The sequence below is a fragment of the Canis lupus genome, chromosome 5 (assembly GCF_011100685.1).
Source record: "Canis lupus familiaris isolate Mischka breed German Shepherd chromosome 5, alternate assembly UU_Cfam_GSD_1.0, whole genome shotgun sequence".
Lineage (NCBI taxonomy): Eukaryota > Metazoa > Chordata > Mammalia > Carnivora > Canidae > Canis > Canis lupus.
In genome coordinates this window covers 104,176-176,264 of record NC_049226.1, presented here as the reverse complement: position 1 = coordinate 176,264, position 72,089 = coordinate 104,176, and the positions used below count along the sequence as shown (strand labels likewise).

General features: G+C 41.6%; 1 protein-coding gene and 2 long non-coding RNA genes across 4 annotated transcripts; 1 reads left to right on the top strand and 2 right to left on the bottom strand.

Annotated features, from left to right (window-relative positions):
* Window positions 1-38,270: 38,270 nt before the first annotated feature.
* LOC119871768 (proline-rich receptor-like protein kinase PERK2) lies at window positions 38,271-44,982 on the bottom strand. The gene is made up of 5 exons (XM_038535558.1): window positions 44,640-44,982; window positions 43,971-44,085; window positions 43,599-43,668; window positions 42,535-42,602; window positions 38,271-41,245 (listed from the first exon to the last, which is right to left on the bottom strand). The coding sequence occupies exons 1-5, from the start codon at window positions 44,980-44,982 to the stop codon at window positions 41,194-41,196; spliced, it is 648 nt and encodes a 215-aa protein (XP_038391486.1). The 3' UTR covers window positions 38,271-41,193.
* Window positions 44,983-48,113: 3,131 nt separating this feature from the next.
* Window positions 48,114-52,165, bottom strand: LOC111096084. 2 transcript variants are annotated; one of them, XR_005358808.1, is made up of 4 exons: window positions 52,042-52,165; window positions 50,773-50,994; window positions 49,996-50,101; window positions 48,114-48,892 (listed from the first exon to the last, which is right to left on the bottom strand). It is a non-coding gene; the product is annotated as an uncharacterized LOC111096084 (long non-coding RNA). The 2 variants fall into 2 exon arrangements; XR_005358807.1 differs by having other exon boundaries at window positions 49,996-50,994.
* An 84-nt stretch (window positions 52,166-52,249) lies between these two features.
* On the top strand, window positions 52,250-61,827 carry LOC111096083. Its single transcript, XR_005358806.1, has 4 exons — window positions 52,250-52,439; window positions 52,907-53,030; window positions 54,121-54,613; window positions 60,852-61,827. It is a non-coding gene; the product is annotated as an uncharacterized LOC111096083 (long non-coding RNA).
* Window positions 61,828-72,089: the final 10,262 nt, after the last annotated feature.

The window sequence follows — 72,089 nt, the reverse complement described above, 5'->3', positions numbered from 1 at the left end:
AGTAAGAAAAGTAGGAAGCACAAAAGCAGTAAAATATATCTGTTAAAATCAGTCAAAGAACTCACAAAATAAAGGTATGGCAACATACACCTAAAACATGTGAAGGGGAGAAAAAAGAATGTGTTCAAACTTAAGACACCATCAACTGAGTACAGACTGTTATTTGTTTGATGTTATATATGACAATAATGGTAACTACAAATAAAAAATCAGTAATAGATATACAAAAATAAAGAGAAGGCAATCCAAGTATATCACTAAAGTAAGCAAAATTAAAATGAAAGAAGATATGAAAACAAGAAAAGAACAGAAAAGATCTACAAACACAACCACAAAAACAAATAACAAAATGGCACACACAAAAAGGCATACCTATCAATAACTACTTTTGAATGTAAATGGACTAAATGTTCCAATCAAAAGACAGAGTGACAAAATGGATTTTAAAAACCAAGAACCATATATATATATGGTATATATATATACTGTCTAAGAGAGTCGCATTTCAGACCTAAACATATGTGTCAAGTGAAAGTGTGCATGGGGGAATATTTCTCATGCAAAGGGAGTGGGAAAAAAAACAGAGTAGCAATATTTATATCTGATAAAATAGACTTTAAAAGACCTTTAGTCTTTTAAAAGTCTTTAAAATAGACTTTAAATAGACTTAACAAAAGACCAAGGACACTATATTATCACCCAATGGACAATCCATCAAGAAGATATAAAAATTATAAATATATATGCACACCACACAGGAACATCCAAATACATAAAATAGTTAATAACAAAGATAAAGATATTAATTGATAGTAATACAATAATAGTAGAAGATTTTAACATCCCAGTTACATCAATGGATAAATTATCCAAAGAGAAAATAACAAGTAACAGTTACTTTGAATGACATACTGGAGCAGATGGATCTAACAGATATATTCAGAACATTCCATCCTAAAACAGCAGAACACACATTCTTTTCAAGTGCAAATGGAACATTCTCCAGAATAGATAATATATAATAACACAAAACAAGCCTCAGGAAATTAAAAAAAGATTGAAGTCATACCATGCATCTTTTTCTGGCCACAATACTACAAAGGTAGAAATGAACCACAAGAAAAAAATCTAGAAAGATCACAAATAGAGGGAGGTTAAATAGCATGCTACTAAACAATGAATAAGTCTGCCAAGAAATCTAAGAAGAAATTTCAAAAATATGGAAACAAATGAAAATGAAAACATAATGGTCCAAAATCTTTAGGATGCAGCAACAGTTCTAAGAGGGAGGTTTATAGCAGTATAGGCCTACCTCAACAAGTAAGAAAAATATCAGATAACCTGAATTTAACCTAAAGGAACTAGAAAAATAACAACAAACAAAACACAAAATTAGAAGGAAGAAGGAAATAATAAAGGTTAGATCAGAAATAAATAATTTGAAAAAAAAAAAAAACAAACAATCAGAAAAAAGCAATGAAGATGAGGAGCTGGTTCTTTGAGTTCAACAGGCCTTCTAGGCAGGCTCATAAAGAGAGAGAGAAAGGATTCAAGTAACAAAATTAGAAACAAAAGAGGAGAAATAACAACTGATACAACAGAAGACAAAGTATTATAAGAGATTACTATGAAAAATTATATACCAAAAATCTGGGCAACCTAGAAGAAATGGATAAATTTGCAGAAAAACATAATCTACCAAAACTGAAGTAGAAAGAAATAGAAAATTTGAACAGACCAATTACTAGCAATGAAATTGAATCAATAATCAAAAAACTCCCAAAAACCAAAAGCCCAGGACCAGATGACTTCACAGGTGAATTCTACCAAGCATTTCAAGAAGAGTTAAAGAATCTTGGGAAGATGTGGAGTAGGAGGACCCTAAGCTCACCCTTTCCCATGTTTACAAGTATATATCACTTGTGTTCAAGTAAAGAAACCAGAGAGTGATTCCAAGACTGGCAGATAAGCTCCATAACTAAATATAGAGAAGAAGCCACAGATGAGAGGTTAGGAAAGGCAGAAAAGGTGGTTGGGAGCTGCCCACAGGAGATGGGAGCCCACAAGGGAAGATGAAACCTCATGACATCTGACTTTGAAAACCAGAGGGGCTGAATTCCCCAAATTTATTTACCGATGGGACTAGGAGGCTGCACAGGTGAGAGACAAATACTGCATAATGAGAAAAGGGTCAGAGAACTCAGTGACACCATCAGGTGTCATCAAGTGTAACGACATCCAAATTATAGGGATCTCAGAAGGAAAATAGAGAGAAAGGGGGGCAGAAAAATGTATTTGATGAGATAATAGAGGTAAACTTCCCAAATCTGGGGAAAGAAACAGATTCAGGACAAACAGAGATCCCTCAACAAATTTAACCTGAGGATGTCCACACCAAGACACATAGTAATTACTGGTCAACAAATAGTGATAATGGAAGAATTTTAAAGACTGCAAGAGAAAAGAAGATAGTTACATACAAAGGAAACACCATAAGGCTATCAGCTGATTTTTCAGCAGAAATGTTACGGGCCAGAAGGGAGTGGCACAACATATAAAAAATGCTGAAAGGGAAAAATCTGCAGCCAAGAATATTCTATCCAGCAAAACTATCATTCAGAATAAAAGGAAAAATAGTTTTCCTGACAAACAAAAATTAAAAGAACTCATGACCACTAAGCCAGCACTACAAGTAATGTTAAGGGGGGACTCTATGAGTAGAAAACAAAAACCATATGTAAGAGTAAGAAAAATAGGCAGCTCAAAAGAAAAAAAAATAGAAGTATACTTGTAAAATTCAGTCAAGAGAAACACACACACACACACAAACAAAAAAAAAAAAACACAATGTAAAATATGATGCCAAATATCTGAAAACTGTAGGGAAGAGAATTTAATGAGTTTAAAATGTAGTGATTGGAAGATGTTATATATAAACCAAATGGTAACCTGTATATCAAAAACTGGTAATACATATGCAAAAAATAAAGAGCAAGGAATCCAAGTATATCATTAAAGAAAACCAACCATGAAAGAGACTAGACTAAGAGAAGCAAGGATCAGAGATAAACTATAAAACAACCACAGAAAAGTAATAAAATGGCAATAAATACATATCTATTAAAAATTAGATTGAATGTAAATGGACTAAGTGCTCCAATCAAAAGACATAAAGTGACAGAGTGGATAAAAAAAAAATTAGACTCATCTATGTGCTGCCTAGAAGAAAGTCATTTCTCACCTAAAGAAACCTGTACATATAAAGTGAGGGGATAGAGACCATTTTTCATGCAAATGGATGTCAAAAGAAAGTTAGAGTAGCAGTACTTAGATAGATAAAATGGCTTTTAAAACAAAGACTATAAAAAGAGACAAAGCAGGACACTAATATAATAATAAATGGGATAATCCAGCAAGAAGATATAATAATTGCTAATGTTTATGCACCCCACATAAGAACACCCAATATATAAAACAGTTAATAACAAACATAACAGAATGAATTGACAGTAATACAATGATAGTAGAGGATTTTATTTTATTTTTAAAGATTTTATTTATCTATTAATGAGAGAGAGAGAGAATGGCAGAGACACAGGCAGAGGGAGAAGCAGGCTCCACGCAAGGAGCCTGACATGGGACTCGATCCCGGGACTCCAGGATCAGGCCCTGGGCTGAAGGGGGTGCTAAACCGCTGAGCCACCTGGGCTGCCCCATAGTAGAGGATTTTAATACCCCACTTACACCAGTGAACAGATCATCCAAACAGAAAATAAGCAAAGAAACAATGACTGAAAGATACACTGGGCCAATGGATTTAACAGATATATTCAGAGCATTCCATCCTAAAACACATATTATTTAAAAATGCTCATGGAACATATCCAGAATAGATCACATATTAGGCCACAAAACAGACCTCAACAAATACAAGATGATTGAAGTTGTATCATGTATCTTTTCTAACCCACAACACTGTAAAACTATAAATCAATCAACTGTAAGAAACATTTCAAAAAGGCAACAAATAAATGGAGGTTAAACAGCACACAACTAAATGGTGAATGAGTCAACCAAGAAATCTAAGAAGAAATTAAAAAATACATAGAAACAAATGAAAAAGAAAATCAATAGTTTAGAATCTTTGGAATACAGCAAAAGTGGTCCCAAAAGAGAAGCATACAATGATATGGGCCAACCTAGGAAGCAAGAAAAATCTCAAATAAACACCCTAACCTTACATCTAAAGAAGCTAGAAAAAGAACAACAAATGAAGCCCAAGACCAGCAGAAAGAAGGAAATAATAAAGAGTAGAGCAAAATAAGTCATATAATTTTTCTTAAGCAGTAGAACAGATAAATGAAACCAGATTCTTCTTTGAAAAGATCAACAAAATTAATAAAGCTTTAGCCGGACTTTCAAAAATGAAAAGGAAGAAAGGGTTCATTCAAACAAAATCACAAATGAAACAGGAGAAATAACAAACACCATAGAAATACCAGTAATTTTAAGAAAAATATTATGAAAAAATATATGCCAACAAATAGAACAACCTAGAAGAAATGGATAAATTCCTAAAAACAAATAACCTAAAAAAAAAAAATTGAAGCAGGAAAAAATGGAAAACTTGAAGAGATTGATTACCAGCAAGGCGATTGAATCAGTAATCAAAAATGCCCAACAAACAAAAGTCCAGGACCCCATGGCTCCACATATCAATTCAACCAAACATTTAGAATTAATACCTAGGCACACCTGGGTGGCTTAATCAGTTAAGAATCTGTCTTTGGCTCAAGTCATGATCCTGGGTCCTGGGATTGAGCCCCATGTCAGGCCCCCTCCTCAATGGGGAGCCTGCTCCTCCACCTGCCCCTCCCCTTACCTGAGCTTGCTCTCTCTCTCTCTCAAATAAAGAAAATCTTGTCAAACTAGTCCAAAAAATAGAAGCAAATTTCCAAATTCATTCTATGAAGCCAGCATTACCCTGATGCCAAAACCAGACAAAGACTCCACTAAAGAAATGGAATTACAGGTCAATATCTTTGATGAATACAGATGCAAAAATTCTCAACAAATCCAAACCATATATTAAAACAAACAAACAAAAAAACCATGAGTAGACAGGATTTATTCCCAGTATGCAAGGTGATTGATTCCCAAATCAATCAACATGATATATCACAACAATAAGAGAAAGGGTAAAAAACATGATTATTTGATAAATGCAGAAAAAAGTATTTGACAAAATATAATATTCATTCATGATAAAAGCCCTTAATCTAGTAGGTTTAGAGGGAACATACTTCAACAGAATAAAGGACTTCCATAAAAAACTGACAGCAAACATCATACTCAATGGAGAAAAGTGAGTTTTCCCCTTAAGGTCAGGAACAAGACAAGGTTGTCCACTTTCATCACTTTTATTCAACATAGTACTAGAAGTCCTAACCACAGCAATTAGACAACAAAAAGAAATAAAAGCATCCAAATTGGCAAAGAACCACAGTTGTCACTATTTGCAGATGACATGATAATATATATAAAAAACCCTGAAGACTCTATCAAAACAAAAAACAAAACCAAAAAAACCCCAAACTTACTAGAGCTGGTAAACGAATTCAGGAATAACACTGGATAAAAAATCAATACAAATAAATCTTTATTTTATTTTATTTTATTTATTTATTCATGAGAGACACAGAGAGTGTGGCAGAGACACAGGCAGAGGGAGAAGCAGGCTCCATGCAGGGAGCCCGACGTGAGACTGGATCCGGAGTCTCCAGGATCATGCCCTGGGCTGAAGGCGGCACTAAACCGCTGAGCCACCCAGGCTGCCCAATACACATAAATCTATTGCATTTCTATACACTAAGAATAAAGTAGCATAAAGAAAAATTAACAATCCCATTTATAATTGAACAAAAAGTAATACAATAATCTAGGAATAAGCTTAATCAAAGAGGTGAATGAAGTCCTACATTCTGAAAACTATAAAACACTGATGAATAAAATTGAAGACTACACAAACAAATGGAAAGATAGTCCATCTTCATGGATTGGAAGGACAAATATTGTTAGAATGTCCATACCACCCAAAGCAATCTACAGATTTAATGCAATCTCTATCAAAATACCAATAGCATTTTTCACATAACTAGAGCAAACAATCCTAAAATTTTTGTGGAATCACCAAAGGCCCTGAGCCAAAGCAATCTTGAAAATGAAAAACAAAAATGGAGGTATCACAATTCTGGACTTCAAGTCGTATTACAAAGCTTCAGTAATCAAAATAGTATGGTATGTTAACTACAGTGTAATTTAAATTTCAAAAATGGCCTCCTTTGTCAAGATAATTCTTATCTGCCTTCTTTCTGCTGGTTATGCAGGTTGCAACAAGTGGTACATGTATCAGAGCTCCCTCTTCAGGGACTCTTGACTTCATTTTAAATGAGGTTTTTTTGTTTTTGTTTTTGTTTTTGTTTTTTTTTTAACTCATTTTTACAAAAGTCACTCACTAAGTAATGCAATCCCACGCAACTGAACCATCTATCAGAGCACATAAGGTATTCAAAGAATGCCTGGTAGGAACTCATTTAACATTATGATGATTGAGCATCCTTTCCCATCCCTAAACCCCCAGGACCTTTCCATTCAACTTCAAAACAGTCTGAAATAAAGATTTCTTTAGCAAAGAAATGGAGCCATGGAAAGATCTTTGTATTTTGCAGCATTGGGATAGCTTACTTGGATAATTATACATAAAAACTGCTCCCAAGGACCCAAGACCGGAGAGTAGTAAGAGAACCATCAATGACGGACAAATGAAATCAGCCACTTGCCCGAGGGCCAGGGTAGTGGGGTTCTTCTCTCTCTGGAAGAGTAAGACAGTCAGTTGTTGGGGCTCAGAACAATAAATCCATGTTAACCAGATCAAACTCTGAGACTGTCACCACAATAAAGAGAAGAGAAAAGACAGTCCCATTTTTATGATTCAATGCTTGTGGGCCAGAAGGAAGTATGTGCTACCTGCGGTAGTAGGCTGAGTGAAGAGGTCAGGTCTTATCCCTAGAATATACAGATGTAACTTTATGGAGAAAAATGTTCCTTCCTGTCGTGATTCAATTAAGGATTTTGAGATTGAAAGATTATTTTGGATTATCTGGGTGGGTCCTAAATGTAACCAGAAGTGTACTTGTAAGAGAGAAGCAGAAGAGCCTTGACACACACTGCAGAGGAGAAGGAGATGTGACTGAGGCAGAAACTGAAATGGTGCAGCCACAATCAAGAAATGCTGGCAGTCACCAATAAAAAATAAATTTATTATTAAAAAAAGAAAAAAGAAAAAAAATGCTGGCAGTCACCAGGAGACTAAGAGGTAAGGTGTGGATTAAGTGTACCCCTTCAACACTTTGATTCAACCCAGTGAAAACGATTTGGCATTCTGGCCTCCAGACTTAAGAGCACAGTTGTATTGTTTTAATGGTTTTAATTCACCAAGTTGGTGGTAATTTGTTATAGCAACCACAGGAATCTAATACAGATGCTTAGCAGGTATAAAAACCTGTAACAAATATTTCACATATATTCATCAATTGTTGGCACAACTGAAATTTTAAGTTCTAGTGTCCCCATGATTAATTCTTAAAAATATAAGAAGTGCCTGGGTGGCTCAGTGGGCTAAGCATCTGCTTTTGGCTCAGGTCGTGGTCTCAGGGTTCTGAGATTGAGCCCAGCATCAGGCTCCCTGCTCAGCAGAGGGTCTGCTTCCCCTCTCTCTTTGTCCCTCTCCCTGTTTGTGTTCTCTCTCTCTCTCTCAAATAAATAAAGTCTTTAGAAATATGAAACTTTAGATAAAAAGATGCTATATAACTTATCTAAACTTCTTAGTCAGTGGTTTAGACTGGGGCAAGTTTATAAATAGTAGAATATAAGGTCAACTTTTTCCATGTCTCCTTTGTGTTCTGGTGCCAAGTTCATGTGAAGAGATGCTTAATAGTATCTGTTCATTAAATTAATAAAGTTATATAAAGGGTACAAAATTTAAAAAAACAGTATTCTGGGACTTTTAAGGGAAAAGGAAATTAGAGAAGGCTTAGAGAAACTGAAGAGATACTATAGAAGAAGTGGAGAATATATAGGAGGTGGAACTGTGAAGGGAGAGATGGGATGGAGGAAGGGGGGAGGAAGATTCTAAAGAGCACTCCTGCTGTGCGGTGATAATTCTTGTTAGGCTGAGCCAAAGTCTGCCCTGTTTGTCATCCTCAGTGAATTATCCGTGTCTCCCTCCTTGGACTTGCCTCAAGCTGCTTCCCCTTTAGGGAAGCTCTTATTTTTCTCGATTGTCTATGCAAACTCCGGCCTTCCTTCAAGTCTCAGTTTAAGGCCAAGAAGTCTCCCCAGACACATGCACTTCCCCAGTTCTCCCTCTCAAAAGTGCCTCATATGCACCTCAGTGGCACAGTCAGTTGAGTGATGGAATCTTGATTTCAGCTCAGGTCATAATCTTGGGGTCCTGGGATGGAAGCACGTATCAAGGTGCATGCTCAGCAGGATGTCTGCTTGAGGTTCTGTCTCCCTCTGCCCCTCCTGGTTGTGTGTTCTCTCTCTCAAATAAATAAATAAATCTTTAAATAAAAAAAAAGTATCTCATATGAGTCAATCTAGGACTCCCCAGCCTAACTCAGCTATATCAGAGTCATACTAATTAAAATTAATCTGAATATGCCTTAAGACTCTTATTATGGGTCACTCATGTACCAGAGCACAAAATATGGCTTCAGAAATGATTCAGAATTGACGAGCTAAAGCCAGGAATTATAAAGTTACACATTAATTCATTTGGCCAGTTTATTCCAGAGCTGTTTCTGGAGGAACAAATGTAAGCAAAACTCATGCCCCTCCCCCTCCACCTGCTCCCTTTAAGGAAGGAGGTCACAGTCTTACTCAGCACTACCACTGTGATGTGAAAGTAGCCATGAACAATATATCAATAATGTGTAATCGAGGTATAACTCGGTTCCAGCAAAACTTTATTTAACAAAACAGGGAGCTGACCCATGAGATACAGCTTGCTGATCCCTGATTAGGTTATAAGTCAGTGAAAATTGGAGGATATGGGAATAATGTGATGAAAGGATGAGCATAGCTATAGAAAGAGAGAAAGTTTAAGTTTCCAAAGATAGTCGACAGTTCTTATTAAGTGATCAAAATGAAGTAAATGCTTAGTGGTATTTCCCTCCTTGAAATCTTTCAGACATTCTCTGTTATTTATAAAGACCAAAAATACCAGTCTGGCACTGAAAGCAGCACTTTGATGGAAGTGGCAGTGTGAGATAGGATCATGACTAACCCCTGATATGGTTTCGGTATTTATAGTGAAAGATAAAATAAGATTATAAATTTACAAGAATGGCACCAATATAAAATAAGAATAAAGATGAGAGCAATAAATGGATGAGAGTATGTGAGACAATGACTGCTGAGAAGATTTCCTTTTTAGGTAAGGAATGGGGTTGATAGGAAGTCTTAAGGTCTATAGCTTTATAGTGTCATACTTGAAAAGCAGCAGGATAAGTTAAATTGAATCTAATCTCAATATTTTGTTTTCCCAGTTATAATGGCCATATCAGCAATATTTCCTTATTTTTCATCTTATTTATAAAAAATGTCCTGGTAAAGAAATATAGTAAAATAAAATGGCTAGTCGCATGGGTTACAAAATCAGACTTCTTGGGATCAACTCCCGGTTATTTCATTATAAATTAATCCTAAGAAATTTGCTTCAATTCTCCAATGTAAGTTTTATTTTTTCAATTATAATTGTTTCTTCCTATTGCTGTGAAGATTATTAGAAGCAATGCATATAAGGAACTAGAACAATGGCACGCTCCCAGTACTCAATTAATAGATGGCTGTGGCTTAGAATTGTAATTATTATTAATTACTGGATCTTCCATGAGATTCTTTGGAGATTTTCCAATGAATAAGAGAATATGAAGGTTGTTGAGGGAGGGCTTACCTCGAGGCAGCAGGTCCTTTACAGTTTTGAAGAGTTCTGATGAGTTGGTTATGTCAATGATTCTGACTACAATATTTTTCCCCACAGTTTTAACCCTGTAGGATCACAGCAAGGCAAATATGAGAATAACAAAGCAAAATATTTATTGGGAACCAAGATGAGTCTTTTTAAAAATATTTCTTGGACACAGAATGAAGGTCTTAGGGAATTTTCTCTAACTCATTCGCATTTATTATTTCACTAATAAGCTTTACATCAGGCAGAACAAATAAATTACCCCCTCCCCCCTTTTTTTTGTGAGGAAACCAAGGCTCACAGGGAAGGTCTAGACAAGTTGCAAGGATTTGATCTTACACTTTCTCTGTAAGGATTTAAAATCACCAAGATATGGAGTCTACTTCTTCCTTCTCTGAAAATCCAAGGTCCTAGGGCAGGGAGTTTTTCTCATGGATCCAGTGAAGTTATCTTAAAGTATCATATGTTCTACAGAAGGAGAGCAGTGGGCAGGAATGCTATATACAGAAATCTCAGATTGTAACTGGAGGAGATTTTTCTTTCACCTTTGAGACCATGGCTGAGGGCACATTCCTGACAGCTGGTTTTAGCTTAAAGCTGAGGTCCAGAAGTAGGGGGCCCAGGACAGGCTGGGGCATGTACAGTCTCCCCTTGGTCCTCTCTCCTGTACTCCTTATCTTCATCTTTGAGAATGAGTCAAGGCCCTGACCTGTTCCTAAGATGATGAATGAGTAGGTCAGAACAGAAGCTCCCCTACCATCTCAGTCACCTTTCCCATGGAGACAGCAGTGAGGCCTGACTGGCAATGAATCTTCCTAACAAGATGCTCCTTGACATGTAGACACTTTAATGAGCCAGCCCAGATTTGTGGCCTGACACCAGGGCAGAGGGAGAGAGAATAATTAGATGCTTCTGTCACAGGGACAGGGAGAAATAATGCACATGGTCAGAGGGCAGCTAATTCAACTACAATATAAACCTCTCATCAGGAATCAATTACTCCATGCTGATGGCAGATTGATTGATTGGCAGGGGTGGAGTGGAGAGCAGAGAGAAAGGAAAGAGAAGTTCTGTGTAGGTGACAAGAAGAGACACTCACCTACCACTGGGTTCTATAGGAGGCTCACCTGTGCTCACAGCACCCCCTTTAGAAAAGCTTTACTGGCCAACTCTATTAAGAGAGTAACTTTATAGACCACAGCTTCTTTATCCCTTCATCTGTCGATGGACACCAAGGCTCCTTCCACAGTTCGGCTATTGTGGACATTGCTGCTAGAAACAGTCGGGTGCAGGTGTCCCTGGCGTTTCCCTGCATCTGTATCTTTGGGGTAAATCCCCAGCAGTGCAATTGCTGGATCATAGGGCAGATCTATTTTTAACTCTGAGGAACCTCCACACAGTTCTCCAGAGTGGCTGCCCCAGTTCACATTCCCACCAACAGTGCAGGAGGGTTCCCATTTTTCCACATCCTCTCCAACATTTGTGGTTTCCTGCCTTGTTAATTTGCCCCATTCTCACTGGTGTGAGGTAGGATCTCATTGTGGTTTTGATTTGTATTTCCCTGATGGCCAGTGATGCGGAGCATTTCCTCATGTGCTTGTTGGCCATGTCTATGTCTTCTTTGTGAAGTTTCTGTTCATGTCTTTTGCCCATTTCAGGATTGGATTGTTTGTTTCTTTGGTGTTGAGTTTAATAAGTTCTTTATAGATCTTGGAAACTAGCCCTTTATCTGATATGTCATTTGCACATATCTTCTCCCATTCTGTAGGTTGTCTTTTAGTTTTGTTGACTGTATCCTTTGCTGTGCAAAAGCTTCTTATCTTGATGAAGTCCCAATAGTTCATTTCTTCTTTTGTTTCTCTTGCCTTCATGGATGTATCTTGCAAGAAGTTACTGTGGCCAAGTTCAAAAACGGTGTTGCTTTTGTTCTCCTCCAGGATTTTGATGGATTCTTGTCTCACATTTAGATCTTTCATCCATTTTGACTATCTTTGTGTCTGGTGTAAGAGAATGGTCTAGTTTGATTCTTCTACATGTGGATTCCAATTTTCCCAGCAACATTTATCGAAGAAACTGCTATTATAAATGACAAATATCCACCATTTGCTTCAACGTGGAGGGACCTGGAGTGTATTGTGCTGAGTGAAGTAAGTCAATCCGAGAAGGACAAACATTATATGGTTTCATTCATTTGGGGAATATAAAAAATAGTGAAAGGGATTAAAGGGGAAAGGAGAGACAATGAGTGGGAAATATCAGTGAGGGAGACAGCACATGAGAAACCTGACTCTGGGAAACGAACAAGGACTTTTTTTTTTTCTTTCTGCTGCATTTTCTTTATTTCAAGCCACAGGTCTACTTGGAGGGTCATGCAGCAAGTGGCTTATAAATAAAATCGGAAGTCTATGAATAGTGTCATCACATTAAAAGACAATCGTTGGATTCTCCCATTAGGCAAAGAGCTTGCATCTTTGGAATCCATGAGTTGGTATCATTTATGGGATACCTGAGATGCACCTTGCTCCAATTAACATTACCATGCTACTCACTATAAAAAAGCCCAAGGGTGGGCGGGGTGTTGGAGTGACTGGGTGATGGGCACTGAGGGGGGCACTGGACAGGATGAGCACTGGGTGTTATACTATATGTTGGCAAGTCGAACTCCAGTAAAAAATATACAAAAAAAAAAAAAAAAAGAGAGAGTAACTTTAGCCATTTGGGCTTGTAGCCATGGAAAATCCTCCACAATTTTTGTAATTTATTATTCTGCTTCCAATACTTGACCTTGCCTAGTAGGAGTGGATAATAAAGGTAGATTCTCAATCTCAATAATGATTCTCAAGGAGGCAATTCTCCTACTTCCCTAGAAAATCCATTCTAATGATACAAGAGCCTGAGATATTTGATAAGAAGTGAGACTATATTCAAATAAATGGAAGATTATTTTCCTGATCCTGAGCATTTGAAAGCTGATGGGCCAGTTGAGAAAGATTATGAAAACATAGGAAACTTGGAGATTGAAGAAAAGAAAAGAAAAAAAAAAAAAAGGAAGGAAGGAAGGAAGGAAGGAAGGAAGGAAGGAAGGAAGGAAGGAAGGAAGGAAACTGAAAAAGCAAGGATCACAGCATGTGGGGAGAACATGGTGGTTCAGTTAGGACTCTAGGATAGATTTCTGGCTCTTAGTCCCAACTCTGTTTCTGTGTAAACTTGGACAAGTTACTTAACCTTCTGTGCCTTGGTTTCCTCATCTTTAAAATATGGAAATAATATGCTTAGGCTTGAGGATGTAATAAGATACGTTAAGTGCTAACTATACAATGATTTTGATTTAATAGAAGAAAGATGGTTTCTCTATATTTTTTGAAGAAAGAAAAAAAATCATGAAAATCCATAAACTTCCAACCCTGTCTTAGTTTATTCAGGCTGTTATAACAAAATATATGATAAACTGGGTGGCTCAAACAACAGACATTTATTTTTCGTAATTGTGGAGTCTGGGGAGTCCAAAAGCAAAGCACCAGCAGATTTTTTTTTAATAAAATAATTTTTATTGGTGTTCAATTTACCAACATACAGAATAACACCCAGTGCTCATCCCGTCAAGTATCCACCTCAGTGCCTGTCACCCACTCACCCCCACCCCCCGCCCTCCTCCCCTTCCACCACCCCTAGTTCGTTTCCCAGAGTTAGGAGTCTTTATGTTCTGTCTCCCTTTCTGATATTTCCCACACATTTCTTCTCCCTTCCCTTATATTCCCTTTCACTATTATTTATATTCCCCAAATGAATGAGAACATACACTGTTTGTCCTTCTATGATTGACTTACTTCACTCAGCATAATACCCTCCAGTTCCATCCACGTTGAAGCAAATGGTGGGTATTTGTCATTTCTGATGGCTGAGTAATATTCCATTGTATACATAAACCACATCTTCTTTATCCATTCATCTTTCGATGGACACCGAGGCTCCTTCAACAGTTTGGCTATTGTGGACATTGCTGCTATAAACATCGGGCACCAGCAGATTTGATATCTGCTGAGGGCCTGCTTCTTGGTCAGAGATGGCTATTTTCTGTCTCCTTACATGGCAGAAGGGGTGAGGGATCTTTTCTATATGGAAACTAATCATATTTGGGAGAGTTCTATCTTCATGATCTAATGAAGGCCCCACAACCTAATATCATCACATCAGGGTTTAGGTTTCAACATATAAATTTTGGAAAACCATAAACATTTTCATCTACAGCAAACTCTTACCTCTCACGTAAGAGGTTGAAATAGTGCCTGTCTGATGGCCTTTTATGTTCTAATGAGAAGTGAGTCCAGTTTATCTGCTAACACTGGGGATTGGATGAGAATACAAAGGGGTTAACAAGGAGAAGAATCTGTAAAATAGACATTATGGAAGTGGTAGAGTGAATTTCTCTGAGAAATGTGGTAAGATGGTAAACTGTGTTGGGGTAGGAATCATAAATATGTAGTGTGTTAAAAGTATAGACAGACAAAAAGGTATCTTTGGTATCTTTTAAAGTTGATTTTGAGCAAAGAAACTACAGCGGAGTGAGGATAGGGCAAGAAAGTTGAAATTTTCTGTAAGGAGCACAGATTTAAGGTATTTTTTTTTTAAGATTTTATTTATTTATTCATGAGAGAGAGAGATACACACAGAGAGTGAGAGAGAGAGAGAGGCAGAGACACAGGCAGAGGGAGAAGCAGACTCCATGCAGGGAGCCCGACGTGGGACTGGATCCTGGGACCCCAGGATCACGCCCTGGGATAAAACCCACGCTAAACTGCTGAGCCACCCAGGGATCCCCAGATTTAAGGTATTTAAGGAAGTAAATAAATTTTAGAAGGACAGGATGGATGGATGGATGGATGGATGGATGGATGGATGAATAGATGTGCAGATGAACAGACAGATGTATGGATAGTCCTAACCAATGGGTAGCAGGTCTTAATGAAAGCAAATAGTCTTTGCAACTAGGCTACTTGAGCTCCTGGGGTAGAAAGAGAGGATATGGTGAGAGTGGGCTACTTGAATTCATGCTGAAGATGCAACAGAGTTTGATAGTGACAAAGTGTAGGTAGGGCATGACCATGAGTGGCTGTGAGGTTGAGAAAAGATCTCTAGAGATGAAAAGGTTAGAGAGGCCAGGTGTTCATTATCATATGGATGGTGAAGGCCTCAAGATGACTGACGAAGTAGAAGAGGATAGGGATAAAGGAAAGGCCAGTGGGGGACTATACCTTGGAGAGAGGGCACTGGGTCCCTACAGAACCTGATGGCAGCAGCCTCAAAGAGGGGTGCAAGTATCCCACTGATTGCAGCAACAGCTGTCCCTTGTCTTCCTAACCCTCTTCCCCCAAACACTTCTTTCCTCTCACAGACACTGGTTTTGATTTCTTGGTTATTGTGCTTTATTTTCTAGTGTTATGGTAGTCTCAAGAAACACTTTCTTTTACAAAATGCAAATGCCCACAGTTTGCTGCCTCATTTACAAATATAATTTTCCCATTAAAATCAGCTTTGTCTTAATATTCTTATAAAGCTAAAAATGAACTATCTCTTAAGCATTCATTATTAATTTTTTTCTATATATTCCCCATTAGATTTCACATGGTTTGGGCTTTGTACTTTTTAAACAATTGATGATCTGGAAACAAATTCCTAATTACCATGGATGAGAATCCTCCTAGCTCAAATTCCTCTCAGAATAGCAGGAGGTTAGTGTGTTATCTTAAAGATCTTGTAATTCCTGTAACTAAAACATTACTTAAACTCCAATGTAAGGCTTATAAGATAACCTAAAGAAAGATTTCTCTGCAGGAAAGATTTGTAGCAGCCTACAATCTAATTTTCATGGCCACTGTGGTAGGACAGCATTTCCCTTGCTTAACTTCTGGAGGCCATTGCCCTGATTGCAATTATACTTAGGCTCTATATAAAGAACCATTTTGGGCAGAGGCCCTAGCCTAGGTGACACGTCTTGCCTTTTGCAAAGTCCTGAGCTGCAGAATCCCAGAGAAAAAAAACACAGTGGCTTCTTTAATCTTTGTATCTCAGTGGTTTAGACACAGTGATAATAATAATAAAAGCTACAATGTATTGAGCATTTTTCATCAGAACACTAAAGAGACACTTAACCATGCATTTTTCCTCTTCTCTTTCTTGTTCTTATTTTTCTTTTCTCCTCTTTCTTCCTCTCCCTTTTCTTCTCCTCCTTCCTTTTCTTCTCCTTCTCTTCCTCCTTCCTCTTATTCTTCTCCTCCTCCTCCTTCTCACTATTATTATTAATGTTAGTGTTATTAGTGAGAACACTTAAGATTAATTGCCTTAGCAAACTTCAAGTGTATAATACAGTATATTAATTGTAGTCATCAAGCTATACATTAAATCTCCAGAATTGATTCATCCTGCATAATTAAAACTCTATACCCTTTATTTTAAATTCCTTTTCAAAGAAGATTTTATTTATTTATTCATGAGAGACCCAGAGACAGAGGCAGAGACACAGGCAGAGGGGGAAGCAGGCTCCCTGCCAAGAGCCCGATGTGAGACTTGATCCCAGGATCCCAGGATCATGCCATGAACTGAAGGCAGATGCTCAACTGCTGAGCCACCCAGATGTCCCAAAACTCTATACCCTTTGATCAACATCTCCCTTTTCTTCTGCTTTCCAGACCCACCATTCAGACTGTCTGCCTCTCTGAGTTTAACTATTTTAGATTCCACGTATAAATGAGATCATGAAGTATCTGTGTTTCTGTGTCTGCTTATTTTACTTTGCATAATGTCCTCCAGGCTCACACATGCGGTCTCAAATGGCAGAATTTCCTTCTCTTCTTAGGTCGAATAACATTCCGTGGTATGTGTATACCACACAATTATATGATACCACATACATTATTTATCCACTTGTCTGAGAATGGACACTTGGATTGTTTTCACATCTTACATGTTGTGAATAATTACATGTATGCACATTTAGTTCTCAATCATCCCTTCAGGTAGATATTTCAATATTCTTTGCTTTGCAGATAAGGAAACTGAGGCATGAAACATTTTAAGCAGGTGTGCAGACCCCGCAATTAGTACAGTGAAGAACCCAGGAGATTTAGATCAGAAATGGAGATAGGCCTCTGCTCCCATCCCAGTTTTTCCCCTATATTCTACTTGTGAAGGTGATTACACACAGGTATGAGAGGCTGAAGAAGATTTTAAGTAAGAGGGGGGATGTGAGTCCCACTTCTCCAACCATTTCCTTGGCTGAATCCATGGGAAAACCCTCCTTGAGGGGGGTAAGCTGTTTGTGCAGCATTGGAAATCTAGTTTTCTCATTCTAAAAAGAGATGAGAATGTGTGTCTCTTAGCAGCAGTGTCTCAAGGACCTCTCTATGTCCACAGCCACTCAAAGGCAAATAGGTTGCAATTTGGGTGATTCCTATAGGTCCTGGGGTCCTGGAAGTGATAAATATTTCCACTCTGGTCTTCTTTCAGGCAATAAATGATGGTTGTGTTTGTCAAAGACCCCAGTAAAAAGCCTCAGCTTACAGTTAATTTTAAAGAAAAATAGAGATTCTCCTTCCTAAGCCTGAGTAAATATCACATTGCTTAGAACCCTAGTGACTTCATCCTTCCTTCCTTCATCCTTGTCCTGACACTTGACTATCCCTAACTATTTATAAAAGCCTAGCTTCTTATAAAAGGAAAAAACCGTTTCTTCCTGTCAAGTTGGGGAAAGCTCTTCAAGTCCCACTTTTGCTACCAAAAGGTATTTATGTCCCCAGAGGCTGAGGAAGATGTTTGTTTATCTCCTTTCCTCAACTTCATTTGCTGTGAAAATGAAACATACTCATGCCTCACTTTTCCTACTTCTTACTTATTTCATCCTCCAATCTGGGGAAATTTCCAAGGAACCTCTGCATGCATGTCCTTCCCCTAGTTTTGCAGACAGTCCTGCTAGACTCACAGCCTTTCCCCAGGGACCCACTGGCCCCTGAACTGCCACCTCTCAGGCATTCACAGGACCGAGATTCCTCGTTGAGACTTGAAATAGACTATGAACAGAGGAGGTGAGATGCAAACATTAAGCTTAGTCAGTACTTCCAGATCCAGCTTGTCCTGATCTGGAGGGGAGGAGCAATGATCTTAATTTTTTGTGACCCCCAATCCACAGGCACAATTCTGCCAAAATGATCTTTCCAATTTTTCAGACTACTTTTTGGACAAAAATCTTAAATATGAATGATTAAGAAATATATGCAGTGCTTACCATGGGCTAAATTTTTTCCTGATGCCATCTCCTTTAATGCTCAACATTTGCACAAAATCACAGACCTAAAAGTGGTAACTGTGAGAATGTGGTACCTGCATTCCTATTCTAAATCTGCAGGAATTTTAAAGCATGATCTGCATATACTGACAAGGAAAGAAAGCAGTAATACAGTATTCTTAGCAAGTAATAGTAAAATAGAATGCAGAATAGTGTATCATTAAAAGTGTAAACATCCAAACTCAATAGCAAAAAAAAAAAAAAAAAAATATATATATATATATATATATATATATATATATATATATATATTTCTTTGATTAGAAAGTGGGCAGAGGAACTAAATAGATATTTTTACAAAGAAAATATACAAATGGCCAATAGGTACATGGCAATGTAGTCAACATTGCTAATCAAACCACAATAAGATATCATCTCACATCTGTTAGTGGCTATTATTAAGAAGACAAGAGACAAGTGTTGGTGAAGATGTGGAATAATTTGTGAATTGTTGGTGGGGATGTAAATTGGTACAGTCACTATGGAAACAGTATGGAGGCTCCTCAAAAAATTAAAAGTAGAACTATAATTTACTTCAACAGTTTCACTTTTGGGTATAGGAATCAGAATTACTGGGCACCTGGGTGCCTCTGTTAGTTGAGAATCTGCCTTCAGCCCAGGGTCCTGGGATTAAGCCCCACATTGGGCTCCCTGCTCACCGGGGAGTCTGCTTCTCCCTCTCCTCTGCCCCTCCACCCACTCAGGATCTCTCTTGCATCTCTCTCTCTGTCAAATAAACAAATAAAATGTTTTTTTTAAAAAAGGAATCGAAGTTACTATCTTGAAGGGATATCTGCTTTCCCATGTTCATTGTAGCATTATTTACAATTAAGACATGAAAACAATCTCAGTGCCTACTGATGAATGGTTAAAAAGAAAGAAAGGAAAAGAAAAAGAAAGTAAGGAAAAGAAAAAGAAAGGAAGGAAGGAAGGAAGGAAGGAAGGAAGAGGAAGGAAGGAATGAAGAAACAGCAGACCAGAAAGAAGAATAAAGACGAACGAAAGAAAGCAAGAAAGAAAGAAAGAAGAACAGAAATAAGCAACGACACGGAAAAACCACCCCCTGCACCGATCCTCAGACCACGCCCTCCATAACTCCCCACATCAACTCCCCCCCCCTACACTCCCCCCCCTCCCGCAACCACCCTCCTCACGCCCCACGCCCCCTCCCGCCCCACCCTGCCCTCCATCCCTCCTCCCTCCCGCCCCACGCAAACACAGAAGAAAGACATAAAGACGAACAAGACAAAGAACAAGAAGCACAGAAATCTGGACGAGAACAGTGGTGCTTGTCAGAGATGGAGTGGTGAGGATGGCAAATGGATAAAGGTAGTCAAATGGCACAAACTTCTATTTATGAAATGAATAAATTCTGGGAATGAATGCACAGTGTGGTGACTATAGTTGAAAATACATTATTTTATATTTGAAACTTGCTAGGAAAATAGATCTTAAAAGTGCTCCTCACACACAAAAAAAATGTAATTGTTCAAAGTAATGGATATCAACAAAACCTATTGTGGCAATCATTTCACAGTAGATACATATATTAAATCATTATGTTGTACATCTAAAATCAATACAATGTTATATTTCAATCATATCTCAATAAAACTGGGAAAAAATCCGTAAAACTCACCATATGTCAGTATCTGTACTGTAGTCATGTCTCTACCTATTTGTGTGTGTGCCCAGATATCGGAAAGGATGCACTAGACTGCAATACAAATACCCAAAGCACTCCTGGAGAATGGAACTTTGGATAATCCTATAATGAAGCAGATGATTGGTGAAACACTTTTAGGTTTGTTGGGGCTCAGGGGAGTCAGCCTTAAGGTATGTCACAGTGACATATTCATTACTTTGAATCAAGGTAGCTTAAGAAATAGCCAGCGCTATTTATACCGTGACTCTCCTTATTTCCAGGAAGCAGGAGATAAATCTCCATGTGGAAGATGTCCTCCCTTGCTAAAGGAGGTAAGGAGATATCCATATTGGCTGAAGCCAGAAATTTAGGGCCAAGGAGCTTGGGCTCTAAACAAACTTTGTTACTTTTACTAATTTACTACTCTAGTTCAAATTCTATTTAGAATTTCTTACTAATTGTAGGTCTCAAACATAAATTTCTTTTTCCTGTCAATTTCTCACAAATTTACTGTTTCTTTGTCAAAAAGGATAGAAGCAGCCTGTCCTGATCTTTTCTTATGTCTCATATTTATGAGACTCCTATATGTATGGATTAAATTTGATTTTCTCCTTTTATCTGTCCAAGGTCAGTTTAATTCTAGACCAGCCAGAAGAATCTTGAAAGCTAAAGAAAATTTTTTTCTCCTCAAACAGTTGTAAATCATAAATTAACCTAGAGTCGGAAAGGGGGTATTTATTAACTGAAAAAAAAAAAATGAGAATAGGCACAATTAGACTGAGGGCTCAAGTAATGTCATCAGCATCCCATCTCTCAATCTCTCTCCTCTCTCTCTCCATGTCTTGCTTCCCTAATACTCTGTGCTGATCTTATTTTCAGACAGAGTCACTGATATGGAAAATAAAATCAGAAATAAAGCCCAAACTGACTACTGGTATCTCCAGCCTTAGTAGCCCTCTCAGATCATGTTGAATCTCTAAGTGGTAGCAGATGAGTTCAGAGAGATAATGGGTGGGGGGAGCTGATATTATTTATGAAGGCTTATAGGTCATGTCAGGAAGCCACTACCACAATTCATGAGAGGTGACCACGTGGATCAGGGTGGTGATAGTGGAAACAGATATGAACTAAATCAAGAGGTAAATGTTTCTCAGAAGACTGATGGACTGACTATGCAATGTGAGGGATAGAAACAAGCAATTGAAACCAGGGTGACTAAAGTAAAAAAAACAAACAAACAAAAACAAAAAACCTTGCCCAATATAGTTTCTTTCTCTAATATTTCCCTCCTTCTTCAAAAATCCTACAAATCTCAGTGTCTAAACTATTAAATAACAAGTGTACATCCCTGCACTGGAAACAAGAAGGGGAGAGATCATGAAACCTATGCTCACAAGGGCTTTGCAATATAGGTGGAAAGGCAAAATTGAACATTGTAGGCAATGAGGTTTGTTGACATCCTTGGCTCTAAGTCAGCCTGAGGTAAGAATAAGGGTGAACTGCGGTGAAGAGAAGTTTGAAGAATTTAGAAGGTCTGAAAAAGCTTCATGGAGTAGAAGGGAAATGAGCTGAACCCATAAAGATGGAAAAGGTTTGGATAGGTGGAGCAAATCCTTAAGATAGAAGGGGTAGGGCGGGGTCCTCAAGGTAGAGGGAAAGAGCAAGTAAAGACTGGAATCAAGATAGGTGCTGGATTAATTTGCATAAGGAAAAGAGTTGAAGAAGTAGTCTGATGTGCATAGGAGATAAGAGTTCTAGATTTATACACTAGATTTATACAAACCATTCCAGCTCAGACACAAGCCTACTCTGTGATCTGGGAAAGTCTTCAAACACAAGAAGGTTTCAGCCAAAGAAGATAAAAATGTCCACCTTTATTTTTTTTTTTAATTTTTTAAAAGGTTTTATTTATTCATGAGAGACACATAGAGAGGCAGAGACACAGGCAGAGGGAGAAGCAGGCTCCATGCAGGGAGCCCGAGGTGGGACTCGATCCCTGGTCTCCAGGATCAGGCCCTGGGCTGAAGGCGGCGCTAAACCGCTGAGCCACCAGGGCTGCCCCAAAATGTCTACTTTTAAAATAGCATATGTAATCCTCCTGATACGAGCCTGGAATTTAAGACCTTTGATTAATGCTCTATTAATATTGTAAATAGAGCATAAGACAAAGGAAAGAACACAGATTTTGGAGTTACAAGTACTGGTTGACTACCAGAGTCACTACTAACTATCCTAGGAAGTTCAAGCAGGTGCACTGGTTCCGGCAACAGAAAACACACAAGACTTTCCAAACAGAGTGGAATAAAATTCAAGAAATTAGATATATAGGTGTTAGAAGACAGATGGAACAAAAGTAGATACTAAGGTAACCTAGATAAAAAAGAACTGTTATTCCTGATCTTTGGGAAACAAAATAGAAATGCCATTACAGAACTCAGGAGTCAGAAAGAGGCACCATCTGTCAGATGCTGAAAACTTTGAGGGTTTGCCAAGTATCTGATTCTTAGAACTGTGGAAGTCTAACTTGTATTAGGGTTAGGGATTCTAAGGAAAAAAAAAAAAAACAACAACAACACAAAACACTGGGTCTTGGATCCTCAGATATTACATGTAACTAGTGTCCTGATTTGTGTCCTGAGAGCTACTAAGGAGGCCAAATGTAAGGAGCTGCAGTTATGGACTGCTGCTGCAAAATGACAATAGGAATCAGAACAGAGACCCCCTTCCCATCCTGCAGTCTCCGGTCACATTCTAATGCCTCTCATTGTCAGGACCCAACTGAAAGTAAACTGACAAGCTGTCTATAAAAACGTACTTTGGAGACTTTCATCCCCAGAATCACAGAGCAGACTATGCAGGGTTCTCTAGGTTGAGAGTATGTAGTCAGTGCAAGTAGTTTGTTTTCTTCTTTGTATCATAGGGATAATACCTTAGTTGCAAGGATTAGAAGTTGTTAAAAAGGAAACCATAAGCCCAAAATGTAGCCATGTGTACTAAGCCACATTACTAAACCAGAGCATGAAACCTAGTCTAATTAGTTTCAACCTCCCCTAGAAATGATAGTCTTCATTGGTCAAAAATTTTCTGGCCAGTACCAATAAGGTAATCTGTCACATGGGCCCTCCTCATCACTCAAAGGACTATAAGGCAATCCAGCTAATATGACACTTTTGTCCTCAAAAGATGATTTCATTTGAAATAATCCTTTTTTTCTGTTTATGACATCCTTATCCTGTCTTTAATAACATTTTCCTTTATGTAGCTCTTTGTAGCTCCCCTTTACTTGCTAGATGAGATCCTGCTCAATTCTTGAATTTATTAATAAAATCAATTAGATCTTTAAAGTTTACTAGGTTTAATTTGTGTTATTTAACAAGGGAAAGCAAGTATAGCGTCGAGCATAGTGCCTGGCCTGTGGGGTGATCAATGGTATTAGGATAGTGTAATTCACAATGCTTACACTTGAATAGCTATTTCGAATTTTCAAGCCTGTTTACATCTATTTTCACATCTAATACTCAGAAACCTCCTGTGAAAAGAAGTAAATTTGGACACTAATGCTCATGTTACTAAATGATCTATCATAGCTGTTAACTCAGGAAATAAATGTGTAAGACCTGGGGCATTGCCATGGCCAATGGTCCCAACCCAGGAAATGCTGAAGGGGATGGACAAATAAAAAACACAGCTCTGGGCTGGGTTTGTCAACACTGTTGTCAAACAAACTCTGATAAACTTATTGCAAGAGAAGCCAATAACTCAAGAGATGAAGGTTTGAAAAAGAGAAAAAGAGAAATTTATTTTGGATGTCCGTGGTTGGGGACAGGTAGCAGTCTCAAGCCTTAACAACCAACCTTTCCACCTGCATGATAGAGACCTAGGGGGTATGTGCGAGAGAGCAGGTGGAGAGCTTGTGATCATGAGTGAGGGGTCAGTTTATGTTCAGCCCATGATGATAGGCGGGAAGGGGTCATGTGTGGAATGGTCTTCTAGGCCTTCTCTTGTTATCAGGGCTTTTTTGGTCCGGGGGTATTTCCAGTCATTGCAAAACACCTTCATCAATGCCTCAAGAAAGTGCAGTAAGAAATAAGTCCAGGGGGTTCTAGTTAGAGCATAAGCTAAGCAGTATTGTGTATTTCTGGTTTTAACTGTTGGGGCCTAGAGTCAAACAAGAGGGCTCACTAACACCCAGGTTTTATTTTGTTAGTTAATTTGTTTGTTTGTGTTCAGGATAACTCAGCAAAATAAAATTCCAGTTTATTGTCAGACAACGTTGTTTCACACATATATCAAACAGGCCAAAAAATAAATAAACGGCAACCTCATAGACAAAAAAAGGGAAAAAGAGAAGCCTTTTATCTTTAGCCTTTTTAACCAACACACCAACTACTTACAGTTCAGCTAAGTACATACACACACACAAAAATTTACCGGAATGCTCAGAATAAAAGTTTGTTGTTGTTGCTGGTTTTGCTTTTCCCACAAGTTTTTTTTTTTCTCTTCTTCTTCTTCTTCTTTGAGATGGAAGAATTGTGGTCCCACCACAAGTAAAGTCAGAAGTAGGACAGAGAATGTACTGAAGGCTGGTTTGGTCATCCAAGATCATTAAAAATGGCTGACCACTAACAATATGTAAAAAAATACAGAATGTAAATAAAAAAATAGAAATAAATTTTCTTTTTAAAGTACTTTTAAGGGATCCCTGGGTGGCGCAGCAGTTTGGTGCCTGGCTTTGGCCCAGGGCGCGATCCTGGAGACCAGGGATCGAGTCCCACGTCAGGCTCCCAGTGCATGGAGCCTGCTTCTCCCTCTGCCTGTGTCTCTGCCTCTCTCTCTCTCTCTCTCTGTGTGTGTGATTATCATAAATAAGTAAAAAAAATAAAAATAAATAAAAAAAAATAAAGTACTTTTAAGAAAAAGATCAGGACCTTGGAAATTTTGGTGTTTTTTCCATTATAAATTCCCATTGTTGTTTTTTGGTGACAGGGCACTGCCCACATGGGGCTGCCTGGCAGGACTGTGCATTCCAAGGGGGATCACATTCTGATTCTGACATGGGAAGTGAAGGGTGAAGAGGTCATGGAAGACTTTGTTTTTGTTAAATTTAACGTTTTCCTTTTTTACTGTCTAGTCATCTTAATCAATCTGCTTCTTGGTGTAGACATCACCATCCTCATCATCTTCACCTCCCCATGTGCCCCCAGCTGCCTCAGCCTCCTTGTTTTTTTAAAAAAAATATTTTATTTATTTATCCATGAGAGACGTACAGAGAGAGGAGAGAGTTAGGCAGAGGGAGAAGCAGGCTCCATGCAGGGAGCCCGATGCGGGACCCCAGGATCACGACCTGAGCCGAAGGCAGATGCTCAACCACTGAGCCATCCAGATGCCCATCCTCCTTGTTTTCCTCTCCACTCTCTTCCTCACCATGTCTTCCTCCTCTTCCTCCTCCCTACTTCCTCATCTACCGCATTGTTGGCTTCCTGCTCCCCATTTTCCTCTTGAGCATTCCCGTCGGTATGCATGTCTCTTCCATTCTCACATCCTGCACAACTTCCTTCTTCTGTAAGTCCCTGGCAGTAATCTCAGAGCTGGTGTCTATGGCCATGTTGGACAAGATGGGGCAAACTGGTAACCCGATGCAGCAGATTAAAAGAAAAGTGGGACTCTGAGGATGAAGCTGCTGCAGCCTGCAGTGGGGGTGTTTGCAGCGAGAGAGGAGCTGGACTGGGAATAATGCAAAATTGGTGTTTTAGAGCAGCAAATGGGGTCAGTTAGATTTTAAATGATGATATCCTCCCTGGGGCTCTGACTCAGACCCTGGGCAAGAGGATTTCCTCATATGGTAACAAATGTCAGTAAGAATCAGGGTTATAAAAAAAAAAAAAAAAAAAAAAGAATCAGGGTTATTCCTCTCCAGAGTGAAGTATACATCTGCCTTTATCTGCATAGACTGCTCTCACTAAGGACCTCTCCTTTATCTTCCCCCATATTAGAACATCATCCTTTGATTAAAGCAATTACAAATAACCTTGAAAAGGTAAGATACTGGGCAGCCCGGGTGGCTCAGCAGTTTAGCGCTGCCTTCAGCCCAGGGCCTGATCCTGGAGACCCGGGATCGAGTCCCACGTCGGGCTCCCTGCATGGAGCCTGCTTCTCCCTCTGCCTGTGTCTCTGCATCTCTGTCTCTCTATGAATAAATAAATAAAATCTAAAAACCAAAAATCTCTCTAGAGAGATCAAGAATCAAGTTGATATGAGACAGATTAATAGGATTTAACTTAACAATTAAATTTAATAGCATAAGTACAGGGAATCTACACAGACACGGAATTTCAGATTGTCAGGTAACATGTTTCTCATACAAGCTAAGGAGAGGGGACCCGGATCTGAAGATACAATGAGGAGAAAGACCATTAGCAGGAAGGTGAGAGGCAAGGTTTGAAAAACAAAGGTTGCTCTATTATGTAAAGAGGAAACTCTGTTTTAGGTAAAGAGGAATCTCTGTTAATAGCTCTCTTCCTGGTACGAGCAGAGTTGAGGCTATGGCTAAAAACTATTCCTGAATCTGCTGGGATTCTTTTGTTTTTAAAGTCAAAATAACATTCATGCCAAAGGGGCCCATCTTGGAGGACCTGCCCTTGGCCCCCGCATAGGGGAAGAAAAATAATTTTGTTCTCTATCTTTCTAGGTTCTTATCTGAGATTCCCCTCACCCCACCCCAGTAATAGAAAACAAAACAAAATCCCCTTACGGGAGAAAAAACAGCAAAGATTTAATAACATGTACCTCCTGTACACGTGGGGGAGAACCAGGAAAACCGAGTAGCTTTCTGAAATGGTGGCATAAGCTACCACTTTAAATATCATCTCTAGTTAAAGATAAAAAATGTTGGGAGTCGGGGAGCAGTTATGGGAGGTTACCAGGAAAAGCACAGTAAAAAGGATAAGGTGGTTATGCAGATTTAAATCCTTGTCTTCACTTTTGATAAGACTTTCTAGAGATTTAATCATTCTCTTCTTGGTACAGGCAGGGGGAACCTTTGCAAATAAATATTTTTCTTAGAAGTATAAATGTCGTTTACAAAAGGGTAACTCAGCTTTCAAAGCTTTTCCTGCTTCTGCTGTTTCAAAACAACCCGAAACAAACAAAAACAAAACAAAAACAAAAAAACACCTAAAGATAATTCTTATGCCAAAGAAGCCTATTTTGGACTGGAAAATTCTGCTCTGCTTCAAGACATACCCAGGAACACTGTATAAATCTCAAAAATGGCATAAGCTATCACCATAAATAGCATGTTCAGGTCAAAACAAAAGAAATATTTGAGTGGAATAGAGTAAGGCCAGTTAAGGGAGGATATCTGGAAAGCGCAGTGAACAGGGTAAGGTTGTTATTACAGATTTAAGTCATTGCCTTGATCATCAACAAAATTCTCTTGTGATTTAGTCTTCCTTTTCTTTTTGGTAAAGAGAGAGGGAGACACCCTTACAAATGGAGATTTCTCTTACCAATGTAAATTCATCCTACAAAAGTATAACTTCTATTCAGTTTTCAAAGCTGCTCAGATGTCTGTTGTTATTTACTAAATGAAGTGATAGAAAAAAAAATGAAGTGATAGTTAATTTTTTAAATCTTGTTTCTTTTGTTTGTTTCAAGTTTTGTTATTTAAAAGTAATGAGCTCAAGATCCTCCTTATGCCAAAAAGCCGAAAACTGGGGTGTCAAATTCTGCTTTCCTTCACTGTCTCTATGTTATTGTCACTGGTCAGGGGTCCAATCAGAAAAAGTTATTATGGGTAAGGTACCTGAGTGCTCAGTCAGCTAAGTGACCAACTCTTGATCTCAGCTCAGGTCTTGACTTCAGGGTCATGAGTTTTAGGCTCTGCACTGGGCTCCATGCTGAGTGTGGGAACTATTTTTACAAAAACAAACAAACAAAAAAGAACTTCAATACCATATTTGGAGTGCCTGGTGGCTCAGTCAGTTAAGTGTCCAACTCTTGATTTTGGCTCAGGTCATGATCTCAGGGTCATGAGATCAAGCCCCATGTTGGGCTCAGCTCTGCACTGGGTGTGGAGCCTGCTTAAGATTCTCCCTCTCCCTCTCCCTCTACCTCTCTTTCCCCACTCAGACTGTCTCTCTCTCTCTCTCTCTCTCTCTCCTCTCTCTCTCTCTCTCTCTCTCTCTATATATATATATATATATGACAAAAAGAAAAAGAAAATGTTATTATATAAAGGAATTCTCAAAGAATTCCCAGCTCCAGTGGGTTCCTAAGACACAGCTCTTAAGCTGGGCTCAGGGTGCAAAGTTTGAACAGTACATGAGGATCATAAATGGGATTGTCAGGTTGACTGCCTCTAAAGGACTACTCTCTGTCCCATTTGCTGGGAATTAGTGCTCCCAGAAGCAATGGAGGGTCACTTTTCCACTTGTGGTTTACATGAGAAAAATGGGTAGATACTGTGCTCTGGGGGATTCCCTGACCACTCTTAAGACCGCTGGCCAGAGTTCACATGGAAGGAAGAAGTGTATGTACACATTTAGAGTCAGAGCGTAGGCATTGGGAATACATGAAGAAAGACCACAAAGTATATGCTATCTATGGTTCTATTTTCCCAAGAATTCTGTTAGGGTTGGTTTAGAGACAGGGGCTTGACAGGGGCTTAAAAGTGAGTTTGGCAGAAGTTTGGAATCAAATCGATGCTCATCTAAAGAACTAAGGAGCTTTTTAAGGAAATAAACTAGTTGAATAAACCATGATACTCTGCAGAATGGAGTATTATTTAGCTCTAAAAAGGGATGGAGGATATCTTCATATAGAAAATATCTTTATATAGCTTCATCTTCAGGATAAAGTGTTAAGTAAAAAGAATCAGAATAGAAAATTATGTGTACAGCAGACCACCATTTTCCCATGAAAAATGTGAATAACAAAAGAATATAAATAATTCTATTTTTAAAAAGAAGGCACCTAGAGAAAATAGACTTTCATGAATTTTTTAATATCCCTAAAATTAAAATCAAATTAATTAACTGTGTATATAGTTGTTGGCAAATCACAAAGAGAGGGCAAGTGACTTTAAAAACATACTAATTGGATTGAACATTCCTACTATTCTTAAAAATTTGAGGGACGCCTGGTGGCTCAGCAGTTGAGTGTCTTCCTCAGCCCAGGCCGTGATTCTGGGTCGGGGGATCGAGTCCCACGTCAGGCTCCCTGCATGGAGTCTGCTTTTCTCTCTGCCTGTGTCTCTGCCTCTCTCTATGAGTTTCTCATGAATAAATAAATCTTTAAAAAGAAAAAAAATTTTTGATTCTTATGGATTAAAAAGTCCTACTCTTTATATTGCCCCAAAACTTTAAATGGTGCTTTGTAATCATGTTTGTTCCATAGTGGTGGTTTTTTTTTTTTTTAATTTAGAAAATAATAGTGATTATCAAGAAAAAATCATGTTGCTGAAGACAGGCAAAAAGTTAGAAGCCTAAGGAAAATTTTGTGAAAAACAAATTGGAATTATTATGTATTTAATAAAGAGGAAAAGATTAAGAGAACAAATAAGAATCTTTGATATGATGTAAACATAAATATTGCCATTGGAGCCCAAGAAAGGGAAATTTAATTGTAAGTTTTTTGTTTGTTTTCTTTTTCTTTTTTTTTTATTATGAAACTTTACAGAAAAGTAGAGAATAGTGTATCAAACAAACATGTATTTACAACTTGAATTTAATAGTAATGTTTTGCTGTTTTTGTTTTCTCTCTTTGCAAATATATTTTAAAATAAAGATATCATTACACTACATCTGAAATAAAGTAGTATGCATCTCTAAAAAATTCAAGACTTACAATTACAAATTTTGCTACTGAGATCTGAGAACCCCTAGAAGACATGACCTTAGTTTTGCAAACTAGAGTGTGCAAGCTATGGACTCTAGCATAATAGTTGGGATGGTAAGGGGGATTTTTGAAAATTGTTTAAAAGACTTAGAAATGGAAAAATACTGAGCAGAGTGTGAGAACCCAGAAAAGAGACAGAAATATCTAATGGGAAAGTGTGATTATATTCTGCTATTTGGCACGTGAGTTATCCATTTTCTCTATCTCCCTACAATGTTTTAAATATGCACTTTTAAAATTTAGATATAGTTGATATATGGTACTATATTAGTGTCAGATGTATATCTCAATGATTTGATGTATATATATTGCAGAATGATCACCACAAAAGTCTAGTTAACATCAATTACCATACATAGTTAATTTTTTTCTTGAGATAAGAACTTTTAAAATTTACTCAAAATTTTAATTTTAAATTTTAGCAACTTTCACATATACATTATTGTTAACCATAGTTATCACACTGCATCTTAAATCCTCATGGCTTATTTTATAACTGAAAGTTTATATCTTTTGACTTCCTTCATCTATTTTGTCCACTACCATCCCCTGCCTCTGGCAAGTACCAATCTGTTCTCTGTATCTACAAGTGTTTTTATTTTCCTTTTGGTTCCACATATAAGTGAAGTCATATGGTATTTGTCATTTTCACTCTGACTTATTTTATTTAGCATAATGTCCTCGAGATCCATCCATATTGTCACAAATGACAAGAGTTCCTCCTTTTTTATGACTGAATAATATTCCATGTGACACATACATCACAATTTCTTTACCCATTCATTTGTCAGTGGACACTTAGGTTACCTCCATGTCGTGCCTTTGGTAATTACTGTTGCAGTAAACATGGAGGTGCATAAACCTTTTTGAGTTAGTGTCTTTATTTCCTTCAGATATATATATATATAATTATATATATATATATATAATTATATATATATATAATTAGTGAAATTGCTAGATCATATGGTAGTTCTATTTTTAATTTTTTGAAGAAACTTCATACTGTTTTCCATTGGTGGCTACACCAATTTACCTTCTCACCAACAGTGTATGAGGCTTCCTTTTCCCCACATCCTTGCCAACACTTCTTATTTCTTGTCTTTTTGATGTTTGCCATTTTCATAGGTGTGAGGTAATATCTCGTTGTGATTTTGATTTGCATTTCTCTGATGCTTAGTAATGTTGCACACCTTTCCATGTACCTGTTGGCCATCTATATGTCTCCTTTGAAAGAAATAAATGTCTATTCACTTCTTCTGCCCGTCTTTTAATCAGATTTTGTTTTGTGCTATTGAGTTGTATGAATGGGTTGTATATAATTCTCTCATCAGATATATGATGTACAAATATTTTCTTTCATTTTGTAGTTTGCCTTTTTATTTTGTTGATATAGTGTTGGTATATTTATTTTGAGATGGCTTCATTTGTGTTCAAAGGGAAAATTAATGAATTAGGCTGATGTCACTGAAACCCAGGAATTTCAGTGAGGAAGAAATATATTTTTTAAAGATTTTATTTATTTATTCATTCATGAGAGACACAGAGAGAGAGAGGCAGAGACATAGGCAGAGGGAGAAGCAGGCTCCACACAAGGAGCCCAACGTGGGACTCTATCCCAGGTCTCCAGGATCATGCCCTGTGATATATAAGTATATATATAATAAGAAAGGAATATATATATATATATATATATATATATTTCTATATATATATTTCTATATATGTATTTCTATATATATTTCTATATATATATTTCTATATATAGAGGTGCATGCATGCATTAGAATCGGTTCTCCCAATTAGTGTTTTTGTATTTTTTTGGATAAATACCTAGTAATATGTATACTGGGTTGTAGAATAATTCTATTTGGAACTTTTTGAGAAATCTCCATATTATTTTCCACAGTGGCTGTGCCAGTTTGCATTCTTACTAATGGTTCACAAGAGTTCCTTTTTCTCCACATCCTCACCAATACTTATTTCTTGTGTTTTAATTTTAGCCATTCTGACAGATGTGAGATGATTCCTTGATTTGAAGAAATAATTGTGTACAATTTTAAGATATTGCTGGTTTTTAAAAGTATGGTAATGGTATTATGGTTATATTTCAAAATAATATGAATGTGAAATTTGAATATAAATTATATATTAGATAACTTCAAAATTAAATGTTGAGTAGGGTCACTGTTTTAGTTAGTGAGAATGTTGTTATTTTGAGAAGATGGTTGCTAAAATACTAAAATATCAAGATATATACAAATTACTTTCAGGTGGTTTAACAAAACAAGAAAAGAAAAATATGACTGCTAATTTGGCACTTGGTAACATTTTTTAAAATTTTATTTTTATTATTTTTTAAAGATTTTATTTATTTATTCATAAGAGACACAGAGAGAGAGAGGGAGAGACACAGGCAGAGAGAGGGAGAGACACAGGCAGAGGAAGAAGCAGGCTCCCTGTAGGAAGCCCGACGTGGGACTCGATTCCAGGACTTCAGGATCAGGCCCTGGGCTGAAGGTGGCACTAAATCGCTGAGCCACCCGGGCTGCCCACTTGGTAACATTTTAAATGTGAATCGAAGACTTGGTCTCTAAGTAGGTTTTTCAGTAGAAAAGACAGAGTTCAGTTATGAAAGGTGGGGTAAGATTACTTCACTTTGCTTCTCCCAATTAGTGCAGCTATAAAAACTTGGAAAGAATTCATGGAACTATTCTGAGAGGTAAATAATAACAAGGTAATTGGAGGAAAAGATCAAAATTCAAACTACCATCAAACTGATGGTGAGTTTGCCTATTATATCCCTCAACATCCCCCTATCAGATCTCAATGCAGCTTCAAGGGCAGAATAATTGAACAGAGAGAGCTCCAGGAGGAGCCTTCTAAAGGATCTGGAAAGGGTTCTTCTGGCAGGGACAATAATCTATCAGAATCCAGATCCTTTACTCGTTTTTTAATTGAATTGTTTTTGTTGTTGTTGTTGTTTGCTATGGGGTTGTTAAAAGAACCAGGAAAGGGATCTCTGGAAGCTAAGACCACAGAAACTCTGAAGAAAGGGATGTTTCCTCTTCAATAAGAGGAACTGTGGTCCTGAAAGAGTAGAATAAAGTCCCGTTGTTTTCTCTTTCTCTCAATCTTTCCACAACCCACAGAAGTCCATCATAATCTGTGGTCTCTACCCAATTTCACTGATTGCCTTCTAAAACAAAGTTACCAAGATTCTCCATATGATTTAAATAAAATACAGTGTCATAACACAATATTAAAATTATCTAGGATACAATCCAATTACTTGGTCTAGAGAGAACTAGGAAAAATAGCAATTCATATGGGAAAAGACAACATGCCAATATTGGTTGACACAGATAGTGGAATTTTCCTTCTTTTTTTTTTTTTTAAGATTTTATTTATTCATGAGAGACACAGAGAGAGATTGAGGCAGAGACATAGGTAGAAGGAGGAGCAGGCTCCATGCTGGGAGCCCGACGTGGGACTTGATCCCGGGACTCCAGGATCACACCCTGAGCCAAAGGCAAGACGTTCAACCGCTGAGCCACCCAGGCGTCCTAATAGTGGAATTTTCTGATAAAGACTTTAAAACAGTTATAAAAATATTCCAGCAAGAAATTGTGAATGCTCTTAAAATGAATGGAAAATAGAAAGTCATTGTACTATTATAACTTTTATGTCATAATACTATCTAAGAAATTTATATCTAACAGAAAATAACATCTAACAAACTATGCCATTAGAACATCTAATGAGTTTATTCATATATAAAAATAATCTCATACCCAGTCTATGTTCAAATGTTTCTTACTGCCTCAATAATATCTTCTTACAGTGAGTTGGTTTGAATAGGGATCCTCAGTCCACTCATTCCATTTTATTATATTACTTAATTATCTTTGATTTTGAAACATCCTACTTTTCATTTTTTATGCTATTGACTAGGGCACTTGCCCTATAAATTGTCCCATGTTATGGGACAGTTTGGCCAATTGCTTCACCATGATTTAATTGTCACACTGGCTGTGTAAACTGGTAATTAGATCTAGATCCTTGGTTAGATTTAGGTTTTATTTCAAAAACAAAAATATTTTATAGTTGGCATTGAACTCTTCCTATTGCATTACATCATGAGTCATGTATAATCTAGTTATCCCACATTTAGTAATTCAAGATTAATCAGTGGCTCAGGTGGTGTCAGTTTAATTTCTATTATAGGCATTATATTCTATATGGCATTTCTATTATCAAATGCCCCATTGATTTTCTGCCTAATGATTTTAGCATCTACTGATGATCACTTTCTATATCCATTATTTTATTAATGTTTGAGAAAATGTTCCTTTTTAAAAATTTAGTCATTTCTTTTGTTCTTATTAGCCATAATTTTAAAAAAATTATTCACAAAGTATCTGGACATGCAATGATACAGTTTATTCAAAAAAGAAAGAAAAAAGTGAAGATACAGAATCTATATTGGTTTATGAAAATTCAAAATAATGAATTCCAACACAAAACAATATTAAACAATTGTTTCCAGCACAAAACAATATTAAAAATTATTTTATGAACTTATGAATTTGTATATGTTTTATTGTTTCAATCTGTGACAATTAGTTTTCTTTTTGATGCTCAAATGGTCTCATCTTAGGCAATGGGAACCCTGTTAATAGTAGACTGCTGTTTCTATCTCACATGACATCTTATTTTATGGGACAAAAATATTTCCTAGGATTATCTTGTATATGTTGGCACCTGGAATTGGCAATTTCTCCAAGGAGCCACATCTCATTTTAGTGGGAAATAGCATTTAGAGGTTAGAATACAGGTATCGGCAGTATAAGGTGTTATTTAATCTTCATAATAATTCTGAAATCTACTTATAATATCTCATTTTAGTAAAGATTCTATGGCTCAGAGAAATTGATAAACACAACTAAGATCATAAATTTATTTAGTGGCAGAACTCAAAAATTTTACATGTGCTATAGCAGAGTACACACAATACAGAGATGTGACCTTTGTAATTTGTAAAGAAATGAAATTATTCAAGTGCACTATAAGATAGCCAAGAATAATACTGGATTTCATGGCAATAGAAATATGGCTGCTGACATAAACTATAAAAATAGAGATGATATTTAAAGAGTTGGGCTTATGCCTTATTGGTAGAATAATTTGTAAGAGGTAGAAACACTAATACATACCCCGGGTGTCTTAGTTTGAGTGATCCTTAAAAACAGCACCTGAGATAAAAATGTATGTGATAATGTTTACTTTGGGGTGCTAGGAAGTTGAAGTAAGGAAGCAGAGAGAGTGAGGTAAGAGAGGAGAAGCCAGTCAAGGGTACATTTTCAAAGTTGCTGCTAGAGTTTCAAGGGCTCAATTCCACCTCTGAAAGGATACAGAATACCACTCAAACTGTTCTCCCAGAAATTGGTCTAGGAGTTTTCCTACATGTTTTGAATAACACCCCTTGTGCTTCTGGGCTGCACCTGATTATACGTAGGTCAGGCATAGGGAGAAAGTTTTAGAGAAGACCCTCAGCAGAAAAACAAAAAGACGAGGTCTGCACTTAGGTTGGACTCTGTCATTGTGCAGGCGACTCTTTGCCACAAGGGTGTCTAAAATGACTTGTGAGAATGTGGGTGGTCTTTGAACCCAGTTCTATGACCTTCTTCCATTCTGTTTTCTCTAAGTTGTCCTATCCCATTCTTACTACTGCTCTGGGTTTCTCTTGAACAGAGCAGCTTCAGAAGGGAGAAAAGTGAGAGGACTGAGTGCATGTGTGACACGTGTTTTCCAGGGAAAATGAACCTTACCTATGAGGCTCCTTTGATCCCCTATTGGAGGTGCAGTCCACAGAATAGATCCATTCTCAGCTCTAATTGGAGATGAGAAGAAAAGGGATGAGGGCTCATCCCTCTTTCATAATTTTAGGTCTCTCTGCCTTCTAAAGATTCTATTCCTATTATAGGTTTATTTTTCTTTTTTTTAAAGATTTTATTTATTTATTCATGAGAGACACAGAAAGAGAGAGGCAGAGACATAGGCAGAGAGAGAATCAGGCTCCTTGCAGGAAGCCTGATGTGGGACTGGATCCTGGAGTCCCAGGAGTGTTTGGGCCCTGAGCCAAAGGCAGACACGCTTAACCACTAAGCCACCCAGGTGCCACATCCTATCTTAGGTTCAAAGCACTCCATGTAAAGTAGTAAAACAAGTAGAATTCATGGGGTACAGGAAACAAACATTGGTCTTGTCTACACTAATCACATTCTCACTCCTAGAAGAAAGAAGGGGAAAAGAAAATGGGAAAGGCCTGCTGAGGAAGAACAATGAAAGCAGGTGAACAAATGCCAGCAGATCAGAAAAATGTATCTTCCCATACCTTTCCTAGAAAAATCTCCACCAGCTGAGTGCCATGCTCCACTCTGCCCAGCATCTCCTAGCATTCTTCTTCTTTTTTCTCCATACCTCCAGTCCTGATATCTTTAAAAACACTCTCCGCACCTCTCTTCACATCCAAAAAGGATAAGAAAATGATAAAGTCCTGAGCCCAATGAGAATGTTTTTTTCTGGCAAAACATCACTATGTCCATGCAGGAAGGAGTACATTGCCATGTGTCTGTGTGTGCACGTACATGCTCAGGAGTCCTTGCTATCTTTCCTTTTTCTATTAACAATTATAAGCCTTATGCCATCTGTTACCAGGCCTTTCATGCACCTGAGATAGTACACAGTAGCTCTGTAATAGCAATCAATTAATAATGGCAATGATGATGATGATGATGATGATTTATTCTACTGACTAATCCAGATCTCTGGGAAAAGAAGGACAATCACTCTTGAGAGACAACAGAGCTAAGAAACTGCCAGAAAAGTTTGCATTTTCTAACCAATTTTTCAAGTTTCCATTTATGACTTTTCTTCAAGTATGACACAAATGAATTGCTTTGGTTTCTGAAAGAACATTAACAAATGAAAAAGTTTACTTATACATTTTTAACAACACTCAATAAAAATCACTCTTGTGTTTCAATGTGAACTACTCACATTATAAATATTTGAAAATGTATTTTTGCATGAATAAATAATAAAGAGAAGTTTTGAGGAGAATTTATATTTTAAATGTCACTCAAGGAACAATTTATAAATACCTATGATCTGTAATTTGGCACTCATCGCCCATTATCTACAGCAACTTCAACTTTATATGATATTATGGCTTTATTTTGTCTTGACAAATCTTATAATCACAATTACTATTTACTTCAAATTGTTTCAAAGTTCCAGATAAAACTACTATCATTACTAGTAAGTACTTCTTCAAGGAAGCAGCTCCTGGTGGTTCTTTCCAGCTAAGTTTTGTAGATGATTGCAAAACAAGCTCTTCCTACCCCTGTTCCTTCTATGAGGCTGGCAAACAGCTGGGTGACTTCTTTTCCATTCTGAAGGCTTCATTTCCTAAGACACTACAGCTGCTCAGGCAGCTCCTGTTATGATATTTGTTCTCCATTTAGATAAACTGCACCCAGCATGAAAGGGTAAAGAAGCTGCCCTTCATTTATTTATTTATTTATTTATTTATTTATTTATTTATTTATTTAATAAATTAATTTTTATTGGTGTTCAGTTTACCAACATACAGAATAACACCCAGTGCTCATCCCGTCAAGTGCCCCCCTCAGTGCCCATCACCCATTCACCCCCACCCCCCACCCTCCTCCCCTCCCACCACCCCTAGTTCGTTTCCCAGTTAGCAGTCTTTATGTTCTGTCTCCCTTTCTAATATTTCCCACACATTTCTTCTCCCTTCCCTTATATTCCCTTTCACTATAATTTATATTCCCCAAATGAATGAGAACATACACTGTCCTTCTCCAATTGACTTACTTCACTCAGCATAATACCCTCCAGTTCCATCCACGTTGAAGCAAATGGTGGGTATTTGTCGTTTTTAATGGCTGAGTAATATTCCATTCAGCCCGTCTGATGGGGGAAGAGGTCTATGGGGAATGGGAGTGGCAGAGTCATTTCTGCTCAGAAGGTTTTTCCTCTGTCTAAAAATTTCTCCCCAGGAGTGGTGTGTGTTCATTCAGTGTATGAATAATTATTTGCTAGGCATTATTCTTGGTGCTCAAGTAAAAATATATGAAATGATAAAAACAGAAATAAAGTGACCTCATCGTTTAAATACAAATCCAATGATGCCAAAAACAATGCTCATGAACAAAACTAAAAACTAGGCTTGATCAAAATTGAAAACTATTTGTCTGTGAAAGATACCGTTAAAAGAATGAAAATCAACCACAGTGTTGGGAGGAGAGGTTACTTTGAAAGTACACATCTGATCAAAGACTTTTATTGAGAATATATAAATTACACTTGAAATTTAACAATAAAAACAAAAAAACAGTTTTTAAAATAATCAAAACAAGTGAAAGGACTCTTCATCAATAAAGATATGTAGATAGAAAATAAGCCAAAGAAAAGACATTTTGCATAATTTGTTACAAGAGAAACGAGATACCACAACATACCCATTGTAATTGTTTTAGGAAAAAAAAGTGACAATACCTCATTTGTTACTGGTGGGAGTTTAAAATACTACAGCCACTTGGAAATACAGTTTTGCAATTTCTTATAATATTAAATGTACACATCAACATACCAGCAAAGTCACTACTGGCTATTTGTGCAAGTGTTTCGGAAAACTATATCCACACAAAAACCTACATGTGAATATCTATAGCAGCTTTACTTACAAATGCTAAAAATGGAAAACAACCACGATGTCCTTCAAAACATAAGCAGATAAACCAGTTCTAGTCCGTCCATCATGAGGAATTCTACTTAGCAATAAAAAGAAAGGAATAGTTTATTCATGCAACGACACACAGGAAGCTTAGTCGCACTTTGAGAAGTGAAATAAGCCAAACTACAAAGGCCACGTATTGTATGATTTCATTTATATGTCATTTTGGAAAAGGTGGGACTATAATAATAGAAAGTAGGTCGGTGGTTGCCAGGGATTGAGGGGGCAGAGAGTGATTCACTGCAGTAGGTCACCTGGGGAGTTTAGATTATAGAACTATTTTAGCGTGACTTGTTGATGTGCATGCACGCATGGGTCAGGATGGATACATGTATTTCGTGTCTCTGTCCACTGCTAAGGTCTAAGGGAAGTGATACTCTAATAACAATGAGTCAAATCTCCTCCAGATTTAGGTTTCTAAATATCATTTTACAATAAAAGAAGAAAATATCCTTGGAGAAATGGCTGATCCTCGAGAAATGGGAAGGGACATGAAAAATGCAAGACGTCCCTGAAGTATCTGGTAACGTCAGAAAGTAAGGAAATGTCAGAAACAATATTAGTGGAAACATGAGCAAAATACGAATGGAGTTAATATTGTACTAATTCAATTCCTTAGTTTGGGCACTTATAACAGTGATGTGAGATGCCAACACTGAGGAGTTTGGGTAAAGGGCATACATAAGCTCTCTGGACTTCCTCTGCAATTACAACTTCTCCGTAACTGCATTAATCCTGGCAACCACCTGGCAATTGCCTGGCAAATCGTCTCTCTTCCTGTCTTCCGGCTCCAACATGAGGAAGTTCCTGAGAATCAGGCATATGCCTGTGTGTGTGTGTGTGTGTGTGTGTGTGTGTGTGTGTGTTTGCGTGCATGTGTTCATGGTACAATCAGGACTAGATGCAGGGGTAGCACCGAGGGAGAGCTGCAGGTGGACAGAAATGACTCCTTCCTCAGCTTTCATTCATGCTATTGGATTTCACGGTGTGAATGAGGCAGGCAGAGGACAGGAGACCGTATCAGGAGGCTGCCCATCCCCTTCAGGATGGTGTGGCTGTTAATTTGCACCCTTCAATCAACAGGGGATGCCCCTAATATAAGATCATTCCCTCTTACCCTTATCCATCTTGTTTATCAGAGCCTCATGCAAGTAACTCTGGAAAGCCCTAATGAAATACAGAGTTACCGTCTAAACAGACCTCTGACATTTCAAGAAATTCCATGGGGGCACAACTGAACTCCCCAGAATAATGAAGCAGCCCAATAACTTACTTTAATCAGCAGCCTCTGAAAATAGCATTGCTTCCTCTCCTCTTGCTATTTAATTTCCCTCCCCCTTCCCCACCCTTGCCTCTTGTAACATCAGCCGGGAAGCATGTCCCAGTCCTTCCTACATCAGCCATGGAAGCTGCAGGAGTCTGAAGAGCTAAGAAATAAGCCCTGTGGCCTTCTCCTCTCATCCTACCCACCTTCCCTCCTGGGTCGCTCAGTCCTCTTTGACATCTTACTATCCCCTAACCAGGGAACCCACTTTGAGGGACCTGAGACAAGCAATAGAAATCCAAATGAGGGGGTGCCTCCCGGGCACCAGCATAGCTGCCAGGTGGTCATCAGGGAAGAAAAGGCGGCAGAGCCAGCATGACCCGAGGTGCAGTCGGAGGGACAATCTCACCCGCAAGCCAGTCCTTCCTTTAGGGAACAGGAGAGCTTCCGGAGGTGTTCACACAGAATAAAATGTTAAAATATAAGTGGCTCATCAACCCTTCCACTCCCGCTCCTGTTCGGTGACCACTTGACTCAGGGGATGAGTAAGCTGAGCGCCCCCCCCCCCCCCCCCGCAAGGGTCAGCTGCATGGTGGGGAAGGCCGCAGGGACTCTGCGACGGGCCCTGACATTCTCCAGGTCTGCGCGGGCCCTCGCCGGGTCCCTTGGCCTGCTTTTCTCCCACAAAAGGATGCGTCCTCATTCCTTCCAACTCCAGCCCGTGTGTCTCCACTTGCTTCACGGACAAGTATCTGTGGTCGTGGTGCGGGCGGCCCAGTGGCCTCTCTGGGCCCTTCCAGTCGGCCCAGCCTCAGAGCAGTCTCTTCCCGCCTCACTTCACCTGGTGTTCTTGTTGCTAAAACCTGAACAAGCTAGATTCTCAAAAATCTGTAGGAAAGAGGATGGGCTGGGGGAGAGGAGGCGCCCGGCACCGGCCCAGCTTTGCCTCTTCCTCTTCGCCAGCGGTGACTCCCATCTCTGCCTTCAAGCTCCGTACTTGCCACTGTTCCTAAGATCAGACCTGGTCTGAGACAGGGCCGCTTTACATTTTGCTAAGGCTTTTTTTTACTCCCCCATTAAAAACGCAGTTTATATTCATTGAAGAAAATACATTAAGTCAGAAGAGTCAGGCAAGATGGCAGAAGAGTGGGGCATCTCACTGTTGTCTTCCAGGACTTTAGCTAGGTCGCCGTCACATCATTCCGAACACCTGCGAATTCACCTGGAGATCTAAAGCAGAATAGCTGCGCAGAAAAAAGCAACCACTGTGTGCAAGGCAGGAAGTGCAGACAAGTGAATCCAAGATGATATATGGGAAGATAGACCTGGGGGGGCGGGCTCTGGAAGCTGGCACCAGAAGCTGATAGAGCAGCAGAATGCAAAATCAGAACATTTAGATGTCTGCTCCCATGAAGGACATCCCGGCCTGAAGGCACTCAGGCGACTAAGCAGGGAGGAATCCGAGGTGGACAGTGTGGGCTCAGGATCCGGAGCGCCTCGGGAATACCTGGGGTGCCCGAGTGTGGGGAGTTCCCAGGCATCAGAGCCTGAACCTGGCTGCTGTCAATGAGCCCAGGAGTGGGCTCTCAGCTTGGGGCTGAGACCGGGTGGGGGGGCAGCAGGTAGCCAACCCCCACGAACCCCACCCGCCCTGGAGGAACAGGGGGCGCATGAGCCACAGGATTCCTCAGGGTTAGGAGACACAAACTGGGTTTGCACACCTGAGATGGAGATGCTAGTCACCGGCTGGGTGAGCACAGACTGCGGACAGAGACCAGGGACACACGGACCATTAACGGCTTCCCTGGAGGGCTCATGAGGAGTGGGTCCCACATTCTCAGCCGCTGGGCTGGAGATTGGGAGGCCGCATTTTTATTCTCATCTAAAGGGGTGCAGGCATCTAGAAGGTTCTGGCGTCAGCTCCATGGTGTCTGCGGAGAGGCTGGGTCTCCCTGGAGCTGGGCCCTGTCTCCCACGAGGAGCAGGGGACCATGGCCCCAACCTGATGCTCCCCAACCTCTGTCCTGGGGCCTGGGGAGGCTCAGGCTCCACACCCTCCCTCCCTGCCCTGGCCTGAACCCTGGCATCTACCTGCAGCCCCACAGAAGCCTTCGGGACTGTGGGGGCCCTGGCTGGGGGGTGTGGGTGAGAGCACCCCTGCGGACTTGCCCCAGACCAGGCCGTCCCCCAACGGAGAGCACGCCCCAGCCCCAGAGCCCCTCACCTGCGGGAGCCCCTGCTGAAGGGACTGGACACCCCCCCCCCCCCGGATGCAGGAGGCAGACACCTGGGCCTGCCCGAAGAAGGCATGGAGGCCCCTCCTCTGAGTGTCCAGGGGCCTCCCCCGGGCCCAGCTCCCTTCCTGCCCACGCCCCGGGTCATCCTCCGGGGTGTCTCAGCCCAGCGCAGACATGGCCCTCAGAGGGCTCCAGGGGACGAGGTCCCGACCTGGGGGGGGGGGTAAGCCTCCAGAGAGGTGTTCCTGCAAATGCCACCCCCCCTTAGATGGATGAGGGGTGTCCAGGGGACTCACTGCAGAAAGCCCTGGTGGTCAGTGACCTTGCACAGTGACTGGTCCTGCGGAGACCCTGCTTGGTGCGCCTGCAACAGAGGGGGCTCCGTGGTGGGGACCGATCAGAGCAGGGAAATGGGGACAGGAGGGAGCAGAAGGGGTCCTCCCTCCCCCTGAATCCTGAGGGAGCGCCGACCCTCTGAGATTGGTCGGGCACCAGAGGAAGGGCCTGTCTGCCCGGTGGGCACAGCCTGACAGCCTCACCTGCTTCTATCTATCAGTGATGATCCCCACCTTGGCCTGACCTGACCTGGTGACTGTGGTCCCCACCTGGCCCTCACCTGGACCCGGTGACTGTGGTCCCCCACTGGGCTTCACCTGGACCTGGTGACTGTGGTCCCCTACCTGGGCCTCAGCTGGACCTGGTGACTGTGGTCCCCTACCTGGGCCTCAGCTGGACCTGGTGACTGTGGTCCCCTACCTGGGCCTCAGCTGGACCTGGTGACTGTGGTCCCCACCTGGGCCTCACCCAGACCTGGTGACTGTGGTCCCCACCTGGGCCTCACCTGGACCTGGTGACTATGGTCCCCACCTGGGCCTCACCTGGACCTAGTGACTGTGGTCCCACCTAGGCTTCACCTGGACCTGATGACTGTGGTCCCCGCCTGGGCCTCACCTGGACCTGGTCACTCTGGTCCCTACCTGGGCCTCACCAGACCTGGTGACTGTGGTCCTCACCCAGACCTGGTGACTCTGGTCTCCACCTGGGCCTCATGTGGACCTATGACTGTGGTCCCCAACTGGGCTCACTTGGACCTGGTGACTGTGGTCCCCACCTGGGCCTCACCTATACCTGGTGACTGGGCTCCTCAGCTACCAATGACTAGGATCCAGGATGGACCCTTAGTTGCTACTGACACCGGGACCATCCCCAGGGTCTCACTTGTTCCTGGTGACTATGGTCCTTGTCTGGGCTGACCTGGCTCATCCTTGGCTCTGATCCCCTCTTGAGCCTCCCCTGCTCTTGCAGGTATGGTCCCCCCTGTCGTGGGTGTGTAGTGTCTATGGTCCCTTCTGGGCCCCACCTGATGGTGCTGGGCCACGATATTGGCCCTTTGCAAGGCCAGCAGTGTCTCCGGGTCCTCCTGCATCGTGCTGCAATCCAAACACATCCAAGAATGACGGCGCGTGAGAACCTTCTGAGGACACATGCGTCCGGGTGCTCCCCGTAGGCAGGTGCCCCTCTGTCTGACCGGAGCTGGAGACAACCCCGTAGCCCCAAGGGGCACAGGCATCACACACGGGCCCCCGATGTGTCTGTCTGTCCCCCGCCCACCTACAGTCCACCTTCCCAGCCACTGTCCCAGGACACACCGTCACGCTGGGGTCACAGAGCGCTCCCACCCCGGTATCAGGAGCACACGGGCGGGGGACCAGGGGCTCTGGGAACTGCCCACCTGATGCTCGGGGGTGACGTCTCCCAGCCCCAGGCCGGCGCAGAGATGGTGGTAGGTGGGCCGGCCAGCGAGTGTCCCTGCGGGCTTGGGGCGGGGGCGGGGATCGAAGGTTTCTCTTGGATTCCACAAGCACACGACCAAGGGCAGAAAGCGACGGACTGAACTTCATCAAAATTAAAACCTGATGCCAGCAAGAGTGCGACCAAACTCCCCACCCCGAGGGCAGTGATGTGTGAATAGCCTGAGGGGGGCCTGGGGGAGCATGAGGGACTCCACATTCCAGTGTGTGAAGAGCAAGCCTGCTCACGGGCCAGGGGGACCCAGCGGGCACAGGGCGGGATGGGGGTGTCAGTCATCCCTGTCGGGGTCCAAGTGTCTAGGACAGGCTGGAAAGGTCATGGCTTGGGTGCCTGCACAGCACAGGGCTTACAGGGGAGCAGGGGTCCCGGGGGAGCTGCCTGAGTTCCGACTGCAGCCTCCTTCCCTGGACGGGGGCAGCAGGGTGGCCGCTCTCACCCCGTGGGGCTGTGGAAGGGCTGTAGGAGCTGCTCACGGTCATCACATGGGGGGTCAGGGTGTTGTGGACCCCAGCCCGGGAGGCCTGTGCCCCCTCCTGGACCCACAGGCCCCACTGTGGCCCGTGGGGAGCAGGGATCAGCTGCCACTCACCTGTGACCTGTCGCTGTGTGAGCGCCTCCTCTTTATGCACTGGGTACTGGGGAGAGTGGGAGGGTTGGGGTACTGGGGAGAGTGGGAGGGTGGGGGTACTGGGGAGAGTGGGAGTACTGGGGTACTGGGGAGAGTGGGAGAGTGGGGGTACTGGGGAGAGTGGGAGAGTGGGGGTACTGGGGAGAGTGGGAGTACTGGGGTACTGGGGAGAGTGGGAGAGTCGGGTCGCTGCGAGCCAGATCCGGAGCACAAGTGCCTCCGAAGGTCTGCGGATGCAGAGTGGGCACCAGGCAGCGGTGGAACCCAGGGGCACCACAGTTCCGCCCAGAGTGGGGTCCCGCATCATCACTGTGGGCAGGCAGCGTCCAATCAGCACTTAGCCCTTCACCCTGAAGGCCGAGGGTCCCGGGGGAGGGTCCTGTCCCCACACCGGGCGGGAAGGGGATGCAGGCACCCTCCCACATCCTCAGTTCCCATCCTCGGGCCTTGCAGGCCTCCTGCCCTTCAAGGGAGACTGGGGGTCACAGATGTCCCCCACCCCCCAGGGTTCACAGCATGGGGTTGCAGTTAGGAACATTTGAGGGGCTCCTGGGTGGTTTAGTCGGTTCCACGTCGACTCTTGAGTTTGGCTCAGGTCAGGATCTCGAGGTTGTGGCGTGGAGCCTCACGTGGGGCTTGGGCTCCGGTGGGTGAGGAGTCGGCTCCAGGTTCCCCCTCTCCCTCCGCCCCCCCCCCCCCACTGCACCCTCTCTCAAGTAAATCTTCTAAAAATTAACATGAAGACACGTGAGCATCTTGATCCCCTCTGCAGAGGTGCCTTCGTGTGTGTAACGACCGTGTAAATGCCTTTCACGGACCCACCGGGAGTCCTACCAGAAACCCCTTTTCCTTGATACTTATTGAAGTACAGTCAACACACAATGTAACAGTAGTTTCAGGGCTACAACTAGTGACTTGGCAATTCTGTGCCTCACTCAGCTCTCCCCTCGAGAAGCGGCATCACCGTCTGTCCCCGTACAAAGTTGTCCCAACAGTACTGACTCTGTTGCCAGGCTGTACTTTCTAAATTTCTGGGGTTTATTTATTTAGAACCAGACGCTTGTAGCTTTTCCTATTGTTCATCCGTGTTGCTCACCTGCCCCCCGCGGCCCCTCTGGCCATCAGTCAGCACGATCCATCCCATTAACCAGAGAAAGGACATGGGGCGGCCCGGGGGGCTCAGCGCTTCAGTGCCTGCCTTCGGCCCAGGGCCTGATCCTGGAGTCCCGGGATCGAGTCCTACATCGGGTTCCCTACATGGAGCCTGCTTCTCCCTCTGCCTGTGTCTCTGCCTCTCTCTCTGTCTCTCTGTGTCTCTCAAGGATATATAAATAAAATCTTTAAAAACAAAACACAAAAAACAAGAGAAAGGACAAAAAGCATATGATTCCTCTCAAGAGTTGCAGAAAAAGCATTTGACAAAATACAACATAAAAAGCACAGTGGGGTTTGAGGAAATTGTCTATCAATTATTGTGTTATCAATTATTTTGTCTATCAACCGAATAAAGTCCGCTAGGAAGGCCCGCAGCTGACTTCATCCTCAAGGGTGAAAACTTGAAATCGTCTCCCCTGAGCAGGAACAAGCCAAGGAGGTCCCTTCTCAGCGCTGGAAGTCCTAATGTAGTCAACAGACAGGAAACAGCAGAGGTTCCACACCTGGAAGGGGGGCGTCACACTGTCCCTATTTACTGAAGATGCAGCACTAGAAACAGGAAACCCGAGAGCCTCCACCAAAACCTGTTCAAACTAAGGTGTGAGTTCAGGAGCGTTCAGGGACACAGAATGACCCTACAGAGCTCATTAGCCTCTCTGTGTCCCAACAATGAGCCTCAGGAAGGAAATTAAGGACATGACTCCCTTCTCAGGAGCATCACAGAGAACAAAGTAGTTAGACTGAACCAAGGGAGCGTGAGACTTGTGCGCTGAGACCCTCCAGGCTCTGGGAGGCCGTCCTGGGCTGGTGGGGCGGGAGCCTCAGCTTGTGAAAATGTCCACAGTTCCTGAAGCCACCCTCAGTTTCAATGTCACTCCTATCAAAATCATGGTGCCAGATCTTAGAAATAGAAAAAAAAAAAAAAAAAAAAAAACCCTAACATCCGTCTGCCCCCACGAATGACCCCGGACAGCAAGTCAGTATTGGAGAAGCAGGACAGAGCTGGACGCAGCACTTTCCTATTTCAATCGATGTCACAGAGATGCAGGATGAACCAGCGTGGTTCTTGGCCCCGGCTGGCTCCCTCGGTTAAGCATCCGACTCTTGACCTCATCCCCGGTCCTGATCTCGGGGTCGTGAGTTCTAGCCCTGGGCTGGGCCGTGGACAAGGCGTGGCTCCTGCTTAAACAAACCAGACCCACGGGGGGGGGAGGGTCCGGCATCAGCTGAAGGAGCAGAACAGAGCCCGGAAGGACATGTGCTCTGATGCAAGGGATTTTTTTTTTAACTTAATTTAACTTAAACCCAATTAGTTAACAGTGTAGTGTATTATACTTTCAGAGGTGGAATTCAGGGATTCACCAGTTGGAGAGAACAGCAGTGCTCGTGACATCCCGCGCCCTCCTTCAGGCCCGCCCCCCTCCCCTCCCCTCCCCTCCCTCCAGCGACCCGCAGTGTGTTTCCTCGGATTAAGAGTCTCCTCTTCCTCCATCTCTGTTTTCATCTTGTCTTTCCTTCCCTTCACGGATGTTCATCTGCTTTGCGTCTTTAATCACACCTGTCAATGACGTCACACGGTCATTCTCTTTCCCGAGTGACTTATTTCACTTAACACGATCCCTCTAGCTCTGTCCGCGTCACTGCAAACCGCGAGATGTCCTTCTCTTCGACGCTGAGTGACACCGACCTCTCTCTCTCTCTGTCTCTGTCTCTCGCCACCACCCGTCCCCATCCCCTTTATCCACCCTCTGCCCGAGGGCACCGAGGCTCCGCCCGCAGTGTGGCCGCCGTGGACCCGGCTGCCGTGCACATCGGGGGCAGGTGCCCGGCGTCTCCCGCGTCTCCATCTCCCCGGAGCTCCGGGCCGCGCACCTGCCGGTCCGGGGCGGCTCCAGCGGGCACTCCCCGAGCAGCCTCCGCGCTGTCTCCAGGGCGGCCGCACCGGCCCGCGGCCCCGCCCGCAGCGCAGGAGGGTGCAGGGGGTTTTGCGGGACGGGGTGAGTTTGGTCCACATGTCACGTCGTCCCTGGGCTCCAGGTCCCCGTCCGCCCGTGTCCCGGGGAAGCCGGGGTTGGGCTCCGCGTCGGGGAGACGTTTCCGCCGCTCACAGGCCCCGGCCGGAGCCTGGACGGAGGCGGGGGCGGCCCTGGGCGCGGGGACGCCGCCTCCCGCTCGGCCTCCTGCAGCGCCTGCGCGTCCCGCAGGGGGCGCCCGAGCCCAGGCCCCGCCGGGGGCGCGTGCGCAGTAGCCTCGTCCGCCTGCTGACGGGAGCCTGGGTGCGCGGGGAGGCTCGGGAGGCCGCGGGGCCGCGTCCACGCCGACAGGGGAGAGACAGCTGCTCCACAGGAAGATGCCCAGCAGCCCTTGCGACAGGGCCAGGGAGCAGAGAAGTCTAGGCCATGTTTTCTGCCGGGATTGCCCACAGTAGCCCCATGAGGTTATCCTCTTCCACAGCCCTTCTCAGAGGAGGAAAAGGAAGCTCAGGGAGGTGCAGTGACATTCCCGAAACATGCAGGCAGTAGAGGCGAGCCTCGGGCCCTGTGCTGTGGATATGGTGGTCACTCTCCTGTGGAGCTGCTGGCCCAGGACCCTTTGGGCTGTGCTGAACACCTGGTAGACACGGAAAACGACTGCGTTTTCTGAGAGGCTCCTCTCCTGGAAGGATCGCAGCAGGACTGTACAAAAGTATCCATTCTGCCTTCCCGGAGCGTCCGCCTGATCCAGGCCTCACCCGGGGTCAGGGTGGATGATTCCTTTCCACACCAGAGACACAAGGAGGGGCACTGTAGTCAGCTTCCAAACCACGGGCCACTGGGAAGAACAGGGACTGGCGCTCAGCCCAGAGACACGCATCACCTCGGGAAGTTTTGCAGGACAAAGGACTTCAGGGCCCACACAGAAAAAGGTTCTAGGCTTCAAAATACCATTGGTTGGTTGGGACGCAGGGCAGAGCATTGGCAACTTCAACACATTCCAGTAGCTGAGCAACACCCTCATTTCTCTCAACTCATATCTTTTAGGAAGACCAGTATTTCATGGAGTCACCCGTAATCATCCAACTGCAGATAGAAGACAGAGGGTTAACACCTCAAATCCTGCCAAGATCCCACATATTGGGCCAGAGAAGAGACCAAAGCATGGCCTGCGTGGCATTTCCCCTAAGCTGATGTACCTTGGTCTGTTCCTGACCTAGGGAGGAAGGATCAGGGGAGAGCACCTTCTTCGGCAGGCCCCAGGGGAGCCAGTTGTTTCTAGTCTGGGCTCTTGGCTTGCCCTGATCATCTGTGGGTCCCGACTTTCACCATGAATGGGACTTGTTCTCAGCCCAGACCGGCCATGCTTGTAGTCGGTGGCCTGATGCACCTATGCTTCTCGGGGGGAGATGGAGTAATTGAACCCTTGGAGAAACTCATCCAAGATTTCCTGTGTGGATCTCTACACAAAAGACAGAGCCAGCTACTTGGGTGAGGAGGCATCAGAGGGCTTCCACCCAAACTGGGCTTCCAGGTAATGGCAGATCAAGCAACTTAAACAGTCTGTGGGGACACACTAGGTGCTCCTTGCAGCACAGGAGACATGGCAAGAGAATGGCATCATGTCAAGTGCCATGGGCCTTGAATGGCTGAAGCACTGTAGCAGACAGCCCCATTGATGGAGTACTATGAGGACCTCTAAGGTCACAGCTCATGACCGTTAGGCCTACAAAGATCTGATGTGTTCTGGCACATGACACCTTAGAGATAAACATAGAAAATGGCTTCATCCCACCCTTCCTTTTGTCTTAAATCCCCCTCTTTAGTGTGATCCTTTGTGAGGCCTGAAGACATTGTACAACGACAGTGGAGCTGCGTTCTACACAGGATACCTGGGGCGTGTGGGTGAAATAAGGAAAATGGTAGTGAAACGCAAAGACACTCATTGCTGTCAGTGAAAAAAACACACCACCCGCACTCCTCAAAAGCATGAAATCCTGCACCATTCCAACCTAGGGGAACAGTGTCATCACCTCAGACGTAGCCGGAGGTTGGGAGTGGAGGTTCAGGTCTCTCTGCGTTTGGGCCTGTGCGGCACTCGTGTGGAAACACTACAGGAGGGCCCCAGGTTTCTCTCCATATTTGTGTGGAGGCCATCTCTCTGTGGAGAACCCTCTTCCCATTCTCACCTCAGAACAGCACTGCTCTTTGTTTGCCTGGTGCACTTGATCACTGTCTAGGTAGTTAGAAGAGTTGAAGCCACAGAACATCTCCTCCGGGATCTCCTGGCAGCAGCTTTGCAAATACAGTGCCCCGTATGTACAGGGCCAAGAGACATTAAGGTACTCCCTCCACAACACAAACCACCCCACTCCTGATGGCCTGATGCAACTTTGGCCTGTGGCACCCTGGGTGCACAGAGCACGAGGAAAGCAGGCCGTTTTCCTGTTTGCAAAAGACTTCTGGGATTCCATCTAACTGGCCCTGCTCCTTATCCTTCATGTGGCCAGAGCATAGGTCACTGGGGAAGGCAAAGCAGCCCATGGTCCACTCAGTAGAGGGAAAGTGCTGGTTGGGATTCCTTTCTCCAAGAATAGAGATAAAGCGCCTAGGATTGCACACACATTTCTAAGCACTAAGGTCATTGAAAGAATACAGTAGATACACTGTCTCGGTCTCAAGTGTAATCAGAGTGTCAGACAGTCGATCACTCCACCTAACGTAGGCACGCATGTCCACAGTTGGTTAGATGGGACATCTTCATGGCCGCCACATGGGATGAATGGGTCTACCCACATTTCGACCACTCAGATGGATGATAAGATCAAGGAAGGGCACTGGGTGGCTCAGTCAGTGAGGCCCCTGCTTTCAGGTCAGGCCATGATCCCAGGGACCTGGCTTTGAGACCTCCATTGGGCTCCCTGCTCAGTGGGGAGCCTGCTTCGCCCTCTCCCGCTGCAGCTCACCCTGCTTGTTCTCTTTGTCTCTCTCCAAGAATTTAAAAAACTTCCTTAAAAGTGTTTGTGAAATGCCAAGTAAACTTGAGGTTGGTCTTTGGAGCCAGGAGAACTTTGATGCCTTCACAGAGCAGGTTGGGAGACTACAGGGGTTGTCGCTGGGGAGTGACTGTCATCCCAGGATCACATAGATCTCTTGATTTCCAATGGGAGAGCTTCATGTCGGGGTGTCTTTTGAAGAGACCAATGAGTCAAAGGGAGCGGCATGTGGGGTCCTTAACCTGGACTCGAGCCCTGACCCTAAACAAAGCTTATCCCGAAGCCGAAACCTAACGCTAACCCTAACCCAAACCCGAACCCTAACCCTAAACCTAACCCTAACTCTAACCCGAATCCTAACCCAAATCCTAACCCAAAATGGAACACGATCCCTCACCCTACCATAACTTTCCCAAACCTGAACCTGAACCCAAAACTGAACCCTAACCCTAACCCTACCCCTAAACCATAACCCTAATCCGTAAGCTTAACAGTAACCCTTACACTTACACTAACCCTAACCCTAACCCTAACCATAACCATAACCCTAACACTAACCCTAAAGCTACACCATAAATCTAACCCTAACCCCAGCCTAACACTAACATTAAGCACAGTTCCATTTGGAACTTAGGTGTGACATGCCATTGTGTTGGATGTATCGTGTTGGTCAAAACCCATCACGAAACACCTCGCGGTGACACAGGGATATTTATGCCACAAGTCCTTATCACTGGGAGCCATTGTGAAGGCTGCGACCCCCAGAGCCCAGAAGGAGGCCCCTCGGTCTCATTCAAAATAGAACAGGACACAATTGGACAGTTTGACTACAGAAGATGACCATGGCTGCATCTTCTAGCATTCCCATCCCATCATGCTGCCCCCACTGAAATGAGGCCGGGGGTAAAGTGAGCATTGTGATATTACGTTGCTGGTATGCAGGCCACATTCAAGTGGTATCCCATGCCACATCTCACCCCTTTATGTCAAAGCACCATCCTTAAAATTGCGCCTCAGATACACAGGGCACCAGCTCACATGCGTTAGAAATATCATCCATAGACCCCTAATGATGTCCCTAGGAAGGAGATTCTGCCTCTTCTATCACCATGCAGGGTGGGAATCTGGGGACTATGTGAGAGACACGGTGGGTTAGATAGGTCACAGATCTGGGAAAGCAAGCACAGAAAGAAAGGTCTGAAATCAGCTCCGTCTCCAGAAAAGTAGGACCTTCCTTACATTTTCAGAGAGTTGTGGCTATGGCACTTTTGGCTCCCGATGTACAGTTAAGGAGATGGCACGGGGTAAGCAGTCATCTGCCAAGAAGGGGCTCTGGATGGGTCTGACTGAAGGGAGGGGCCCAAAGGCTGGAATCTTGAAAAAGTGACGTCACTTCCTTGGGGACAAGCGTGGAACGGATTTAGAACTCTGGTAACCAGGAAGCTGAGTTGAACAATGTCTGTCTTTCCAGCTCACTTAACTGGAGCCTGTCAAGAGAACAAGATGTTCTGTTGCTGTTGCCCTACTTTCAGTGATTCTGGGTTTAGAGAGTCTAGACAGAGATGTTCATGTCGCTAAGGACGTCAGCTCGGCCCTCTTCGCCAAAGCTTCTGGTTATGTGCCGGAGACCTCAACAGGTACCACAGGGCACCTGGGGGAAGCCACTGGAGAGCAGCCCACACTGTAATCTCAGCAGAGGAGGCTTGCACCACTTTCACCCTCATTGGGTGTGTGTCCGTTTGTGTATGTGTAAGAGGGTGTGTTAGTGTGAGACTGTGTGTGTGTGTGTGGAGAGGGGACAGAGGAGAGGAACATGCCCTTCCTGGGTAGAAACCAGCTGCCACGGTTTGGAAGCCTGACACATCTTTGGTGTTCAGACGCCAGGTCATAGCAGGCAAGATGAGAAGGTGAGTGTTGAGGGCCAAGCTCAACTTCAAGTATGTAAGTCATGAGCACAAGAGTCTCTTTCATCCGGCTTCTCCTTGCCAGATGGCCCTTCGGCTGCCCCTGTGATGTGAAGTGAAGAACACGATTTCTAAAGGGGTTGTCCCCTTGTTGTGTTGTGGAGGGAGTACCCTAAAGTCTCTTGGCCCTGTACATACAGGGCACTGTATTTGCAGAGCTGCACCCAGGAGAACTTGGAGGAGATGTTTTGTGGCTTCAACTCTTCTAACTCCCTAGACAATGATAGGGTGCACCAGGCAAACAAGGAGCAGTGCTGTTCTGAGGTGAGAATGGGAAGAGGGTTCTCCACAGAGAGATGGCCTCCACACAAACATGGAGAGAAACCTGGGGCCCTCCTGTAGTGTTTCCACACGAGTGCCGCACAGGCCCAAACGCAAAGAGACCTGAACAGTGTCTGAGGTGATAAGACACTGTTCCCCTAGGTTGGAATGGTGCAGAATAGATTTCATGCTTTTGAGGAGTGGGGGTGGTGTGTTTTTTTCACTGAGAGCAATGAGTGTCTTTGCGTTTCACTACCATTTTCCTTATTTCACCCACGCACCCCAGGTATCCTGTGTAGAACACAGCTCCACTGTCTTTGCACAACATCTGCAGGCCTCACAAAAGATCACACTAATGAGGGTGATTTAAGACAAAAGGAAGGGTGGGATGAAGCCATTTTCTATGTTTATCTCTAAGGTGTCATGTGGCAGAACACATCAGATCATTGTAGGCCGAACGGGTCATGAGCTATGTCCTTAGAGGTCCTCTTAGTACTCCATCAATGGGGCCGTCTGCTACAGTGCTTCAGCCATTCAAGGCCCATGGCACTTGACATGATGCCATTCTCTTGCCATGTCTCCTGTGCTGCATGGAGCACCTTGTGTGTCCCCACAGACTGTTTAAGTTGCTTGATCTGCCATTACCTGGAAGCCCAGTTTGGGTGGAAGCCCTCTGATGCCTCCTCACCCAAGTAGCTGGCTCTGTCTTTTGTGTAGAGATCTACACAGGAAATCTTGGATGAGTTTCTCCAAGGGTTCAATTACTCCATCTCCCCCCGAGAAGCATAGGTGCATCAGGCCACCGACTACAAGCATGGCCGGTCTGGGCTGAGAACAAGTCCCATTCATGGTGAAAGTCGGGACCCACAGATGATCAGGGCAAGCCAAGAGCCCAGACTAGAAACAACTGGCTCCCCTGGGGCCTGCCGAAGAAGGTGCTCTCCCCTGATCCTTCCTCCCTAGGTCAGGAACAGACCAAGGTACATCAGCTTAGGGGAAATGCCATGCAGGCCATGCTTTGGTCTCTTCTCTGGCCCAATATGTGGGATCTTGGCAGGATTTGAGGTGTTAACCCTCTGTCTTCTATCTGCAGTTGGATGATTACGGGTGACTCCATGGAATACTGGTCTTCCTAAAAGATATGAGTTGAGAGAAATGAGGGTGTTGCTCAGCTACTGGAATGTGTTGAAGTTGCCAATGCTCTGCCCTGCGTCCCAACCAACCAATGGTATTTTGAAGCCTAGAACCTTTTTCTGTGTGGGCCCTGAAGTCCTTTGTCCTGCAAAACTTCCCGAGGTGATGCGTGTCTCTGGGCTGAGCGCCAGTCCCTGTTCTTCCCAGTGGCCCGTGGTTTGGAAGCTGACTACAGTGCCCCTCCTTGTGTCTCTGGTGTGGAAAGGAATCATCCACCCTGACCCCGGGTGAGGCCTGGATCAGGCAGACGCTCCGGGAAGGCAGAATGGATACTTTTGTACAGTCCTGCTGCGATCCTTCCAAGAGAGGAGCCTCTCAGAATATGCAGTCGTTTTCTGTGTCTACCAGGTGTTCAGCACAGCCCAAAGGGTCCTGGGCCAGCAGCTCCACAGGTGAGTGACCACCATATACACAGCACAGGGCCCGAGGCTCGTGAAGAGGGAGAGTTTGACTTCTTTGCCCATTTGAATGCCTTTTATGTCTTTTTGTTGTCTGATTGCTGAGGCTGGGACTTCTAGTACTATATTGAGTAGCAGTGGTGAGATTGGACATCCCTGTCTTGTTCCTGATCTTAGGGGAAAGGCTCCCGGTGCTTCCCCATTGATAATATTGGCTGTGGGCTTTTCATAGATCGCTTTTAACATGTTGAGGAAAGTTCTGTCTATTCTTACACTCTGCAGAGTTTTGATCAGAAATGCATGCTGTATTTTGTCAAATGCTTTCTCTGCATCTAATGAGAGGATCATATTTTCTTGTTTTTTTCTCTTCTTGATATTATCAATCACATTAATTGCTTTATGAGTGTTGAACCAGCCTTGCATCCTGTGGATAAATCCTACTTGATCATGGTGAACAATCTTCTTAAGGTATTGTTGGATTCTATTGGCTAGTATCTTGTTGAGAATTTTTGCATCCATGTTTATCAGGGATATTGGTCTATATTCTCCTTTTTGGTGGGGTCTTTGGTTTTGGAATTAAGGTGATGCTGGCCTCATAGAACGAATTTGGAAGGACTCCATCTCTTTCTATCTTTCCAAACAGCTTTAGTAGAAGAGGTATGGTTTCTTCTTTAAATGTTTGATAGAATTCCCATGGGAAGCCATCTGGCCCTGGAGTTTTAAGTCTTGGGAGGTTTTGGATGACTGCTTCAATTTCCTCCCTGGTTATTGGCCTGTTAAGGTTTTCTATGTCTTCCTGTTCCAGTTTTGGTAGTTTGTGGCTTTCCAGGAATGCGTCCATTTCTTCTAGATTGCCTAATTTATTGGTTCATAATATGTTTTTAAAATCGTTTGTATTTCCTTGGTGTTGGTAGTGATCTCTCCTTTCTCATTCATGATTTTATTATTTGAGTCTTCTCTCTCTTCTTTTTAATAAGGCTGGCTAATGGTTTATCTTTTTTTTTTAATCTTATTAATTCTATCAAAGAACCAACTCCCTGGTTTTGTTGATCTGTTCCACAGTTCTGCTCTCTATTTCATTGAATTCTGCTCAAATCTTATTAACTCTCTGATTCTGCTGGGCGTAGGATCTATTTGCTGTTTTTTTCTCTAGCTCCTTTAGGTGTAAGGTTAGCTTTTGTATTTGAGTTCTTTCCAATTTTTGGATGGATGTTTGTATTGCGATGTATTTCCCCCTCAGGACTGTATCACAAAGATTTTGAATGGTTGTATCTTCATTCTCATTAGTTTTCATGAAACTTTTTAATTCTTCCTTAATTTCCTGGTTGACCCTTTCATCTTTTAGCAGGATGGTCCTTAACCTCCATGTGTTTGAAGTCCTTCCAAACTTCTTGTTGTGATTTAGTTCTAATTTCAAGGCATTATGGTCTGAGAATACACAGGGGACGGTCCCAATATTTTGGTATCGGTTCAGACCCGATTTGTGACCCAGTATGTGGTCTATTCTGGAGGCTGTTCCATATGCACTTGAGAAGAATGTGTATTCATTTGAGTTTGGATGTAAAGTTCCATAGATATCTGTGAAATCCATCTGGTCCAGTGTATCATTTAAAGCTCTCTTTTCTTTGGAGATGTTGGTTTAGAAGACCTATCAAGTGTAGAAAGCGCTAGATTGAAGTCACCAAGTATAAGTATATTATTATCTAAGTATGTCTTAATTTTGGTTATTAATTGATATATTTGGCAGCTCCCACATTCTGGGCATATATATTGATGATTGTTAAGTCCTCTTGTTGGATTGATCCTTTAAGTATGAGATAGTGTCCCTCTTCATCTCTCACTACAGTCATCGGGTAAATTTTAGTTTATCTGATATTAGGATGGCTACCCCTGCTTTCTTTGGAGGACCATTTGAATGGTAAATGGTTCTCCAACCTTTTTTTTTTTTTTTCAGGCTGTAGGTGTCCTCTCTAAAATGAGTCTCTTGTAGACAGCAAATAGATGGGTCCTGCTTTCTTATCCAGTCTGACACCCTGCGCCTTTTGATGGGGTCATTAAGCCCATTCACATTCAGAGTTACTATTGAAAGATATGAGTTTAGGGTCATCGTGATACCAATTCAGTCCCTGTTTATGTGGATTGTTCCACTGGACTTCTTCTTAAAGGGGAATTTTAAGAGTCCCCCTTAAAATTTCTTGCAGAGCTGGTTTGGAGGTCACATATTCTTTCAGTTCCTGCCTATCTTGGAAGCTCTTTATCTCTCCTTCTATTCTGAATGAAAGCCTTGCTGGATAAAGTATTCTTGGCTGCATGTTCTTCTCATTTAGGACCCTGAATATATCCTGCCAGCCCTTTCTGGCCTGCCAGGTCTCTGTGGAGAGGTCTGCTGTTAATCTAATATTTCTCCCTATAAAATTTAGAGATTTCTTGTCTCTTGCTGCTTTAATGACCTCTTTATCTTTGGAATTTGCAAGCGTACCTATTAAATGCAGAGGATTTGAGCAGTTTTTATTGATTTTAGGGGAGGGGGAATCTCTCTATTTCCTGGATATGAATGCCTGTTTCCCTTCCCATGTTAGGAAAGTTTTCAGCTATGATTTGTTCAAATACATATTCTGGCCCTCTGTCTCTTTCGGCGCCCTCAGGAACCCCAATTAAACGTAGATTTTTCTTCCTCAGGCTGTCATTTATTTCCCTTAATCTATCCTCATGATTTTTTAATTGTCTCTCTTTTCCTCTGTTTCCCTCTTTGCCATCAACTTGTCTTCTACGTCACTCACTCGTTCTTCCACCTCGTTAACCCTCGCGGTTAGCACTTCTAGTTTGGATTGCATCTCATTCAATTGATTTTTAATTTCTGCCTGATTAGATCTAAATTCTGCAGTCATGAAGTCTCTTGAGTCCTTTATGCTTTCTTCTAGAGCCAGCAGTAACTTTATAATAGTGCTTCTGAATTGGCTTTCTGACATTGAATTGTAATCCAAATTTTGTTACTCTGTGGGAGTGATGACTGTTTCTGGTTCTTTCTTTTGAGGTGAAGTTTTCCTTCTAGTCATTTTGCTCAGTGCAGAGTGGTGAAAAACAAGTTGTATTGGGAAAAGCAGAAAAAGAAGAGAAAGAAGAAAAGAAAAAGAAAAAAGAGAAGGAAAGAAAAAGGGGGAAGCAAACAGAAAACAAAAAACAAGGGGGAGTGACCTCTGATTTTGTATACTGTAAATCCCTCGACTTCCTACTTGAACTTTCTAGTGCCGCTTGGTCAATAACTTGCTTTTCCCTTGACCTTCTAGCTGATCTTCTGGGGGAGGAGCCTGCTCTGCTGATTCTTAGGTGTTAGCACTTTGGGGAGCTGGTTAGCCTCCTGCCTTGTGCAGGTCTCAGTGAAAGTTGTTTAACCTGTTTATCCCGTGAGGCCACTGTGAAGCTCAGTGGGAGTTGTTTATCCTGTGAGGCCCCAGGAGGTAAAACAACAGTAGCAGCGACCAGCTCTCCTGCCCTGGAGTCACCTCCTGCAGGAACTATGGAGCTCTCAGTCCACAGGGGCCTAGGTGCTCCGGGGGCGGGCCGCTGATCTGTTCAGCTCGGGGCAGAAGCATCCTTGCTGTCCTGTGCCCTCCCGGCCTCTGCCTGTCCTGGAGGGGTTCGCTGGATCTTGGGCTGTGTCCCCAGTGCCCTGTGCTCCCGGACCTGTGCTGTTGGAATCGCGGTCCCAGCTGCACAGCTCCCTCTGCCCAGAGCCTCTGCCCGAGCTGCCCCCGAGCTGCCCCCGGGTCCAGCCGTGCAGGCGCTGCAGCCCTTCAGGGAGCTCGGCGCACTCTCCCCGGGGCGCAGGTGTCTGTTACTGTCCCAGGGAGCCTGAGGGCATCCCCACCCTCCTGGCATCCTGCTCCAACTCCCTGCGAGCACCTTTCCATCCAAGAGGATTGTTGAAGCTCCTGCTTCTCCGGGCCGGGGCTTTCCTGTACTAGGTGCACTGGCTGAGGCCTTAGCCTGGCTCCTCGCAGGGCCCCTCCCCTTTGGATGCCTTTTGTTTCTTTATTTCTTTTTTCCTGTCTTCCTACCTTGATAGAAGCGTGAACTCTTCTCACTGTAGCATTCCAGCTGTTCTCTCTTTAAATCTCAGGCTGAATTCGTAGGTTCTCAGGATGATTTGAAGGTTATCTAGGTAATTTGGTGGGGACAGGTGACTTGGGGACCCTACTCTTCTGCCATCTTTCCCCACCTCTGTAATGTCTTCCTGACCTTTCTTTTGGGGCAAATTCCTCCATTGTGTCAACTTGGCTAAGTTTTTATCTTTTGTATGTTATTAAGGGTTGTTCTGTTTCTTGCACCTCGGAGTAGTAGTAAATTTTTAAAAAGTCATACAGTGTCCAGGGCCTGGAACATAAGAAAGTGTTTTTGGTGTATGCTGTGTGAATTCTGCTGTTGGGTTTTGACAGCTCTTTCCCACACATCCATCCTCTGTAGAGTTCCTCCTTCGTGGCAGTGTGGAGTTTTGGGGCCTTTATTGAGGTGTGGTTTGATTTGTTTGTTAACAAATGCCTGGAATAAAAGGAAAGAAATAAAAAGAAAAAAAGGAAGTGGGTGGGAGAAGCCTACTCCAAAAAGAAAGGAAAGGGAACCAACACAACACAAAAACAATAAAAAAACTATAGTCTGATTTCAAAGAAAAAGAAAAAAAAAGATTTCTTAGTCAAAAAATAAAAATAATAAAAGAGAAGAGAGAAAAGGAAATGTAAAAACAAACAAACAGAAAACTGTAAGCCCAATTCCAAAGGAAAAAGAATAAAAAGAGTAAGACAAATGAAAAAAAAAATGCCACCAGGTGCTATTTCTTCCAGAACTGAAGGGGATACTATGGGGCACTGTATTCTCAGTAAACTTGTTTCAGGTAGAGTTCTGTCTGTGTGCTCTTCTGGGGGAAAGGATAGCTGAGTTGGTTATGAGTCACCTGTCCCAGTAAAGAAAAACAGTTGCTTAGCACCAAGGTGCAGGATTTGATGTCAATGGCTTCCACCCCTATTGGGGGCCACTGTGTCGCCCTCTGATGTCCAGCAGTGTTTTCAGCCTGGGTAAAATGGTGACACCCCCTCTGTTCAGGAAGCCCTCACGGAAGCCAGGGCCATCAGGGAGCCAGTGCCAGGTATCTTGCATTTATGTCTGGTGAGGCTGGGATTCAAAGCTCCAATTCATAAAGGAGCCACCACCACTTGGATGTGCTTCCTCCTCTGCATTAGAGGCTCCATGCACTCTGACTATGTTCTTTGTCACAGAAAACCAGTCTTCTGTCCTTGAAGTGGGCATGTTCTATGCTGTGGCACCTCAAATAGCAGTAACCAGGTTATCCCCTCTCTGCACAGGACTCTGTCCCTTGCAGATTAAAGGGACAGATGCCTACAGTGTCTTTTGTCCTTGGAGACAGTATATATCCTCTTCCCTATGTAATCCAGAAAAGGGAACAATCTCTCCCAGTGTGACCCTTGAGAACCCTACACCACTTTGTGCCTGCTCCCCATCCAAAATCTTCACCTTCTCACCAGGAGCACTCACTACAGCTCCATTCTGGGGAAAGTATCACACTTCCCAAAGGTCAGAGTTTGAGCTATGATCACTGTAAAAAACCTGTGCCACTCAGCTCCCCAACTCCCCAGTCTGTGGTACAATAGGTTTTCTTTTTTTGTGAACCCTACATCTCCTCTCTCAACCTCTCTTTCTCTTAACTTTCCCTATGCAAAGGGTTCCCTCCCCTGTGCAGCAAGGCAGCTCTCTCTCCTAACTCACTTCCACACACCTCCACCTGCCACATTGTCTCCCTCCAACCATGGAAACCCTTCTTCCAATACTCAGATCCATTTCCTGGGTATTTCAAGTGATCCATACAGCTGTGTTCCAGGGATGAGGAAAGCCCAGGTCCCCCTCCTTCTCTGCCATCCTAGCTCCAACCCACCCCAGGTGTTTTTCAAACTGCTGCTTCTCTGCAGGGCTGATTGTTGTGCTTTTTTTAAGGACAGGGGTTCAGCTATCTATTGCCCTCCAGGTCCACCAATGAGCCACTGATTTTTAAAATTCCAGGCTTTGAGTCCCTCTGTTTGTAAGAAATCATGAAATTCAGCCTCTCTGGTTTTCTGACATCTTTTTTTTAAATTAAAAAAAATCCTAGAGAAAGCTTTTGTTTTGTTTTTCTTGCACTCATTTTCTTTTTTTTTTTAAGATTTTATTTATTTATTCATGATAGCCACACAGAGAGAGACAGAGAGGCAGAGACACAGGCAGAGGGAGAAGCAGGCTCCATGCAGGGAGCCCGACGTGGGATTCGATCCCGGGTCTCCAGGATCGCGCCCCGGGCCAAAGGCAGGCGCCAAACCGCTGTGCCACCCAGGGATCCCTGCACTCATTTTCAATCAAGGAGGCAAGTGTCCACATTTATCTTTCTTTTGTGAAGATTTATATTTCTTATTCGAGTTTTGAGAGAGATGGTTTTTCCTGGTTCAGGCTCAATATATCTACAAGCAACACAAATTATCCACTGTGTATGAACACTGAACTGCTTTGTTACTTAATTGTATAAAGTCCAGAAAAATCCAAAACATGGGCCGACACTTCCACTTACCTATGATGATCTGTTTCAGAATTTGTTCACTCTTTTTACCTTTGTAGACATTGTAGATTTTACTTACTTTTCCACCAGTTCAACCACTCATCCTTTCATTTTCTTTTAAAATTTGTTTCAGAACTTTTAGAATTCTTTTACCAGGAAGATCTTTGAAGGATCTGAGTGCCATCTATTAGGAAATGAAGGCTCTTCTTTATGTTCTCAAGGCTTGATTTTTATTACTGTTTTTTTTGTTTTGTTTTGTTTTGTTTTTTACTATAACTGTATATATTGCCATTTATTTTACTGGACAATATATTAAATTTCTGTGGATACTGTAACAAATTATGACAAAATAAATGGCCAAAACAAATGAAAACTAATTCTTTCACAATTTTGGAATCCTAAAATCTGAAATCAGTTTCACTGGGCCAAAATCAAAGTGCTGGCAGAGCTAGGCCTCCTCCAGAGGCACTAGGGGAGGCTCCATTCCTTACCTCGACCTACTTCTGGAGGCTGCTGGCTTTCTTTGATTTGTGGTCTCATTACCCAATCTCTGCCTCTCTGTTTACATTGACTTCTCTTCTGTCTGTGTGAAATATCTCTCTCTCTTTTAATAAGGAAACTTGTAGTTATTTTTAAATGCTACATGGATAATCTAAGATAATCTCTTCATTTTAAGATCTTTAACTTTTTTATTTAAAGATTTTATTTATTTATTCATGAGAGACAGAGAGAGAGAGAGAGAGAGAGGCAGAGACACAGGCAGAGAGAGAAGCAGGCTTCATGCAGGAAGCCCGATGTGAGACTTGATCCCAGAACCCTGAGATTATGCCCTGAGCCAAAGGCAGACGCTCAACCACTGAGCCACCTAGGTATCCAAAATCTTTAATTTAATCATAGCCAACAAACTTGTTTTTGGAAATTGGGTAACATTTGCAGGTACCAGGGATTAGATCTCATTATTTTAGAGGACATCTATCAGTCTACCACTTTCAGCTACGTTATCATCACTATCTCCTTACCAGGGGGCAGATTTATTATTATCATTATTCTAGTTACTTATATTTCTGGGTATACTAAGATGGAGTTAATTAATTTGGTGGCTAATATCATGGACAGATGTAAAGTTTAAAGTTCTTATGATCATTTTTTTCAGAAGTCAGTTGTTTAAAAATAATATATCCTGATTCATAGCATCAAATTTATTTTATGTGATAAATCAAGTTTGTTTCTTTACTTTTATATTCTATATTGTGATAGTTATATTGACAAATTATACTATGTATTGACTACCACTAAGTGTATCACAGTACAAATATCATCTCATTAAAGCTAAAATAACCCCATAATAGAAAATTTCTCTTATCTACCTATAGCCAAGTAGGAAATAAGTGCTGGAATGATCAATTAACTTGACTATTACAGTATAGCTAAGTGGTTTGGAGCTGGGATTGAAAATGAAGATTTTCAGAGAATCTATTCATGGCAGTCATATTGATTCATATTCTCTTGTAAACTAAAAGCAAAAATGAATTAATGGGACTTCATCAAGTTAAGAAGCTTCTGCACAGCAAAAGAAACAGTCAACAAAACTAAAAGACAACCTACAGAATGGGAGAAGATACTTGCAAATGACCTATCAGATAAAGGGCTAGTATCCAAGATCTGTAAAGAACTTATTCAACTCAACAGCAAAGAAACAAACAACCCAATCATGAAATGGGCAAAAGACATGAAGAGAAATCTCACAGAGGAAGACATAGACATGGCCAACAAGCACATGAGAAAATGCTCCACATCACCTGCCATCAGGGAAATACAAATCAAAACCACAATGAGATCCCACCTCACACCAGTGAGAATGGGGAAAAATAACAAGACAGGAAGCAACAAATGTTGGAGAGGATGCGGAGAAAGAGGAACCCTCTTACACTGTTGGTGAGAATGTGAACTGGCGCAGCCGCTCTGAAAAACTGTGTGGAGGTTCCTCAAAGAGTAAAAAATAGATCTGACCTATGACCCAGCAATTGCACTGCTGGGGATTTACTCCAAAGATACAGATGCAATGAAACGCCGGGACACCTGCACCCTGATGTTTATAGCAGCAATGTCCACAATAGCCAAACTGTGGAAGGAGCCTCGGTGTCCATCGAAAGATGAATGCATAAAGAAAATGTGGTTTATGTATACAATGGAATATCCTCAGCCATCAGAAATGACAAATACCCACCATTTGTTTCGACGTGGATGCAACTGGAGGGTATTATGCTGAGTGAAATAAGTCAATCAGAGGAGGACAAACATTATATGGTCTCATTAATTTGAGGAATATAAAACATAGTGAAAGGGAATAAAAGGGAAAGGAGAAAAAAATAGTGGGAGATATCAGAAAGGGAGACAGAACATGAAAGACTCCTAACTCTGGGAAAAGAACTAGGGGTGGTGGAAGGGGAGGTGGGCGGGGGTGGGGGTGAGTGGGTGGCAGGCACTGAGGTGGGCACTTGACAGGATGAGCACTGGGTGTTATTCTGTATGTTGGCAAATTGAACACCAATAAAAAATAAATTTATTTTAAAAAAAAGATACGACAAATACCCACCATTTGCTTCGACATGGATGGAACTGGAGGGTATTGTGCTGAGTGAAGTAAGTCAGTCAGAGAAGGACAAACATTATATGGTCTCATTAATTTGGGGAATATAAAAAATAAAAAATAGTGAAAGGGAATAAAGGGGAAAGGAGAACAATGAGTAGGGAAATATCAGAAAGGGAGACAGAACATGAGAGACTCCTAACTCTGGGAAATGAAGAAGGGTTGATGGAAGGGGAGGTGGGCAGGGGGAGGGGGTGACTGAGTGATGGGCACTAAGGGGGGCACTTGGCGGGATGATCACTGGGTGTTATGCTATATGTTGGCAAATCAAATTCCAATAAAAAAAGAAAACAATGTATGTTGGTAAAATGAACACCAATAAAAAATAAATTTATTTAAAAAGTAAATAAATAAAAAGAAAACTAACAGCTATTTGTGGCTTTTATTTATTACAGTTTCACAAATTCTAAATAGATTATGTGAAATTTGACAAATGTATCACTATGGAAAAAGTCAGGAAGTTGTCACAAGATTAGAGGGAACTCCTTTCTAGGTGTATCTGTAGCTCATGAATTATAGAAAAAGAAGATAAAACCAAAACCAAAACCAAACCAAAACAAAACAAAACAAAAACCACACCAAACCAAATTAATATGTTAAGGACATAGTTTATTTCTTTTAATAAAAGAAATCAATATTGGAGTTTATCTGCAAATTTTATCTATATTTGCTAGATTATTGAGATAGAATTTAACTACAAAAAAGATCACCTTTTGGGGGGGATATATTTTGATGAACTCTGAAAAATATATAGTCATGCAACCACCACTGCAATCAAGATATAAAATATATCCATTGTAAAATGTTTTCTCATGACACTTTTATGGTAATTCACTTCTATTAGCCTCTAAAACTTTGATTAGATTTCTACCCTTATAGTTCAGTGTTTCTCTGAATTATAGAAATAGAATCATAGAGTATATAGATATTGCATTTGGCTTCTTTCACTTAGCACAATATTTCTAAGATTCAATCATTTTTAAAAATTGTTTTATTTATTCATGAGAGACAAAGACAGAGAGAAAGAGAGAGGGAGAGGGAGAGAGAGAGGCAGAGACACAGGCAGAGGGAGAAGCAGGCCCAATGCAAGGGGCCCGATGTGGGACTCGATCCCAGGACTCCAAGATCATGCCCCGGATTGAAGGCAGGGGCTAAATTGCTGAGCCACCCATGGATCCCCTCAATCATTTTTTTTATATCTAATTCATTGCATTATATACATATGCCGTAATTTGTTAAACTATTTACAAGATGTTGGATATTGGATCATTTCTAGTTTTGGGTATTAACATAAAATGTATTTTACAGGTAAAATCAGTTTACTTGAAGGATCAAAATAATTTCATCAGACATCCATCTGAAGCCTCAACTTATTAATCTGATAAAATATTATGCTTGTTACTTGTAAATATAACTCACTAGTAGGTGTCAGAGTGTAAGATGGTTTACATTAATGTCTGAAATTGCATCTTTGCTAATTGGAAGCAAGGTAGTGTCTTGGGCTTGTATAAACCAGTTTGGGATTTTTCAGTGTTGCCCCAAGACAGTGAACTGATGATGGTCCTGTTAAATAGTTCATCAATTATTCTAAGTCACTTGTGATACTCCTCTGGGATACTTTTACTTCAGCTTTTATTTAAAGTGGATTACAGTGGTGTCTTTTATTGCCAGTCATTAGTACTTTTGGACCTTTGATCCCCAAAGATTAGGTTTTCTTTTCCTTTGTTTTATTTCAGTAGAACCTCTGGGTCTGTAGTAAGTAGAATGTGATAAAACTGCAGCATTTCATAAGTGTACAGGGACCAATATGGAATTTCTCTTGGAACAGCTGCTTATCTTTCATCAGATAATGTCCCGAGTCTTTTTCAGTTGCCGTATTTCATTTTATTTTAAAGTATAACTACTCATTTTGAGGTTTTGAATGACAGCAATTATAAAAACAAGCTTTCACAAAATGCAACTTATCTGGAATAGAAGATGGATGTCCATTAAAATTATTAATACTTGAGTTCTGAACTTCAAAGTGAGTATGGATTTGAGGGAATTTGGAAATTCTTTACATAAGGACTGTATATACATGGTCCTTCCCACAAAAATCATTCATAGTATCCAGCTCAGAAAATAAAATATGATGATAAAAGACTAAAATCATAATTAATTATGTCAACATACATCTCTGCCATGCACACTTAAGGGAACACTAGATCCAATAGGTTCAAGGAGGTAAGGCAACTATAATTTTAACTTGACTTCAAAATCAGAAGTTATATCAAAGGCACAAGTCCAATTCAGGGAGTTGAATTTGAGTTCTCAATTTTTAACGTTTATAATGTTTTTAATGGTACAGTCATTTGTTGGCTGTATATTAACAGATAGTGTAAACTGTTTTATTCATATACAGTTGCATCTAAATTTCATTTTTCTCTGATTCTCTGTATGAATTAAGTATTGCCCTTGGTTAAGTGATATGGAAAAAATGCTGAGCAACTGTTCTCTCAAATGGAATAACATAGCTCTAGAACAGTCTGATAGATCCACGCAGTAACCAAAATTGTATGAGTAACTCCTAGAGCATACTTTTTCTTTTTCTTTTCTTTTCTTTTCTTTATTTTATCTTTTAAATAAATTTATTTTTTATTGGTGTTCAATTTACCAACATACAGAATAACACCCAGTGCTCATCCGTCAAGTGCCCCCCTCAGTGCCCATCACCCATTCACCCCCACCCCCCTGCCCTCCTCCCCTTCCACCACCCCTAGTTTGTTTCCCAGAGTTAGGAGTCTTTATGTTGTGTCTCCCTCTCTGATATTTCCCACACATTTCTTCTCCCTTCCCTTATATTCCCTTTCACTATTATTTATATTCCCCAAATGAATGAGAACATATAATGTTTGTCCTTCTCTGATTGACTTACTTCACTCAGCATAATACCCTCCAGTTCCAACCACATCAAAGCAAATGGTGGGTATTTGTCATTTCTAATGGCTGAGTAATATTCCATTGTATACATAAACCACATCTTCTTTATCCGTTCATCTTTCGATGGACACCGAGACTCCTTCCACAGTTTGGCTACTGTGGACATTGCTGCTAGAAACATTGGGGTGCAGGTGTCCTGGCGTTTCATTGCATCTGAATCTTTGGGGTAAATCCCCAACAGTGCAATTGCTGGGTGGTAGGGCAGGTCTATTTTTAACTCTTTGAGGAACCTCCACACAGTTTTCCAGAGTGGCTGCACAGTTCACATTCCCACCAATAGTGTAAGAGGGTTCCTTTTTCTCCGCATCCTCTCCAACATTGTGGAGAGGATGTTAATTTTCCCCATTCTCACTGGTGTGAGGTGGTATCTCACCGTGGTTTTCATTTGTATTTCCCTGATGGCAAGTGATGCAGAGCATTTTCTCATGTGCATGTTGGCCATGTCTATGTCTTTCTCTGTGAGATTTCTCTTCATGTCTTTTGCCCATTTCAAGTCAGAAATAGAGCAAAGTTGGGAGTTTTAAGAAGAACATAAATATACATTTTTATAGAAAAAAGTTTGTGACCACTCAGCTGAAGACTGTGTCTTCAATTGCCATTAATAAAATTTAAGCTGTTCCCTAAAATCTGTTTCAGATAACCACAGTAAGCATGGAGCATCTTAGTTTTGTTCTTCTCCCAACAAAAAAATTAAGAAATAGATAGTAATATTAATAAGACAAAAGCAAAGAATAAAAATAACAGAGTGCTTTAATAATTTATTTCCTTTAAAAGTTTGCAGGTAATGCATATAATGAAATAGACTGGAATGTTTCACATAAAATGGAATACTATAACATGGAAATAAATAGAATTTTTACACTTAGAAAGGACAGACAGGAATATAATGTTTGGGAGGAAACATTTTACTATTCAGATTCTTTTTGCTGGTTTAAGAATTAAATTGACATGAGACATTAACAGGAAAATATCAAATTAATAGCATATATATGGGAAGGGAGCTTTGTAAGATTATGAGAATTATGGGCAGTCAGGCATTTGAGGCTACCATTTTGAGCTACAAAAGATGCAAGGGTCTGGGACCTTCAAAGACAAGGAAGAGATTTCAAAGGAAAATGAAAAAGAGTAAGTGTTTGGGAAACAAATATTTGCTGGGCCACACAGAAAGAATGAACATAAAGAAGAATTTTAAGAACCAGACTTTGCTAAGGTCCTCCCTCTCGACCACATTTTAGATCTTGCCAATTCATATTAGCATACAAACAACCATAATTATTTGTGGTAATATCTCCCTTTTTGAAGCAAGTCTTTTATCTAAATTATTTTAGACATTTGAGGAGGTAAAAAGGAAAACATTCTGAGACCTCCATTTCTTAAAAATAATCAGCTTAAATTAATTGTCAGGTCAAAGAGACACATTTTGGGGTGGCAGATTTTACTTTCCTACAATAATTTCTGAAGTAATTAATAGTTTTACAAAAATATTGGGGAATATTAAAAAGCAGTGACCCAAATTATGTAAATACATTAGGAATACACCTCAAAAAAGTTACTTGAAAAAATACAGAATATTTTTATTAAAATATGTTGTTTGTTTTTGTCATGTTTTCCTTTGTTGTATTTATTATATTTCCTAAAAGACAACCAACCACTTGAAAGCCATAGCATAACCAGTCAAGAAAGTTGATAATAATTGAGTATTCTTAGTAGAGAAAAAGATCCACTTTATCTAATTAATGGAAGTCAATCCTGCTTAGTCATTGACTATCATAGGAATTATATATAACTCTAAATCCTGGTTTTGAAAATCACTCGGATACAATTTCTAAAACACAGAACAACTTTGTGTCTTTTGTTCAGGTGGAATAAAAATGATGGGAAACTACATTAAAATGATTCATATTCTTTTATTTAAATTATGCATGTAGAGTTGACATGACTCAGGAAGAATGGGTAAAAATGCATATTAGCCAAAGAAAATATTCAAGTTCAAGAGAAAACATTGTGAGAAATATTACAATAAAGAGAACAAATGGATAGGAAAGAATTTAGAATTATCTTTAGCATGTAATTATGTATCATTGTAAATTTCAGATGGAAAAATAATTTACAAATAGATAAATTAGAGAATATATGTCCTTTTCCACTTTAGGTAAATATATAAATATTTAGGTTAATATATATTTAGTTAAAATATGTAATTAGTATGTATATTCATTTAGGGATTCTTTAGATTTTATTTTATTCATGAGAGACACACACAGAGAGAGAGAGAGGGGCAGAGACACAGGCAGAGGGAGAAGCAGGCTCCATGCAGGGAGCCCAATGTGAGACTTCATCCTGGGACCCCAGGATCACACTCTGGGCTGAAGGCAGCGCTAAACCACTGAGGGACCCAGGCTGCACCTATTCATTTAGTTTATATGTATTTAGGTTAATTTCTATATATTCAATTTATAAACATTTAGGCCTATTTATATATATTTAGGTTTTATATAGTTATATATATATGTTAATGTGTGTATATATAGGTTAATTTACATTACGCTGCAGTATATTATATTCATGTATATGTTTGACTTTGTCCTCTTTTCTTACGTATATTTGACAAGGCTTATAAAAGAGAGATGAGAAACCATTCAACGGAAATAGAGTTTATTCTCATAAGACTGACAGATGACCCACAATTGCAAGTTCTGATTTTTGTGTTTTTATTTCTTTTTTTTTTTTTTTGACTACCTGGATGGCATTTTATTTTATTTTATTTTATTTATTTTATTTTATTTTATTTAAAATAAAATAATTTTTTATTGGTGTTCAATTTACCAACATACGGAATAACACCCAATGCTCATCCGATCAAGTGTCCCCCTCAGTGCCCGTCACCCACTCACCCCCACCCCCTGCCCTCCTCCCCTTCCACCACCCCTAGTTCGTGTCCCAGAGTTAGGAGTCTTTATGTTCTGTCTCCCTTTCTGATATTTCCCACACATTTATTCTCCCTTCCCATATATTCCTTTTCACTATTATTTATATTCCCCAAATGAATGAGAACATGCACTGTTTGTCCTTCTCCGATTGACTTACTTCAGTCAGCATAATACCCTCCAGTTCCATCCACGTTGAAGCAAATGGTGGGTATTTGTCGTTTCTAATGGCTGAGGAATATTTCATTGTATACATAAACCACATCTTCTTTATCCATTCATCTTTCGATGGACACCAAGGCTCCTTCCACAGTTTGGCTATTGTGGACATTGCTGCTAGAAACATTGGGGTGCAGGTGTCCTGCGTTTCATTGCATCTGAATCTTTGGGGTAAATCCCCAACAGTGCAATTGCTGGGTGGTAGGGCAGGTCTATTTTTAACTCTTTGAGGAACCTCCACACAGTTTTCCAGAGTGGCTGCACCAGTTCACATTCCCACCAGCAGTGTAAGAGGGTTCCCTCTTCTCCGCATCCTCTCCAACATTTGTTGTTTCCTGCCTTGTTAATTTTCACCATTCTCACTGGTGTGAGGTGGGATCTCACCATGGTTTTCATTTGTATTTCCCTGATGGCAAGTGATGCAGAGCATTTCTCATGTGCATGTTGGCCATGTCTATGTCTTCCTCTGTGAGATTTCTCTTCATGTCTTTGCCCCTTTCATGGTTGGATTGATTGTTTCTTTGGTGTTGAGATTAATAAGTTCTTTACACATCTTGGAAACTAGCCCTTTATCTGATACGTCATTTGCAAATATCTTCTCCCATTCTGTAGGTTGTCTTTTAGTTTTGTTGACTGTATCCTTTGCTGTGCAAAAGCTTCTTATCTTGATGAAGTCCCAATAGTTCATTTTTGCTTTTGTTTCTTTTGCCTTCGTGGATGTATCTTGCAAGAAGTTACTGTGGCCCAGTTCAAAAAGGGTGTTGCCTGTGTTCTCCTCTAGGATTTTGATGGCATCTTGTCTCACATTTAGATCTTTCATCCATTTTGAGTTTATCTTAGTGTATGGTGTAAAAGAGTGGTCTAGTTTCATTCTTCTGCATGTGGATGTCCAATTTTCCCAGCACCATTTATGGAAGAGACTGCCTTTCTTCCAATGGATAGTCTTTCCTCCTTTATCGAATATTAGTTGACCATAAAGTTCAGTGTACACTTCTGGGTTCTCTATTCTGTTCCATTGATCTATGTGTCTGTTTTTGTGCCAGTACCACACTGTCTTGATGACCACAGCTTTGTAGTACAACCTGAAATCTGGCATTGTGATGCCCCCAGATATGGTTTTCTTTTTTAAAATTCTCCTGGCTATTCGGGGTCGTTTCTGATTCCACACAAATCTTAAAATAATTTGTTCTAACTCTCTGAAGAAAGTCCATGGTATTTTGATAGGGATTGCATTAAACGTGTACATTTCCCTGGGTAACATTGACATTTTCACAATATTAATTCTGCCAATCCATGAACATGTAATATTTTTCCATCTCTTTGTGTCTTCCTCAATTTCTTTCAGAAGTGTTCTATAGTTTTAAGGGTATAGATCCTTTACCTCTTTGGTGAGATTTATTCCTAGGTATCTTATGCTTTTCGGTGCAATTGTAAATGGGATTGACTCCTTGATTTCTCTTTCTTCAGTCTCATTGTTAGTGTATAGAAATGCCATTGATTTCTGGGCATTGATTTTGTATCCTGCCATGCTACCAAATTGCTGTATGAGTTCTAGCAATCTTGGGGTGGAGGCTTTTGGGTTTTCTATGTAGAGGATCATGTCATTGGCGAAGAGGGAGAGTTTGACTTCTTCTTTGCCAATTCGAATGCCTTTAATGTCTTTTTTTTGTCTGATTGCTGAGGCTAGGACTTCCCATACTATGTTGAATAGCAGTGGTGAGAGTGGACATCCCTGTCTTGTTCTTGATCTTAGGGGAAGGCTCCCAGTGCTTCCCCATTGAGAATGATATTTGCTGTGGGCTTTTTGTAGATGGCTTTTAAGGTGTAGAGGAATGTTCCCACTATCCCTACGCTCTGAAGAGTTTTGATCAAGAATGGATGCTGTATTTTGTCAAATGCTTTCTCTGCATCTAATGAGAGGATCATATGGTTCTTGGTTTTTCTCTTGCTGATATGATGAATCACATTGATTGTTCTACCAATGTTGAACCAGCCTTGCATCGTTGGGATAAATCCTACTTGGTCATGGTGAATAAATTTCTTAATGTACTGTTGGATCCTATTGGCTAGTATCTTGTTGAGAATTTTTGCATCCATGTT

Coding starts and splice junctions, on each gene's coding strand:
- LOC119871768 (XM_038535558.1), bottom strand. CDS start 44,982: ATGCGGGACCCCACTCTGGGCGGAACTGTGGTGCCCCTGGGTTCCACC. Junction 43,669..43,970: donor ACGTCACCCCCGAGCATCAG/GTGGGCAGTTCC, acceptor TTTGGATTGCAG/CACGATGCAGGAGGACCCGG. Junction 41,246..42,534: donor GACCACCAGGGCTTTCTGCA/GTGAGTCCCCTG, acceptor TTTTCTGCGCAG/CTATTCTGCTTTAGATCTCC.